The 71,710-nt window shown below is 35.7% G+C and overlaps 6 protein-coding genes across 11 annotated transcripts in view; 4 read left to right on the top strand and 2 right to left on the bottom strand.

The window, feature by feature from the left end:
- The first annotated feature begins 9,043 nt into the window (after window positions 1-9,043).
- Window positions 9,044-16,639, top strand: LOC306885243 (carboxy-terminal kinesin 2-like). Of its 3 annotated transcripts, XM_079441649.1 has the most exons (18): window positions 9,061-9,137; window positions 9,429-9,458; window positions 11,092-11,175; window positions 11,286-11,382; window positions 11,475-11,528; window positions 11,728-11,763; window positions 11,857-11,909; window positions 11,988-12,061; window positions 12,150-12,315; window positions 12,406-12,573; window positions 12,770-12,889; window positions 13,186-13,470; window positions 13,582-13,746; window positions 13,882-14,020; window positions 15,360-15,499; window positions 15,705-15,778; window positions 15,891-15,966; window positions 16,061-16,639. In XM_079441649.1, the coding sequence occupies exons 2-18, from the start codon at window positions 9,447-9,449 to the stop codon at window positions 16,103-16,105; spliced, it is 1,788 nt and encodes a 595-aa protein (XP_079297775.1). In that variant the 5' UTR covers window positions 9,061-9,137; window positions 9,429-9,446; the 3' UTR covers window positions 16,106-16,639. The 3 variants fall into 3 exon arrangements, with proteins under 3 accessions (XP_079297774.1, XP_079297773.1, XP_079297775.1); XM_079441648.1 differs by having other exon boundaries at window positions 9,044-9,137; window positions 11,857-12,061; XM_079441647.1 differs by having other exon boundaries at window positions 9,044-9,137; window positions 9,432-9,458; window positions 11,857-12,061.
- Window positions 16,640-18,221: 1,582 nt separating this feature from the next.
- LOC306885140 (zinc finger and BTB domain-containing protein 22-like) lies at window positions 18,222-22,676 on the top strand (the record flags this gene model as incomplete). The annotated part of the gene is made up of 3 exons (XM_079441494.1): window positions 18,222-18,434; window positions 19,403-20,278; window positions 21,484-22,676. The coding sequence occupies 3 exons, from the start codon at window positions 18,222-18,224 to the stop codon at window positions 22,396-22,398; spliced, it is 2,004 nt and encodes a 667-aa protein (XP_079297620.1). The 3' UTR covers window positions 22,399-22,676.
- A 3,159-nt stretch (window positions 22,677-25,835) lies between these two features.
- Window positions 25,836-38,111, bottom strand: LOC306885682 (death domain-associated protein 6-like). 3 transcript variants are annotated; one of them, XM_079442371.1, is made up of 12 exons: window positions 38,057-38,104; window positions 37,416-37,466; window positions 36,966-37,258; window positions 35,614-35,982; window positions 35,310-35,441; window positions 34,950-35,066; window positions 32,240-32,471; window positions 31,884-32,053; window positions 29,415-29,571; window positions 28,835-29,318; window positions 28,064-28,181; window positions 25,836-26,826 (listed from the first exon to the last, which is right to left on the bottom strand). In XM_079442371.1, the coding sequence occupies exons 3-12, from the start codon at window positions 37,185-37,187 to the stop codon at window positions 26,767-26,769; spliced, it is 2,061 nt and encodes a 686-aa protein (XP_079298497.1). In that variant the 5' UTR covers window positions 37,188-37,258; window positions 37,416-37,466; window positions 38,057-38,104; the 3' UTR covers window positions 25,836-26,766. The 3 variants fall into 3 exon arrangements, with proteins under 3 accessions (XP_079298497.1, XP_079298495.1, XP_079298496.1); XM_079442369.1 differs by lacking the exon at window positions 37,416-37,466 and having other exon boundaries at window positions 36,966-37,211; window positions 38,057-38,111; XM_079442370.1 differs by lacking the exon at window positions 37,416-37,466 and having other exon boundaries at window positions 38,057-38,088.
- Window positions 38,112-40,175: 2,064 nt separating this feature from the next.
- Window positions 40,176-42,825, top strand: LOC306885690 (major histocompatibility complex class I-related gene protein-like). Its single transcript, XM_079442382.1, has 4 exons — window positions 40,176-40,416; window positions 40,714-40,992; window positions 41,275-41,568; window positions 42,028-42,825. The coding sequence occupies exons 1-4, from the start codon at window positions 40,299-40,301 to the stop codon at window positions 42,138-42,140; spliced, it is 804 nt and encodes a 267-aa protein (XP_079298508.1). The 5' UTR covers window positions 40,176-40,298; the 3' UTR covers window positions 42,141-42,825.
- Window positions 42,826-43,569: 744 nt separating this feature from the next.
- LOC306885685 (tapasin-like) lies at window positions 43,570-48,023 on the bottom strand. 2 transcript variants are annotated; one of them, XM_079442375.1, is made up of 8 exons: window positions 47,823-48,023; window positions 47,554-47,748; window positions 46,051-46,299; window positions 45,169-45,528; window positions 44,736-45,059; window positions 44,461-44,562; window positions 44,218-44,246; window positions 43,570-44,092 (listed from the first exon to the last, which is right to left on the bottom strand). In XM_079442375.1, the coding sequence occupies exons 1-8, from the start codon at window positions 47,881-47,883 to the stop codon at window positions 44,081-44,083; spliced, it is 1,332 nt and encodes a 443-aa protein (XP_079298501.1). In that variant the 5' UTR covers window positions 47,884-48,023; the 3' UTR covers window positions 43,570-44,080. The 2 variants fall into 2 exon arrangements, 1 of the variants encoding a protein (XP_079298501.1); XR_013785568.1 differs by lacking the exon at window positions 43,570-44,092 and having other exon boundaries at window positions 44,226-44,246; window positions 44,684-45,059; window positions 47,823-48,009.
- A 12,985-nt stretch (window positions 48,024-61,008) lies between these two features.
- Window positions 61,009-71,710, top strand: part of LOC306885688 (BOLA class I histocompatibility antigen, alpha chain BL3-7-like) — a 24,778-nt gene continuing 14,076 nt past the window's right edge. Inside the window, exon 1 of the mRNA XM_079442380.1 lies at window positions 61,009-61,219. Coding sequence (XP_079298506.1) covers window positions 61,141-61,219 — 79 coding nt within the window. The 5' untranslated portion in view covers window positions 61,009-61,140. The remainder of the gene's footprint in view (window positions 61,220-71,710) is intronic.

Raw genomic sequence — 71,710 nt, forward strand, 5'->3', positions numbered from 1 at the left:
GGGAGAGAGAAAGAGAGAGAGAGAGAGAGGGGGTCTGTTTAAACCTCTCAATAAAATCCTTAAAAAATGCTTATAAAGCATTAAAGGTTTTGATAACACTTTATAATAAGGTCTCATTTGTTAACAGTAGGGAATGCATTAATTAACATGAACTAACAATGAAAAATATATTTTTCACAGCATGTTAATTCTTCATTGATAGTATGAACTTACAATGAACTAACAATGAACAAAATATTTTTAATATTAGAAAAATAGTCATGTTCAAAAGATAAAACTTTAAAATTTAATAATATTTTAACACATTTTGGAATTGATTTTGATCACCATTAAATGGTATATATTTATTAATGAGGTAAATTAACAACAGTTAAATAATGTTGTTTTTAACATTGGTTAATTCACAAATAACATTAAATATTAACAATATGTTTTTTACTTTATTCATTTGTGTTAGAAAAAATTATTGATGTTAGTTAATCGAAAAATAAATAATTAAAAAATGCTTATAAATCATTAAAACCTTTGGTAACTATAATAATTTCTCATTTGTTAGCATTAGTAAATGCATTAACTAACATCAACTACCAATGAAAAATATATTTTCACAGAATTTAAAGTTTTATATGTTGTTCTGTGTGTGTGTGTGTTTCACAGAGTTGATGGTTTGGATTAACCCTTCAATTGCCGTATCCCTTAAAACCAAACTGCCAGAGGGTTACTGTGATGCTTGTGCTCGCCGGGCACCGTTTTATCGATGCCACCGGGGTGGCGTATGCTGACGGCTTGGGCCCGTCATCGCTGCTCGCAGCTATATTTTATTTTTTTTTTATTTTTTTTTTTATTTTTTATTTCAATCATCCGGGCACTTTTGGGGGCCTTAACGTGCCCGAAAACTCTCGAAAATTGGCACGCACATTGGAACCTGCGGCCATTAGGACGCCGCTGAGGCTGGGACCCGGGCGTGGCACAGGGGCTCTACGGCGCCCCCTGGAAAATTGTCAGAAAACTTGATGTATAGCTCACACATACTTGCACGTATTCATATGAAACTCGGTACACATATAGAACTCATTGAGCTGAACAACTTCCGCACAGCATGTCATAGGCTCCGCCCAACAGGAAGTCGGCTATTCAGGGCTGTTTAAAAAGCGCATGCTCTGGAATTTGATATACTCCTCTGAGGATTTCCATACGATTGCCACCAAACTCGGTGAACATGATCTCAAGACATTGGGGACGCTAAATTGCGAAGATATTTTTGATATGTCGAACGGTTTGCCCGTGGCGAGGCGATGAAGTTATGGCGAAAAATGAGACCCAGGAAATGCCTAATAACGTCCACATACATTGTATGATGTTGATCAAACTTCAGTGATTTGTTCGTTGTATGATGCCGATCGGATAGATGTGACTATAATGACTGAAAGTTATAGCGCCACCAACTGGCTGCAGGAAGTGTGTCGTTTTCAAAATGCTTTGAATTCAGCATCTTATTTTTACTCGATTTGCTTCAAACTTCACCAGAATAATGTCAAAACACGGCCGATGTAAAACTGTGAAGGCAATATTGATATCTAAACTTATGTTGCCATGGCAACGTGTCAAAGTTGAAAATTCGTTTCTGGTGATTTTGAGGCAGATAACATGTTTAGAATGTCATGAAACTCAACACACATATGAGTATTAATGATAGTTAGACACTGGAAAAAGCTCATAAACGGGCGTGGAAGAGGCACTCTATAGCGCCACCTTTTGTCAAAAATGGGGGGGTTAGTTTTAGCTACAGACACCAAACTCGGTACATAAATTGTTCTTATTAATCCGGACAACTTTCTAATTTACAGTCATTAGCTACGACCAACAGGAAGTCGGCTATATTTATTTTAATGTGGGTTTTTTTTAAAAACAGGCTGTAAACAAATTAATACTCCTCCAAGCAGAAACACGGAAATCACACCAAACATTTTTTCTCATGATGCCAAAATACTGAAGATGCTAAATTGCGGACGGATTTCGGATATCTTGAAAGATGATTTAATGGCAATTTATTAAAGTTACAGTAAAAAAGAGAATTATTATTTTTTTTTTTTCTTTTAAGAGCAGCTTCCAAACACTTCATAAAAAATTACATACACAGAACAATACAGTCTGAGGATATGTGATTAATTTCATGAATTTACAATGCACTATGCTTAGGAGAAAATTAAAAAACTATCAGAGAGCTGTTAAGACTGCTTCTGAGTGAGAGATCCCTGCCAGCCTGCATCTGAGTGAGGGGTGGGGGTGGGGTGGGGTGGGCTGTGAGTGACTGTGTGAGTGACTGTGTGGATTGAGGCAGTGGGTGAGAGAGAGAAAGAGAGAGAGGGTCTGTTTTTTAAAATCTTAAAAAAAATGCTTATAAATCATTAAAGATTTTGATGACACTTTATAATAAGGTCTCATTTCTTAACATTAGGAAATGCATTATTTAACGTGAACTAACAATGAAAAATATATTTTTACAGCATGTTAATTCTTCCATGATAGTATGAACTAACAAAGAACATTTTTTTTTAAAGCATTTATTAATCTTTTTAATGTTAGAAAAATAGTCATGTTTAAAAGATAAACTTTAAAATTTAATAATATATTAACACATTTTGGAATTAATATTGAACAACATTAAATGGTATATAATTATTAATGATTATATATATATATATAATGATAGCTACAGACACCAAACTCGGTACATAAATTGTTCTTATTAATCCGGACAACTTTCTAATTTACAGTCATTAGCTACGACCAACAGGAAGTCGGCTATATTTATTTTAATGTGGGTTTTTTGTTTTTTTAAACGGGCTGTAAACAAATTCATACTCCTCCAAACAGAAACACAGAAATCACACCAAACATTTTTTATCATGATGCCAAAATACTGAAGATGCTAAATTGCGGACGGATTTAGGATATCTTGAACGGTGTTTTAATGGCAATTTATTAAAGTTACAGAAAAAAGAGAAAACTTTTTTTTTTTTATCTTTTAAGAGCAGCTTCCAAACACTTCATAAAAAATTACATACACAGAACAATACAGTCTGAGGATATGTGATTAATTTCATGAATTTACAATACACTATGCTTAGGAGAAAATTTTAAAACTATCAGAAAGCTGTTAGACTGCTGAGTGAGAGCTCTTGCCAGCCTGCATCTGAGTGAGGGGTGGGGGTGGGGTGGGCTGTCAGTGACTGTGTGGATTGAGGCAGTGGGTGAGAGAGAGAAAGAGAGAGAGAGGGTCTGTTTTTTAAAATCTTAAAAAAATGCTTATAAATCATTAAAGATTTTTATAACACTTTATAATAAGGTCTCATTTCTTAACATTAGGAAATGCATTAATTAACTGAACTAACAATGAAAAATATATTTTTACAGCATGTTAATTCTTCCATGATAGTATGAACTAACAAAGAACTATTTTTTTTAAAGCATTTATTAATCTTTTTAATGTTAGAAAAATAGTCATGTTCAAAAGATAAACTTTAAAATTTAATAATATATTAACACATTTTGGAATTAATATTGATCAACATTAAATGGTATATAATTATTAATGTTTATATATATATATATATATTGATAGCTACAGACACCAAACTCGGTACATAAATTGTTCTTATTAAGCCGGACAACTTTCTAATTTACAGTCATTAGCTACGACCAACAGGAAGTCGGCTATATTTATTTTAATGTGGTTTTTTTTTTAAACAGGCTGTAAACAAATTCATACTCCTTCAAGCAGAAACACAGAAATCACACCAAACATTTTTTCTCATGATGCCAAAATACTGAAGATGCTAAATTGTGGATGGATTTAGGATATCTTGAACAGTGTTTTAATGGCAACTTATTAAAGTTACAGTAAAAAAGAGAAAACTTTTTTTTTTTTTCTTTTAAGAGCAGCTTCCAAACACTTCATAAAAAATTACATACACAGAACAAGACAGTCTGAGATATGTGATTAATTTCATGAATTTACAATACACTATGCAGAGGAGAAAATTTAAAACTTATCAGAGATATCCTGTCACTGTGCTTCTAATGTGTGCGGTAGGTGACTGGGTGGGTGACTGACTGTGTGAGTTCAGTGAGTGTGGAGGGGGAGAGAGAGAGAGAGAGGGTCTGTTTAAACTTCTCAATAAAATCCTTAAAAAATGCTTATAAAGCATTAAAGGTTTTGATAACACTTTATAATTAAGTCTCATTTGTTAACAGTAGGGAATGCATTAATTAACATGAACTAACAATGAAAAATATATTTTTTACAGCATGTTAATTCTTCATTGATAGTATGAACTTACAATGAACTAACAATGAACAAAATATTTGTAATATTAGAAAAATAGTCATGTTCAAAAGATAAAACATTAAAATGTAATAATATATTAACACATTTTGGAATTGATTTTGATAAACATTAAATGGTATATATTTATTAATGATGTAAATTAACAACAGTTAAATAATGTTGTTTTTTAACATTGGTTAATTCACAAATAACATTAAATATTAACAATATATTTTTTACTTTATTCATTTGTGTTAGAAAAAATTATTCATGTTAGTTAATGGAAAAATAAATCATTAAAAAATGCTTATAAATCATTAAAAGCTTTGGTAACTATAATAATTTCTCATTTGTTAGCATTAGTAAATGCATTGACTAACATGAACTACCAATGAAAAATATATTTTCACAGAATTTAAAGTTTTATATGTTGTTCTGTGTGTGTGTGTGTTTCACAGAGTTGATGGTTTGGATTAACCCTTTAATTGCCGTATCCCTTAAAACCAAACTGCCAGAGGGTTACTGTGATGCGTTTGCTCGCTGGGCACTGTTTTATCGATGCCACCGGGGTGGCGTATGCTGACGGCTTGGGCCCGTCATCGCTGCTTGCAGCTATATTTATTATTTTTTTTTATTATTTTTTATTTCGACTATCCGGGTACTTTTGGGGGCCTTAACGTGCCCGAAAACTCTTGAAAATTGGCACACACATTGGAACCTGCGGCCATTAGGACGCCGCTGAGGCTGGGACCCGGGCGTGGCACAGGGGCTCTACGGCGCCCCCTGCAAAATTGTCAGAAAGCTTGATGTATAGCTCACACATACTTGCACGTATTCATATGAAACTCGGTACACATATAGAACTCATTGAGCTGAACAACTTCCGCACAGCATGTCTTAGGCTCCGCCCAACAGGAAGTCGGCTATTCAGGGCTGTTTAAAAAACGCATGCTCTGGAATTTGATATACTCCTTTGAGGATTTCCATACGATTGCCACCAAACTCGGTGAACATGATCTCAAGACATTGGGGACGCTAAATTGCGAAGATATTTTTGATATGTCGAACGGTTTGCCCGTGGCGAGGCGATGAAGTTATGGCGAAAAATGAGACACAGGAAATGCCTAATAACGTCCACATACATTGTATGATGTAGATCAAACTTCAGTGGTTTGTTCGTTGTATGATGCCGATCGGATAGATGTGACTATTATGACTGAAAGTTATAGCGCCACCAACTGGCTGCAGGAAGTGTGTCGTTTTCAAAATGCTTTGAATTCAGCATCTTATTTTTACTCGATTTGCTTCAAACTTCACCAGAATAATGTCAAAACACGGCCGATGTAAAACTGTGAAGGGAATATTGATATCTAAAATTATGTTACCATGGCAACGTGTCAAAGTTGAAAATTCGTTTCTGGTGATTTTGAGGCAGATAACATGTTTAGAATGTCATGAAACTCAACACACATATCAGTATTAATGATAGTTAGACACTGGAAAAAGCTCATAAACGGGCGTGGAAGAGACACTCTATAGCGCCACCTTTTGTCAAAAATGGGGGGGTTAGTTTTAGCTACAGACACCAAACTCGGTACATAAATTGTTCTTATTAATCCGGACAACTTTCTAATTTACAGTCATTAGCTACGACCAACAGGAAGTCGGCATTATTTATTTTAATGTGGGTTTTTTTAAAAAACGGGCTGTAAACAAATTAATACTCCTCCAAGCAAAAACAAGGAAATCACACCAAACATTTTTTATCATGATGCCAAAATACTGAAGATGCTAAATTGCGGACGGATTTAGGATATCTTGAACGATGATTTAATGGCAATTTATTAAAGTTACAGTAAAAAAGAGATTTTTTTTTTTTTTTTTATCTTTTAAGAGCAGCTTTCAAACACTTCATAAAAAATTACATACACAGAACAATACAGTCTGAGGATATGTGATTAATTTCATGAATTTACAATACACTATGCTTAGGAGAAAATTTAAAAACTATCAGAGAGTTGATATACTGCTTCTGAGTGAGAGATCCCTGTCAGCCTGCAGCTGAGTGAGGGGTGGGGGTGGGGTGGGCTGTCAGTGACTGTGTGAGTGACTGTGTGGATTGAGGAGCTGGGTGAGAGAGAGAAAGAGAGAGAGAGGGTCTGTTTTTTAAAATCTTTAAAAAATGCTTATAAATCATTAAAGATTTTGATAACACTTTATAATAAGGTCTCAATTCTTAACATTAGGAAATGCATTAATTAACGTGAACTAACAATGAAAAATATATTTTTACAGCATGTTAATTCTTCCATGATAGTATGAACTAACAAAGAACAGTTTTTTTTAAAGCATTTATTAATCTTTTTAATGTTAGAAAAATAGTCATGTTCAAAAGATAAACTTTAAAATTTAATAATATATTAACACATTTTGGAATTAATATTGATCAACATTAAATGGTATATAATTATTAATGATTATATATATATATATATATATATAATGATAGCTACAGACACCAAACTCGGTACATAAATTGTTCTTATTAATCCGGACAACTTTCTAATTTACAGACATTAGCTACGACCAACAGGAAGTCGGCTATATTTATTTTAATGTGGGTTTTTTTTAAAAACAGGCTGTAAACAAATTAATACTCCTTCAAGCAGAAACACAGAAATCACACCAAACATTTTTTCTCATGATGCCAAAATACTGAAGATGCTAAATTGCGGACGGATTTAGGATATCTTGAACGGTGTTTTAATGGCAACTTATTAAAGTTACAGAAAAAAGAGAAAACTTTTTTTTTTATCTTTTAAGAGCAGCTTCCAAACACTTCATAAAAAATTACATACACAGAACAATACAGTCTGACGATATGTGATTAATTTCATGAATTTACAATACACTATGGAGAGGAGAAAATTTAAAAACTATCAGAGATCTCCTGTCACTGCGCTCCTAATGTGTGCGGTGGGTGACTGACTGTGTGAGTTCAGTGAGTGTGGAGGGGGAGAGAGAGAGAGAGAGAGAGTGAGAGAGAGAGAGAGAGGGTCTGTTTAAACTTCTCAATAAAATCCTTAAAAAATGCTTATAAAGCATTAAAGGTTTTGATAACACTTTATAATTAAGTCTCATTTGTTAACAGTAGGGAATGCATTAATTAACATGAACTAACAATGAAAAATATATTTTTTACAGCATGTTAATTCTTCATTGATAGTATGAACTTACAATGAGCTAACAATGAACAAAATATTTTTAATATTAGAAAAATAGTCATGTTCAAAAGATAAAACGTTAAAATTTAATAATATATTAACACCTTTTGGAATTGATTTTGATAAACATTAAATGGTATATATTTATTAATGATGTAAATTAACAACAGTTAAATAATGTTGTTTTTTTAACATTGGTTAATTCACAAATAACATTAAATATTAACAATATATTTTTTACTTTATTCATTTGTGTTAGTAAATTATTCATGTTAGTTAATGGAATAATAAATCATTAAAAAATGCTTATAAATCATTAAAACCTTTGGTAACTATAATAATTTCTCATTTGTTAGCATTAGTAAATGCATTAACTAACATCAACTACCAATGAAAAATATATTTTCACAGAATTTAAAGTTTTATATGTTGTTTTGTGTGTGTGTGTGTTTCACAGAGTTGATGGTTTGGACTAACCCTTTAATTGCCGTATCCCTTAAAACCAAACTGCCAGAGGGTTACTGTGATGCGTGTGCTCGCTGGGCACCGTTTTATCGATGCCACCGGGGTGGCGTATGCTGACGGCTTGGGCCCGTCATCGCTGCTTGCAGCTATATTTTGAATTGTTTTTAGCTTTATTTTTTTTTGTTTTTCATTTAAATGTTAAGGTTTGGAAATTAGTTGTATGCATTTGTCATTTTTATTCATTCCTTTTTAAAATGTGTCCTACACATGTAATTGTACTGCTTTTTATTTTGTTTTGTATTTTGCAGTTCCGAAAAATACATTGAAAACCCACTCTAATAAAGGCCGTTATGGAAAACAAAACATGTGTCTTTGCTTTTCAGTGTTATGTCTATAAAGCTCTCAGCACATTTAGCCTAAAAAAATAATTTTTGACCATGAAACTCTGAAAACTAATCTCTCTGCTTATCACTTAATAAGAAAGCTGCTAAAACAACCATATTGATGAAAAAACAATGACTTTGATGTAAGGGTTACCTCCCGGTTATTCTCTGAAGTTGACATTTATACGTGTAATAATTTATTTCAGTACATTTTTTTATTTTATTTTTATTTAGATGTGTATGTAAAATTTTTATCTATTTGTTTTTTCTTCATATTTACATTTTTTATGTGGAAAAAAATGATAAATATGTCTTATTTATCATTTATGTATTTATTATGTTTTGGCCTGATTATTTTAGTAGAATATTACTGTGTTTTGTATTCTGGTTGTGCATGTATTTTATTGCTTTGCATTAACCCGAGTCACATATTGTTCTTGTAAACAATATTTCTGTTGTATGTATCCCCTGTTAATGTTATGTGCTAAATAAAAAAATAAAAAAAATCTCGCTGACTGGACTTTTAGTGTGTTGGTGCGAAAGGACCTGTTTCTCCGCCCATTTGGGGCGGGAGTCTTTGGATGCTTTGTACTGATTGGTTCCGATCCGACCAATGAGAGCTCAGCGGGTAAAGCGACAACAAGCAGAATTTCAATTTGAATTCAAACGGCTGAGAGAGATTTGCGCCGGGGTGTGTTTTTCTGCTAATTTAGTGTAATTCTCAGATCCTAAAAGGTATGTGTTTATTTATGTACATCAACTGTAAGTATGATAATTTATGCTTTATTTCTTGACGTTAAGGTAAAGCTTTTTGTATGGATTTGTTCGTATATTTTGTAAAGTCATCGGCTAATCGCGATATATTTCAGCAACGGTTTGTTTTCGTCGATACACGTTAAAGTACATGTGTTTATTGGTAATTTGCAGTTTATTAATATAATTATGCGCTTGATGGGCGAAGTTATTTGACTAGATTATATTAACTATCTTTTTAAAATGTTGTGTTTTTTCGGACTTGGTTTAAAGAAGAATTACACGGGATCCATGAACAAAGAGGTAAGATTATAAACAGTTGGAGATAAAGGCTAACGTTACGTCTGTATTAATCCTGATCATTTATATTCCTCTCCGTCCAGGCTAACGTTAGCTTTTTCAAGCGTTTTCCAAGTTTCTCATCCACACTGAAACGTGTGTCTTTGCTTTTCAGTGTTATGTTATTATTAGGTGTAAAACCTTATAAAAGCTCACTGAGATGAAATAGATATGTAACGTTAATTCTAGTATCTCATTATTCACTGACGCTTCCAGATCGCCATCACTCACAAATGAACGTTATATGCTTGATCTAAAACGCAACTGCCCTCATGTTTGTCTCAGGACCAACGTTGCTATTGTGAGTAAACGTCCTGTCATATTTACAGTGCTGTAATCTGAAGAGTGTACAGTGTAACATCATGAATAGTATATAACAGACACAATACCAATATAAACATACACTGGTGGCCGAAATGAATAGAACACTAGTATTTTCAGCTAAAAATTGTTAGTTGTTTCTGTTTTTTGCTGTAGTGTGTCAGCAGGAAATATCAGTTTACATTTCCAATTGTTAATTTTGCCATTAATAGAAATAACACAGTGAGATTTTTGTCTGACAGCAGCCAGTGCTCCACACAGAGATCTGATCTGATCATCATCCAGTCTGTCATGAAGAAACTGAAGAAACGTCTCCAAGATGCTTCAAGAGACCTACCTAAGATACATTACAGTACTGTTAAAAGTTTTAGGCACTTGTGTAAACATGCTGGAAAATGTCATAAATAGATTTTCTTTATCAGTTAACTTTTAACTAAATGCGTTTAAAGCAGCTTTTGCCCTCGGTGCACTTGCTCATAGTTTTTCAGGTAGGTTTCTTGGAGATGTTGCCACAGTTCTTCTGGATTTCGTCTCAGTTTGCTCTGTTTCTTCATGTCATTCCAGACAGACAGAGGTGCGTTTACCAAAAGCTTCGTTAGCTATCTATGGTCGTAAGTTCCATTGAACTCTATTGGTAACGATGGAACTTGGGACCATAGTTGCTTTTGGGAAACGCACCCCTGGATGATGATGAGATCAGATCTCTGTGTGGAGCGCTGGCTGTTGTCAGACAAGAAAATCTCACTGGATTATTACAATTAATGGCAAAATGAATGTTTGGAAATGTACAGCAAACTATTTTTAGCCGGTGAAAATACTAGTGTTCTAAAAATTTTGGCCACCACTGTATATATCTATTGGTACAACATGCATCAAATGACTAAACGTGTTATCGTTTTCAAATACCTCCGTTTTAAACAGTTCACACTACAATGCAAAAAATGTGTTTTCACATTCATCCACTTTGGAGGATTTTCAAAAAGCTCAGTTTTACTTGACAAAAACGCCATCTCTATGTGGACGGAAGGTCAAGGCGATAAGAAAAAGATGTTTTCAAACAAACAAGTTAATATCCACTTGCAAGCATGCATATGCAGCCCAAGCTACGTGTTATTGCTGTTCAGTACAGTACCTTATCAGCGATTTAGTTTGAGTGCTGAATGCATTGTTCTTAAACTACAACCGCTTTGTTTTGGATTGCACATCTCTCATTAGCTCTACAGTCATGTGTATCTTTTGAAAGTCCGTTCATGTTTTTCTCTTGGTTCCTCTGCAGAATACATTGTCCCGTCTCCCTGTTATGTCTGGGAAACGGGTCCACACCAACAGTATGGATGGGGAGCAACAGCAGCCTGCGCAGGTGTGTTTTTAGTCTGTTCAGATTTCTTTTCCTTATGCTTTTATCACAAGTTTTCATCTTTGGATTATTTAGAATATATTTAATGGAAAAATATCCCCATTTTTCTTCAGAAGAAAATGCGCAAGATAGATACAGAACCGTCTCAGAGGTTCAGACCTGCGGCTAGTGTTGTGCCTCCAAGACGCCCTGTGGCTGTCAAAGCTCCTGGTAAGTTATACTGAAATTTAACATCTCGGTTTAATTTTGGGGCCATTTGACTTAGCAGATGGGGTCTTCATGTTGTATCTCTTCGTTTCCAGTCAAAGCTCTTCGTCCAACTGGAGCTGCGACGGTGGCCGTTGCCCCCGCAAGAGGTATTGCAAAACACATGCTTTATCTGATCATAAACACAAAAAATCTCACTTAACACTACTAAAATCAGGTCATTAGCACAAACTGTGGGTTAAAATATATTCAATCTGCAAATATCAATGAGCACCATCAATATTATAACCACAGTAAATGAAAAATGTGAATATGCCAATTTAACCTCAGCTTTGTCTTTGCATCAAGGTGACCAGAGAAAACCTGTTGCAGCAGTACCTAAAGGTAAAACATACATGCATATGTGGGTCAAACATTTTGGACTGCAAGTAATATAATACAGTATAATAGACTAATGGCTAATTTATCCACTTTCAGCAGCTGCAGGTTTAGGTGCGTCACGGAGGCCAGGATGGGACCTGAAGGGCAAAGTGAGTGACATGGAGAACAAAGTCCATAATTACCAGAGCAAAATAAAATCAGTAAATCTTGAAAACGATCATCTGAAGGACTCTATAACCAAAGCTCAAAAGCATAAGGCTGAAATCGAAGATGAGAACAAAGGTCTCAAAAAGCGTGTCAGGTAAGCATGTTAAAAATAACTCCATAATGAATCAGAACCTGGTGGTCTTTTATTTATTTGTCTGAGAATATTCCTGATTCTGTTGTAGGGATTGTGAAGAGGACCTGGAAAAGCTGGCTACTGTGAAAGAAGACCTGGCGCAAACCTCTACGGAGAGAGATGGTCTTAAGAAAGACCTCAGCAAGCTAAGCGAGGAGCATAAGGTTTTGGAAGGACTCAGGGATCACTTGGAGTCTGAACTCCGCAAAATACAGGTAAACATTCATACAGCCACATTTACACCTTTAATTAACATCCACTTTGTGTATTCTGATTCTGTCTAAATCTTCCTGTGTCTTTCTCAGACTCAGCTCGCCATTCAGGCCTCTACACTGAGGCAGTGTCAGGACAGTTTAAAGGAGAGCCAAGAACTGGTCAGGAACCTTGAGGAAACAGAGGCCCGTCAAAGAGAAGAGCTCCACCTTGGAGAAATGGAGCGAAGGAAGCTCCACAACACTATTCAAGAGCTGAAAGTGAGCTTACATAGATTTGTTTGGAGAATATAAAACTACTGTTTATTTGGTATGTGACACCATGAAGTGATAAATCATAACCATTTATGACGGAAACGAGTAATAATACATTCTGTTGGTTGCTTGGTGTCTGTATGTCACATTATGTTGGGTAACTTTTCTTAAAGTGATATTTTCCACTATACCCTCTTTTTAGGGCAACATCCGAGTGTTTTGTAGGGTCCGCCCACTGCTGACTGGCAATCAGCCTGATATTCTGCACATCCAGCTGCCGGCCCATGACAACAAGGCTGTTACCCTTGCCAAAACAGAAGAGGTAAATGCTTCTCAGCATGCTTCTGTCGTATTGATGTTAAGTTTGGTATTGTCTCGTGTAGCCAGACCAAAGAAGACAGAAGGCCTGGACCTTATCACAGCTTTCATTGGCCAAGGAGCACCTGAGACTCTGACTGACATGTAAAGCAATTGATGTTTAGAGCATGTAATTGTGAAGTTGATGTCTCTACAAAAACACACCAGCATGCAACCAATAAATCTGAGGCTGAAACTAAATTTGGTATAACTTAATGCATGTGACCAACAGCCTTTTAAATTCCCTCTTCTCTTCCTCAGTCTCACACAGGGCGCACCGCTGACACTCAGAAGAGCTATAACTTCAGCTTCGACCGTGTGTTCGGGCCGCGTGACTCTCAGCGTGAGGTTTTCGAAGAGATCTCCCTTCTGGTACAGTCTGCTCTGGATGGGTACAACGTTTGTTGCTTTGCTTATGGCCAAACCGGCAGCGGGAAGACCTTTACTATGGAGGGGGGTGATCTGGAGGACTTGTGGGGAGTCATTCCACGTGCTGTCCAGCAGATCTTCAAGTCTGCCAAAGCACTCCAAGAGCAAGGCTGGCAGGTAAGAGCAGCGTTGAAGTGTTTTTTTTCAGGGCATTCACTGAGTGGTATTTTTTTGTTGCCACCTCATAGTTTGTTTATTAATGGACTGTTTCTGTGTTGGTATTTTTAGTACACCTTCACTGCCAGCTTTGTGGAGATCTACAATGAGACTCTTCGAGATCTTCTTTACACTGGAAAACCAAACAAGAGACCTGAGCATGAGATCAGGAAGGTCTCCAATAATGAAATCACAGTTACCAACCTGACTTACCAAAAGGTCAACAATGAAGATGAGGTACTGCTCATTTATAAATCACATTTGATATTAAGATAATGCTACTCTCAAATTCAGAGTAATCTGTGTTGTATTTGATCTGTTCACACATGAGTGTGCAGTTTATTAATGTTTATTTCTTTCCTCATGTCTCAGGTGCAAAACTTGATCATGCTGGCAAACCAGAACCGGTCCACAGCCCGCACAGGCATGAACGATCACTCTTCACGTTCTCACTCTGTGTTCCAGCTAGACATAGAGGGGCAGAACTCTGATCGAGACACCAAGTGCAAGTGTAAGAATCACAGAGTACCTTGATTTAATAGATAAACGGCACTTCATAAAGGGGATGGAGGTCCAATTAAGAGTAGTCTCAATTAGGTCTGTCAATTTGTATTTCGAATATTCGTTGGATTTAAAATAAAAATCCACATTCATTGCAAAAACGTTGTATTCAAATTTTATATTAGCCAGGCAGCCTTGTCAGTGGCGGACTAAATGAGATGACGATGTAAGTGCCATTGCTTTTTAATGTTTTTGTTAGCCTATCCAGTTGATTTCAAAAAGAGAACATCATTGCGGAGGTGATGTTGTTTAAGTCTAAACTGAAACCAAGCCGTTCAGACTGAATGCATATTTTGCGCGTCTTCTAGAGCAGTGGTTTTCAAACCAGTCCTGCGAGCACCCCCGACACTGCACATTTTGTAAGTCTCTCATATCTGACACACCCATTTCAGGTCTTGCTGTTTCTACTAATGAGCTGATGAGTTGAATCAGGTGTGATAGATGAGGGAGACACAAAAAGGCTGTTTCTCAAACGGAAGGCTGCGTCCTCCGGAGGTCGCATTTGAGGCTGCATACGTCATAAAGATCATCTTATTTTAGAATATTAATAGTTTTAAATTTGACCATTATTCTTAGTTGAGTGTAAATTGTTGTAATATGCTTTTGGCTTGCAAATGAAATGCTCAGTTTACTGAAATAAACCAGGCTTGATGACGTATGCAGCCTACAAATGGGACCTCCAGAGAATGCAGCCTTCTGTTTGAGAAACGGCCATCATGTGCATGGGTGCTCACAGGACTGGTTTGAAAACCACTGTGCTAGAGGGATATCTATCACCGTTGCACTCGCGTCTAGCACAAGAGAGCCGCATGTTCAGAAAGGCATGTAAAATTAATTCAGCTTTTTAAAAACATGTCTCAAGACTTTATTGCGGTCTTTTTCCCATCCCACTGCATCTCATGTTTTTAAATGAAAAAAGCACTCTGCGATTTGCTTTCGTCCCTTTGTATTAAACTGTGCATACATGATGCTGTTTTGTTCATAGGCTAATTAAGTAATTATATTTGATTTATAAACATTATGCACTTTCACAGATAGTCATGTTTTTATTTTTTTTTATTTTATAAAGGTGCATTAATATTTTGCTCAATGCACCCAAAAGACAAAATCTTTTTCCCCCCTAATTAAAATGATGCCTTTTGAATTCGAATATTGATGATATTTAAGTGCAAAATTCCAATTTAGTTTTTCAGCCATTTTGACAGCCCATATTGAGTTTGTTCATAGTTATATTTGATATTGATGCCTGACTTTAATTGTATGATTGATTATTATTGATTGCGTTTCAGCCGTGCTGTGTCTGGTGGATTTGGCCGGTAGTGAGAGAGTGCAGAAGAGTCAGTCTCAAGGAGAGCGATTCAAGGAGATGACCGCCATCAACTCTTCCCTCACCAACCTGGGAATTGTGATCGCCGCTTTGGCCAACAAGGTATGTTTTTAGCTTACTATGTGAACCCAGTTCTGAGTTATTGGAGACTATATCACTCTCAATATCATAGTTTATTTTCAAAACCAAAATTACAGTCTTCTAGATTTCTTGGTACATTATGCATTATAAGTAGCGAGCTACAAATGTTGTCTTCAGTTATATGACTATGATTTATCACATTCATTTTCCTTTGGAACATCTACAGGAGAACTTTGTTCCCTACCGTAACTCAAAGCTCACGTACCTCCTCCAGAACTGCCTCGGAGGCAACAGCAAAACGTAAGTACATGCTTGTTTTATAGCACAAGATGATATTTTCTTTTAGGGCTTTGCAGAATATAGTTCTTATGATTTTAAGGAATATGTGACTCATTTCTTTTCCTCTGTACAGTTTGATGTTTGTGAATATATCACCTGAGGAAGAGAGCTTCAGTGAGTCGCTGAATTCTCTGCGCTTCGCCAGCAAGGTGAATGATCTCATGGGATGACATTGTTGTTTTTAGATCATGAAAGTCTCCTAATCTTCAACACCGTCTATAACTCACATTTATTGTGTTGCAGGTGAACGACTGTGTCATCGGAACAGCCTCAGCTAATCGGAAGTAGTTCAGCTGTGGTCATTTTTAAAAAAAAGTTTTAAACTTTCTTTTATCATCATCATCTCTCCTTTCTTTCATATATTTTTATATTTCTGTGATGCATTTTTAATGTTCTATCTTACTAGCAAACTATTTTTATTAATGTTTTAATAACCACCAAATGCAAATTTCACTGCATCTTGGAAGGGGATCAATAAAATGTCTATTTTGGCATGTAATGCAGTGATGAGCCTCATTATGATGCCAAGTGGACAAAGTTTGGACTTTTGTTCTTGTGGATATAGTTTGTAGTTTTATGGAAATGCAAATGAGAATTGTTTATAAGTTATCATGGTAATCAGTTTGTCAAAATACTTCAATAAAACTGAAATAAATTTGAACAAACTCTGAAAGCTTCTTTCGATGTTTAAAAGAGATCCCATGGTAATTATACCCATAATATAATTAAAGTAATAATCCTTTGTTACTGGTTAAACATGCAAATCAGTGCACAAATGTACTCTTCCAGAATAAAATATGAATCTTCTGTGGTCCATAATTTTAAGGATTGGTTTTATTTTTTGCTTGAATTTTTTTTTTTAAGTTTAAACATTACAATTACCATTTGAATTGATTAATTTGAAACCCACCAGAATAAAATAACGAAGGAAACTCAAGAGTGGATAGTTTTAGATGAAGCATAGCTAACTGCTCTGTTGTTGTTGTTGAAGGCTGGAACAGTGATTACAGTTTTAATAAGATGGTTATATTTTCTATGGTTTTCAATCCTCTCAAACAGCACTTGTTGCCATGACAATAGCACAAAATAGGATCCAGTGTTTGCTTCCCTTTTTAGTCGGCCGAGTCTAGAGCAGCTGTCTGGGATTTCTTAAAGGCGAAACCAGACTCATGTCAGTCCACCATTACACTCGGCATTCCGGATCGGTGGGAAACCTCGATCTATCATCATGAAAACCCCTGTTTTGAGTGCCTGACGGACACATTTAAATCGGTAAGATATCTTGCTTGATAAAAAGAGTCTGATTTATGATACGATCCCCTTCCGTGCTTCTTAAGGCCACACGGATCGGTTTGGCAGCGGCTGGCTAATGTAAATAAGAGCCGTGCGCGAGCCCCTGATTTCAGACGCGAGCTCTTTTAAACCGGGCTCTGAGAGTTTATACGCGGCGAATATGATTTTAATACACGCTGACAGAGAGCTCGCGCAAGCCACAGACTGTTTGTTGACCAAACACCAATGCAACTTTGAAGGATAGCGAAATATTCACACTGAGGCATTATAACAGGGTCTGAGGAAACTATATTCGTGATATATGTCATTATTAGACAACCTAACAAGCCAATAAAGTGTTCATGCAGTGCCTGGTCAATGCCCCTTGTTCTTTGGACCTGCAATAGCATTTGCTAGGTTCAAAGAGATCGAAATTAATGTTGTTTTTATGTTATGAGGATAATCAAAACACCTATTTTTAGCAGCTGTTTGTTCATGCACTTAAAATATGCTTATGTAATATTTATTAAATATATAGCATATCTTTATTATATAAACAACATGTTTTTTTCATGTGAAAGTGGCTGAAAGTCATTCATTTTCAAAGTAAATTTCGTTTTTATGCAAATGAGATGAATTCTGTTGTCACTGTGAACTGTGTGTCGATGTGTATTCAGCAATTTAAAACAGGACTGAAATTTGGACATGCTATATCCACCATGTTGTGACCTACCAGTGTTAGTTATGTATGTCGCTTCGCTGAACGTAGTGTACATATTTATTCTGTGCACTATGTACTCAACTGTCTAGTGTATGAATTACATAAGATTTTATCATTCAGCATCAGAGTCTGATAGTTCCTCCTCTTCCAGTATGTAATTAAAGCTGCAACAATTAATTGCATGGTGTCCCAACATTTTACACTTCATTTTTTCGGTTAATTAAGTGCATCATCCAGGCATTTGAAGTGCTCCTTTTCTTTTTGGAATTTTCAGTGGGAACACACCAATCACATTATTAAAAACGGTGCATAATAGTGCATAAGAATAGTGTATAAGCATGCAAATTGGGACAAACGTTAAGTTTGCACTGAAATGTATTATTTATTTTATGATGCTCTTCCCTTGCAGGAATGCAGTCGGCCACGGCGGACCAAGGCTATGGTGACTCTGCAGGTTCAGTGGTGCAGGTGTGCTTCCCCAGTGTGCAGGCCTCAGTGCTGGACAGCCTGAACCGGCAGCGTGAAGAAGGCCATCTCTGCGACCTCTCCATCCACGTTCAGGGCCAGGTGTTCAAGGCCCATCGGTGTGTGCTGGCTGCATCGTCACCTTACTTCCACGACCAGGTACATATTCTATGAATTCTATATCTATGATTCTGTATTGACTCATCCCCTTGCTTACTGTTGCTAGGTCTGATAAGTGTTTTCCTATTCGGAAAATCTCACTTTAGTTGTTGACAAACACTGAAAGAGACTCAATCAGGCTGCATAAATTCTGACTGATATTCTGATTATTAAAATGAATTGCATATGTGAGTATTTGCTGAGAAAAGCCTAAAAATCAAGATAATTCAAATTATCTTTGAACACAAGGAGGTGTGTTGCATGGACTATAAATGGAAGAAGTATATAAAACAATAAGTATATGTAATGAAATATATAATAACTAGTACATATGGAAGAAATAAAACAACAAATGTGTAATAAAATATATAATAATAAAATATATGAAAAATAAGTGTTTTAGTATAACTGAAATACTATTCCATATTTTTATTAATGTTTTGAATAATTGTTTAATATTTAGTTTTTAATTTTAAAGTTTTAGTAATCAGTAATCGTTATTTAATAATTTAGGAACCGTTTTTAGTAATACTTTCCTCAGTTTTAGTTATTTTACTTAAACTATACAAAAATGAGAAACGTTGCCTTGGCAACTAGCTGAAGAAATATGGTTTTAATATTATATTTTATTGCAGTAAATTATTATTTTATTATCTATCAATCAATCTAATATAAATCTATATTTTGTGTCACTATGACTTTTATGAGTGTTAAATACTGTAAAATATATTTTAAAATAAAAATAATTGATAATTTAAAGCTATACAACACACATGAGGAACTGCAATATAGTTATATCAGACAAGTGCAAAATCTTGTCAGGTGCCAAGTTCTGTAACATTTCACAGACCAATTTTCTTTCACAATCAATATTTTTAAGTAATTAAAAAAAAGGTATACCAGTTTCTGTCAGATTCATCTATGCAGTGTTTATTAGCCACATCACAGTCTTTGTTTCTGTGTTCCAGGTGCTGCTGAAGAACATGTCCACTGTCTCCATCCCGGCCGTCATGGACCCCCTGGCGTTTGAGAGCGTCCTCAGTTGCGCGTACACCGGCCAGCTGCGAATGCTTCGCGAAGACATCGTTAACTACCTCACCGTTGGCAGTGTGCTTCAAATGTGGCACATTGTGGACAAATGCACTGAGCTTCTCAAAGAGGGAAGGGGAGGTTCCAGTGGAGCTCAGGGATCCGGAGACAAGGAGAGCACAGGCCAGCGCGGCGGCACCAACAAGGTCGCCCCAGCAGACGGAGGAGACGCACCTTCGACTCCTCAACCTCCCAGCCGACCATCCTTCAGTGAGAGCCAGTCCCCGAGCAGCACCAACTACTTCAGTCCTAGAGACGCACACTTCGGCGGAGCGATGGTGACCACCGGAGCAGTGGGAGAGGGTGCTGCTCACTCCACCCCGACCTACTGCATGCCCTCTGGCGGAGAGGAAGGCTTCATGATCGAAGAAGACGAAGAAGACGACGACGAGCTCTTGTTTCCCAGGAAAAGAGATCGGGGAGGCAAGCGAAAGGTCGTGACCTCCGTCTCCGATCAAGAGGTAGGGGTGAGCGACAGTTTTGGAGTTTCTTCGTATCAAGATGGAGACTCTTCTCCACTTCAAAAGCGTCCATCTTACAGTCAGCCGAGCATCATGCCGAGAAAACAGTGGGTGGTGGTGAAGACTGAGCATTCGAGAGACGACGACCTGATCGTGGTGTCAGGAGGAGAGGAGGGAGGAGACGATGAAGAGGAACGAGAGATGGAGATAGTCAGACAGAGGGACAGGACATTTAACATATCGAACGTTAGGACCCTCTCTGGACTCAGAGAACAAGCTGAAATGGAAGCACAGGTCAGTAGTTTTGCATTAACTTGATTTTTTTAGGGCTGGATAATATATTATCAATATATCGGGTACCATTTTATCTGTATTAAAAAAATTATAATTTTACATGCCAATTACTTTAATATGCTTTTTATTTGTCCCGTTAAGTTGTAAAAATGACTAGTTAAAATATAAATGCATTGATAGATTTCTTCACTTGTTTTGACCTCGTTTATACTTAAAACAAGTGAAAAAGTCTGCCAGTGTAGTAAGGCCAATTACACTCGCATTAAATATAGATTACCGGTATATTCTCTAAAAAAGTCGTAATATCTAATGCAGTGTTGCTTCTCATGTTTATTTATTTTGTGTCAAAGATATTTATATATTTTAACTGGAAAATTACTTAAGAATAGGGTTTTGTTCAAGTTCAAGATCAAATTTTGTGAGTAAATGTAATCCTTGTCTTAGAAGAATCACCCTCATTTGAATATATATATATATATATAAAGTCATATTTTTGACTTTTTTTAAGCTTTATCATCAGCACTTTTGGACACTTGTCACACATTAAAGATGTCTACTAATTTCATTGCATTAGATATAAATATCAGACCATGTAGTATCTGTAAACAAAAGATTGTAGAGCTTTGTAGAAGCAACTTCATTTTTTCAGCCAATTTTACATTGATTTGGTCTCAACGTAATTTTTTAAAGAATATATGAAGTCAGTTCATCAGACGTTTCCAAGCAGAATAACCACAGGTGAAGTTCATCACATTAATAAATAAACATGCTCCACAAGGTTTGACGACAAGAAAATCCCCAGGACTTTTTATATTAATGTTAAATATATACTGCTTCATATTTTGGAAACTTCTATTTTTCTCAACCTTTATATAAAAAAAGAAAAATGCCACATTGTTTTAATATACTGATATATAATCAATGTGATTGGATTATAAGGAATTTTTAAATGCCTTTTTATTTAAATGCCTAAATATATTTGTATATCAAATATTGTCAAAAGTGTAATCAGAACAGACCATTTCAGCAAATCAGTGATTGATACTATAGTATACCCATAGATAAAACTGGATTGGAATAAGAGATGCAAAGATAATATGATGAAGTGGACAAAAATAAATTACAACATTAAAAAAATATTTATACTTGAGGTGCACCACAACAACTTACCATCCTCAATTACTCAAATGTCTTTTTTTCTCTAGGCTGACTATTGCCAGTCGTCGGAAGACTACCTCAAGTTTGAGAGGGGTTTGATGGACCAGACGTCCTCTCAACACCCTCCTGAGAACCCTGGTCAATGCTCCAGCAGGGCCGTGTCCACCCTGCTCGGTTCGGTCCAGTCGACGGCCGCCAGAGCTCAGCTCTTTCCTCTGGATATGCAGGGAAACCAGATTCTCCTGTACAATCAAGCAGCCCTGGAGTCTACATCTCCATTAGGGCTCACAGGAGGCATGTCTGGGGTGTCTCTAAAAGGAAGCCTCGAACACGGAGCGGTCCACTTACCCGGGCAAGGCTCTTTGGGGAGCGGGATGGAAGGATTAGACGGTAGCGCAGCTGGAAGTTCAGGCAAGGTCTTCATGTGTCATTGCGGGAAGACGTTCACACATAAGAGCATGAGGGACCGGCACATTAACATGCACCTAGACCTGCGGCCCTTCCACTGCCCCGTCTGCGCCAAGAAATTCAAGATGAAGCATCACCTCACGGAGCACATGAAGACCCACACCGGTCTGAAACCCTACGACTGCCATGGCTGCGGGAAGAAGTTCATGTGGCGCGACAGCTTCATGAGGCATCGCTCGCATTGCGAGAGGCGCAGCAGGGCCGAAGGAAGAGCGGGATCCGAAAGGTCGGTCATTTCTCCACCACATCACATGAAGCTCCAGTCAGCCAATGAGACAAGCGTTGGCGCCAGAAGCGGGATCCCCGTTTTGTCTCCGCAAAATTCCATGAGCAACTCTTGTCTCAACATGGCTGCTTCTGGGCCTCTTCTTGGAATCAGTTCTCCAAGTGGGCCGCACGGCATTGGATCTAGTGTTTTGGGCATTGGTGGCAATCGTAGCAGGTGTGTGGAAGACATCTGTGAGGGTAACGTTGACGAAAGCAGCGTCACATAAGAGGTTTCCCTCAGAAACCACCGTCCCATAAAACCAGAACACTTGTCTTCGGTTTCAAGGGACTATGGGCCAGATTTACTAATCAGGGAAAATTAGCGTTTCCATAAAAGCACAGATGGGAGGGGAAAAATCTCAACAATATCTCTTTTCCATAATGACCAGCGCAATCAACCAAGAGCACCCAGGTTAAAAAAAGTACACTTCCATAATGTACTGTAAATTTTCGCACACTAATTTTGTACTTAATATACTAAAAAAATATTTTTTTTGTACTTCTCAAGTGTACTCAACTTTGTTATTTTTGGACACCATAAATATGAACTAAAATGTGCTTTTAAAATATCTCTGTATTAAAAAAATGTATTTAGTTACCACTTGTAGTACACTTGAACCCATCTTTCATAAACTAGTGCACTCAAGTGTAGTACAAGTGCTAACTAAATACATTTCTTAAATAGAGTGAATTGTCAAATTTTTAGTTCATATTCATGGTGTCCCAAAATAGCACAGTTGAGTACACTTAGTTAATCTTAAGTTTATCTTAAGAAGTACTAAATAATAATTTTTAGTATATTAAGTATTGCGTGAAAATAGAGCACTTTAAGTACATTATGGAAGTGTACTTTTTTTTTTTTTTAACCTGGGTAGCGCAAATTACCGCCTGCTTTTTTGAGCATTAAATAACGCCACAAATAGCAGATAATTGACGAGCGTAAATCTTAGTAAATCGCATTGTGATTAATTTCAATACTCTCCTCCCATAAATTTACAGATCGAAAGGGAAACTCCTACAAATACATATTCAATAAGGTGAGTCGCAAAACTAACTGTCCACGTCTTTTCAGTGCCAATTTCCCACGGTGTCTTTAGTAAATCCTGACAGTAGTTTTTTAACACCAAATGAGGGTTTGCGCTGGCGCAAGCTGATAGTAAATCTGGCCCTATGTGCACAATTGTCTGATTCTTTACCTCATTGTCGGTGAGTACGCCATACAAGATGTCCCATGTGTGTTCAAAAATAATACCAATGACCAAGTGCCCATTGCTAGCTCACGTATGTATCTACTTAAAGACCAGGCTGCTATGGAGACTGTCGAAACCGTATCCCGGCCAGGAATAAGGTACAGTCGCCATCACGTTCAAGTTGCCTCACTCGCACTTCACTGTTCACTGTCGCTCTAAAGTGCCGTTCTGTTATTATATTATGTTGTACAGAGCTGTACATTACTGTAACTCATTTGGTCTGTTCTTGATGTGAAGTTTTATTGTTCTGTCACTCAACTATATACAGAATATTCACTCTCAAAAGGTTTTAAATGTCTTGTTTTCTTAAATAAGAGACAAGAATATAGTTTCCTCGGCACTTTGGTGTCTTATGGCCTGTTCACACCAAGGACGATAACTATAATGATAACTATGAAGGCTCATTTACAAAAAGGATGATAACGATAACTACTAAAGCTTGTTTGCAAAAAGGACAACTATAACGATAACTATAAAGACTCATTCACAAAAAAGTCTAATTATAAAAGTACATTCACACATAGGATAACTATAACTATTAAGGCTCATTTGCAAAAAAAAAGATAACTATAAAAATGGCTATAAAGGTTTTTTCGCAAAAAAGGGCGATAATTATAACAATAACTAAAGAGGTCTGTTCACACCAAAAACTATAACTAAAACGATGACAACTATAAAGGTACATTCACATAAACAATAACTATAAAGGCTTGTTCACAAAAAAAGTCTATAACTGTTAACTATAAAGGTATGTTCACACAAAAGATAATAACTGTAACAATAACTATCAATGCTTGTTTGCAAAAAAGGATGGTACTATAACGAAAACGATAAAGGTTTGTTCACAAAAAAGGACAATAATTATAACAATAACAATAAAGGTCTGTTCACACCAAATAATCATTCAAATTCTGTGAGAATAGCGGGATCAATGAAGGCATTCAGCTGATAAATGATTTAACGGCCAATAATAATCTATTCCACTTTAAAGAGCCCAAGCACAAAACCATAGAGCGTGCTTATAATAAACAGAACATTATTGTGCTTTGGCGTGGATGCTAATATAGTTATCATTTTTGGTGTGAACGGACTTTTACTGCTTGAAGGGCAGGGTTTGTAGGTAGTTGGATCACGAAATGAATCGACTCGCAGTGCATTTTGGCTTTACAGTATGCCCTTTTACCCGTAAAACCAACATAAACATTGAGGGGGGACACATCCTCCTCAATACTGGTCAAAAGTCACAAGCACCTGGCATCCAACTACTGAACTCCTGCAGTATTTTAGATGTAGCCTATAGTGATAGTTTACATGTTTGCCTTCCATGAAGGCCGAGACCTGATTTGAGAATGGATGAAAAGCTTGAATGAAGTATGCAAATGACATGCCAAATTAGCGTGAACGTCTGCAACTGCCAAGACCGTGTAAGACATGTGAAGATGATTTAATGGATCCTGATTGGGATCGATCAAGAGTTGTGTGGATGTTTGGATATGCCAATGCAGTGATCAGTAGTTGCCTTGTACCACAGATGCACCACAGAAACCATATACCTCAAACATTTGTGCAACTGTTCAATATATAACAATAAATAAAACCGGGATCTGAAGATTGTGAGCTGGAAGGAATCACATATTTGTTGCTTATCCTCACATTCTTATTACTTTTATATCAAACCTGTGTGTATTTCAGATTAGTGAGCAAAGTTGAAGTGTGAACAATGAAGTAGAGAACATTTGAAATCTAATTTAAAAATAACCAGTAGGTAAAAGCATGATTCAGTGCTCGCTTGAGTAATCTGGTTAGAGATCTGTATTTTGTATTGACTTAAAAAAAAACAATTGTTCTGTCTACAACTGTTGTGGTGAATCTGAACTAAATATGCGACGGGCGGTAGCAGCATTTTTCTGATGTGGACAGAATATGTCAATGGTTTCACAAGATTCAAGATCTTCAAATGAAAGAGAAATAAAGTATATTGTGCACAAATTATGATTCATTGTTGTCTTATTACTGTTTGGAAGTCAGTCAGTTTTTACACCCCCCCCACTTTTTTGGGGGGGGGATATTTCTGTTTATACCAATTGTTTTCAAGTGATAATTCACTCAAAAATGAATATTCTGCCATTATTTCCCAACTCTCACACTGTTCCAAACTTACACACACACACAAAAAAAAGATATGTTGAATGTTGGAGTCCAAAAACTCTCATCTTTTGTGTTCTGCAAAAGGAAAAATATATTTTTAAATTTTTGGGCAAAATATCCCTATATATATATATATATATATAATTATTATTACTGAAAAATATATTATTTATCCACCAGTCTGGTGGAATAAATAATTATAATCTTAGAAAAATCTAATTTTGTATTCAAGGCAAGTTTTGCACATATAATACAACTTGGTTATTAATATAAATGTAAGTATAATTTTTTACAACAGATTTAATATGGTTACCGTTTTTTTATGCATCTTGTCCTTTTGTCATGCCAATTAAATCCTCAATCAGTTAAGCAGAGTAATTAAAAACAATTTTTAATCTGGCAATACTTGATCAATTTAATAATCAATCATCAGCAGTCTGCAGAAATCATTTCGATACCAAACGTCGAGTGCAGGAAGACGCTTAACTCTTGTGCTTTGTCACCTGAGGCCAGTTAAAGGGACAGTTCACCCAAAAATTAAAATTCAGTCAATATTTACTCTCAAATTCTTTTAAATCCATATACTGATTTTTTTTTTTTTTTGTGTGTGTTGCACACACAAAAAAAAGGAGGTGAAATGAATGCCTGAATTTTTATTTTTAGGTGAACTATTTCGTTAAGATGTAATCTGAAAACAAAGCTTCCAATGTTTGTAAATTGGAGCATGTAAAGTAGCTCATAACTTATGTGGAAAATTAATTCTGCTGAAAAAATCCACAGTGCACTATACAAAGTTATCAACATGTAAGTCAAACACTACACAAAATGGGAGCATTTACTGAGTTGAGGAGGGAAAGTTCACTTCCCCTCATGACTCTTGGCACAAATGAGGATTGCATCCAAACCCTCAACCTAAAACCATAAATACACTACAAGATAAACCCTTGGAGTGAGAATGATCAGAGGCAAGTCCCATTTACAATATACCAAAATACCTCTAAAAAGCCTGAATGAATAACAGCATGCCATTTTCCCTTGTATAAAAAGTAAACCGTGGCATTGTGTACAAGTGGTTCAAAACCTGACTGAACCAGTCCAGAATAAAATACAGATTTTTGTTCTCTGTTCATACTGGCAGGCACTAACGGAGCAGGACGCTGACTGAGATGCCAGCTCAGTACCCTGTGACGGCAGAACTCAATCTGAATCAGACAGAACGATCACTTCGTCTGGGTCGCACTGAGTCGCCACGTTCACCTGTGAACACATGAACGACAGGAGTTAGCACTTTGTTTAGTGGGCCAATAATGCTGTATGGCAGGGGTGTCAAACTCAGTTCCTGGAGGGCCGCAGCCCGACAGAGTTTAGTACCAACCCTGCTCCAACACACAAACCATGTAGCTTTCAAATAAACCTGAAGGACTTGATTAGCTGGATCAGGTGTGTTTGAGTCACAGTTACTAAAGCTATTTAAAAAACACATTGACACCAAATTAAAAAAACAAATTTCTAATATTTTGAGTAAATATTTCAGTGTCAACGTTTCTCGTTTTTGTTTAAAGTTGAAATACTGAAAATAACTATTAAAATGAAATTGACATAAAACAACAACTAATAAAACCAACAAAATCACAAATTTGTGCTAAATGAATTCAGCTAAATGAATAAATGTAAATGTAAATTTGAAAAAAAAAAAAAAAAAAAATCTTATTAAATTCTATTATTAATAAATACTACAATACTGTATTAATGATGCCAAAAAACAAAAACTAAAACAGCGGCAAATTTATTAAGATGGCTGAGAGGGCTGTAATGGAATAGTTATGCTAACATTTGTATAATTAATAAATATATCAAAAATCATTATTTAATGTATCATATATTTATGCATTTTGTTATATTTTCAGTACCAATTTTCAACTCTTGCTGTGTTTCTGATATATAAAGCTGAAATTAAATTCATAAAGCTAATGCAAACCAGTGAAACTTGATCCCTGAACTGAATCACAGCAATATTCCTCTAGTTTGAAAAAAAAAAAAAAGATTTTAGGACAAAAGCAACAAGAGCATACTTTTCTCTATGTCTGTTTCTTGTTTTTTGCTTGTTTCATCTACCTCCATAATTTCACCAAGTTTCCATGACAACATTTCACATTTGTGTAAAGCAGAAGTACTAACACTTAAACTGAAAATAGCTATAAAAATAAAATACATATTTAAAAAAATTTTTTTTTTAAATGCAAGCTAAAATTTAAATAAAACAAACTTACTCAAAATATTAATAAATAATATAGTATTGTATTAATGAAAATGAAAATGCAGTGATTTTACTGCAGTGACTGAGAAAGTTGCAATGGAATAAAGTCATGCTAAAATATTTGAGCTGTTAAAAGCCTTTTTGCTACAGGAGTGCTGTAATAACAACAAGCAAAACAATTCAGCAGAGATTCCAATGCATTTACTGCAAGCTAAAAGCAAACAGACACACAGTCACCTTATTTTTCTTAGGCGGTGGAGTGGCTCGTGAGCTTCTGACCCGAGTCGAACTCCTCGTCCTGGTTAAATCTTCGTCCTCGGGACAGCAGATCACACCGATATCCAGAGGAATATCACTGAAAAACAGAAAGAGAAACAACTGCATGACGCAAGCTCTGACACTTATGTCCTTCCAAACCTGTATGGATGTCTTCCTCCAGAAGAACACCAAAGAAAATCAGTATTCACTGAAAATCTTGACATCTGTCCTAGCACAGATCAGCACAGCAGCCAAAGATATTCTTGACATGTTCACGAAATCTTGACAATGGGCGATTCATGAAAAAATTCATTTGGTGAAATTAATTTTCAAAAACAGATCAATATGCGTAGATTAATATTCACAATTTAGATAAAAAATTATTAAAGGTGAAAAATATATTTTTTGTTAAACTATATCTACACTGGCTGAATGAGAATGCCACTTTACTCTCTGACAGCAGGTGGCGCTTCGGGAACAGCAGCGATAGTGTTTCCTTGGTTGCTTATAAACACTTCTTTAATGTGAATTATAAGGAGGCAAGATGAAAAGTCATTTTTATACATTCATATAAACCCCACCCCAAATGTATTGTGGTTCATTTAACATATCAACTGACCGGAATTCATTGCATATTTTTTATTGATTTTCAACCGGCTTGGGGAGCATCGTTACATCCCCATTATTGAATAGTAAGTTATTAATTACACAGCTTCCCATGGAAAGTCTGCATGATTTATTCAGGTTTACCTGTCCTGTGTGCAATTCCCATTGTTAGCAGCAGTTTGGTTTTCAGTGGAGGATCGTTTCCTCTTCTTGTAGTTGCCCATCTTGTCGATCAGCAAAGGGCTTGTTTGAGGTAGTGGACTGCAGTTGGCTGATCTCATAGGGGTTGACGGTGTGTCCTGATTGGTGGAGATGGTCTCAGTGCAGGTACTGGTGCTTTTAATGTGATTCGAGGAAATAAGTTTTGGCTCGTCGTCGTCGTCAGTAGGCATAGGATCTAAAGTCTCTATGAACAGAGGGCTTTGTTTCGCCGGTCTGCCGTTTGTGTTTGTTTCCACAGATCCCGTCTCATGTGTGCTGCTGTCTGGAGACCGCTGGTCATCATCGCCCTGATCCTCCTCTGTGTCCTGGACGGATGATTTGATTGACAGAGGAGAGTTCTCATCCATCGGCTGATCATTGTCACTGTTGTTTAACTGCTCTTCTTCGGCGTCCTCTTCATCATCATCTGAAACACATCAGCAAAGGAGAAATGGGTTTTCCCAACAGGAAAGGGAAAAGCAACATAAAGGAAGGATGTGAAGATGATTTATGCACTTCTTACCTGGACCAGCTTGTTCTTGACTGGCTTGGATCTCATCTTCAATGTCAGGATCAGAGGAATCGTCCTCTTCTTCTTCATCTTCCTCCTCCACCTCTTCTTTTACTTCCGGTTCCTCCCTCTCTTTTTCTTTGCTGTCACTCTGCTGCCCATTAAGTGCCTGTAAATGTGACAGAAGGACAAACAGATTCAAGACTGCTCATGGTTTTCCAGAAGATTCTGGCTTCATTTTGGACAATGCAGAAATAGGAATACATTTAAAATATTTTATTTATATTTTAAATAAAGTCATTATGTAATATTACAACAGCATTATTTACATCAAGAAACAAGTTAATTTTATTATTATTTGTATTATAATTATAATTATTTTAAAACATTATTTAATGTATTCATTAAAATAGAATATAATATTTGTAACTTGTTCATATCTTACTGGTGCTGGGCAACGATTAATCAGGGGTGCTGGAAGGGTGGGGGAGGTTGCAATAGAGTCTATATACACTAAGTGCTAATAGCTTTAGATTCTATTTATACTATGTTAAAATAGTAGGATATTCTGCTAATTACTTATTGCAAATAGTGGCAATTATCTGCAGCTCAGCATTGCAATACATTATAAAACCGTATGCAATAATAACATTGAGTGTTAAATTTTCATTTTAATTCAAATTAATAAATCAATGCCACCTTATTGGGACAAAAGCCCTCCCTACACCTACCCTAACCCTACCCTATACTTTATTTTCAACTTTTTGATTATTTCCGTAATTTTTATTAAAAATAAATGCTTTTCTGATGTGATTTGAAATTTGAAAAGGGAGAAAAACAGTTTGCCAAAAGGCAGATTCGAACCCTGGTCGATCGTGTCAAAAGGAGTGACACACACTCTTTACCATCTGCGGCACTGGAGCGGACCACTGATGACCGTCTTCTGTAATGTTGACTAGTCCAATCACACGTTTGTGGGTGGAGTTAGTGTAAATAGCCTCTGCCAGCAACCGGGCTATTTGCACTTAGTGTAAACAGACACTCCGATTTTTTTTAATATTCACAACAGTTAAACAGTTGCCCACAGAAAAAAAACAGGGGGTGCTGCAGCACCCTCGACACCCCCACTTCCCGCGCCTATGCGATTAATTGTATCCAAAATAAACGTTTTTGTTTATATAATATATGTGTGTGTATTGTGTATATTTATGTACATATATATGAAGACACACACATACAGCATTTATTTTGAAAATATTTACATTCATATAATTTACATTATATATAAATATATTTAAAGGGGTCATATGATGTTGCTAAAAAGAACATTATTTTGTGTATTTGGTGTAATGCAATGAGTTTATGCAGTTTAAAGTTCAAAAACACATTATTTTCCACATACTGTACATTATTTTTGCTCTTTTCTCGTCCCGCCTTTCTGAAACGCTCATCGTTCTGAGAAGCGAGGCGTGCTCTGATTGGCCAGCTATCCAGTGCGTTGTGATTGGCCGAATACCTCAAGCGTGAGACGGAAATGTTGGAATTGCCCCACTTTATAGAAACAGCCTTTGTGCAAGCCAGCACTGTAGCTTCCAAGTTCAGGAAATAGTCCTCTGTAAGATGCGCTGCACACACTCTAATATGTAGGTTGAACTGTTCTGGAACAGTGTTGTTAATACAACTTAATCACTGATTTCTAGTTGTGTCCTCTTTTGGAAGCCCAAACAAAGTAGTTTCGCTTTCACAATTAAACAGCGTCTCCAGGACATGGCGCCGGCAGCAGCAACATCATCACAGCGAGAATAATAGTTCCACCTTCTTTCATTGAATAAACATTTTGTGCGGTGTTATGAAAATCTCCCACACAGTGATGTAGACGTGACATTTGAATGAGCCGTTTTAGGGGGGCATGGTTGAGTCTTAACTTTTATAAAGAATATCTCTTTGGTTTTGAGACTTTAGTCTTTGCAACTTCAGGGATCTTATCTATGCACAAACAGCTTGTAGCTCTCCAAAGAGAAAGGAAAACTTGAAATCGCAGCATATGACCCTTTTAATATATAAACATAACATTTTACTTAAATATATACATGCATGTGCGTGTATTTATTTATATAATAAATATACACAGTACACACATTATGTTATGTGCACAAAAACTTTTATTTTGAATGTGATTAATTGTAATTAATTGTTGCCCAGCACCATGACTCTTACATATAAATGATATCTTTCATCAGTACCTTTGCATCAAAAAACAAGGTTTTTATTTTATTATCTTTTATTTTGATTACTGTAAAATATAATCTATTATTTTCAATTTTATTTTTAGTATGTATGTATTTGAATACATTTTAAGTATTTTACTTTTTAGATTGATTCTATAACTGAAGACATTTCAGATTCTACTGGAGAAAAACCAAATACCGAAATGAATTATTGAACAAAAACAAAATATAAGAATATATTTTGTTCTTTTACCTCTTTTTTTTGTCTGTCTCTCTCTTGTCTCTTCCTTGTTTCCTCGACCTCTATGTCTTCCTGTTTATTAGCATATTTGGTGATCACCTCCTCCAGGCTACTGAGAGCCATGTCTCTGTTTGAGCGGAGTTTGCGATTTAGTGCTGGATCAGTGAGTGCAGGATCTAACGCTGAAGGAAACAGGAAATTCACCTCGCATGCTGAACTTACAATCACTAAACATTACTGGAGTCCATCCATGTTTACATCAATCCAGAACTGTACAGAAATCGCTGGCGAGTGTAAAACATAAGACTAATACAATAAGACTTGATTATGTTCTCTAGCTGAATTCGAGAGTAACTGAATTGAATTACTAGGTTTGAAGGAGTCGGTGAGGTGGGAGCCGAAGTTATAGACCATGTCAAGATGCCGTCTCTCCTGTAGTTTGTTGCCCGTCTCTCTGAAGGCTTCTTGAGCGATTTGTGTCATCTGTTTGCGGGTGAGTATGAGTTTGTAGCGTTCGTTGGCGCGCTGAACCACCTTCAGGATATCAGTGTAGTCTGGTGGATTGTGAAGAGCTTCTGGACTGTTAATGTAGCGTTCAATCTACAAACCAAATAGAAAAGAAAACAGTAAAGATCAAAAGCAAAGCAAAGAAAAATTATATTCATAATCATTATTTTCTTAATATTTGCCCCCAAGATTTCATTCAGTGAGCAATTTTTACCTTTATGAGGGTGTATTTTTCATTTCACCATTTTGTTAAAAATCTGATTAATTTTAAGAAAACATCAAATGTCAAGAATAAGCCCTGGTGATTTCTGATGCGTTTTAAAGTTATATTTCACCCAAAAATGAAAATTCTGTCATTAATTACTCACCCTCATGTCGTTTCAAATGCAAGACTAAGGAATCAAAGAAAAACTTTTGTATATTGGAATATTCTTGATCACTCAAGCATCATCAGCTGAGCTCAAGGGATTAATCTTATGCTCAGTTATTTTAGAAATTCATAAGAAACATTAATAAATGCAAGAAGCCAAGACTGATGACAGACTGTAACCAGGTTTCCATCCAAGGATTTTTTTTGCAAAAAAATATTTAGCGCTTTAAAATATTTACGATGTAGCTGATGGAAATGCCAATTATCGATTAAATTTCTTATGTGTCGACAAAATCTTTTTCCGTTTAACTTTAAAGCATAAATTCAAAATCGATTCTTCAAATGTCGCAAAAATTTGTTTGGAAACACTTTTTGTCGAGAAAAGGGGCTTTAATGCAAATAAATGTGGAGTCACATGACAGAATTAGCCTATAGGCAGCGTCCGTGTTCATGGTGTTGCTCACGTTAAAGCACCGTTTCCCTGTAGTTTAAAAGCGCATTAAATCATATTCATATTATTAAATTGTATCTAAAATTATTCTATACATGGTAAGAAAAAGACGAGTTATCTTAATTTGGTGTTAGTAGGCTAGCCTACGTTTACATGATTATTATTTTTTTTTTTACAGTGCACTGTTCAGTTTAAATAGCCTGTAGTCCGTGCCTTTCAGCTTGACCACCATACCCTCGTGATATTACGCCAAGCACATTTTGTTTTACATGAACGTGAAGTACAAAAGTTTAAATTAATTTGTTTTGGCTTTTTAGCTTCTTATATTTTTATTCTTGTTTTGTTCTGAGTTCTTTCTATCGTTAAATTTAAATGATTTGTTGTGGAGTGAGAGGAAATACAATATATTTTTCATGTTTCTTCAATATTTTTGGCTGACTGTATTTTATTATGACATGAACAGGCTGCGTTGTGGAGGCTATGCTTAACTGCGCGTGAGGCTCCGGCACGATCGCTTGTGTTTTTTGGGGGGTTTTTTTCCTTGTAAAAGTGGAAACAACTTGCACTAGCCTACTCCTTCATTTGTGGTCATATAAGAGCAAGACATTATTCAAAACTATTCAAAATATTTATTTTATTTGTGTACATTCACAATAAAAAAACAACGTACTTTTGTGAAATAAAGGAAAACTGCCGCTTTCTCAAGAGTGCATCACAAAAATGAACCGAAATTCTGCATATAGGCTGCTAATTGTTGCAGTTTTGTTTTCTTTTGTTTTGTTAATTCATTAATTATTTAGAAAAATATATTTTGCATATGGGCCTGTTTCTTATATCTATAATAGCTTATGTTTTTCTCCGTTCGCAGAAGCGCTGCAGGTGCTTGAATCCTCACGTTCATGTTGTTTATGCTGCTTTTTGCGTGTATAAAATGAATCCCTGGAAAACAAATTTAGGTATTTGTAATGGGTCAAGCTACCTATCAATTTAAATTTAATTTAATTGTAATTTAACAATCTTGTCGGTTAACGGTTAATATGGCTTAACGACCGTCGGTTAGGAGAAATAAAATAACCAGAATGAACATTCATATTTCCTATAAACGTTAATCAGAAAAATTATAATACAACTGCGACTGTTTATGATCATTGCTTGATTATCAACAGTGGCCTATCTAGTCTATAACAAAGTACAAAAAAAACAAACTCATGACAAAAAATTATTTTATGTAGGCCTATAGAATTTAATATAGGCTTTTTTTTTTGTTTGTTTCAAATGGATGACGAACAGCTAGCCTAGCCTATAATTTACGCAATAGGATAAATTATGTATGGAAACAGCTCAAGGGCAACATTTTTTTGCGATACACCAAAACTTATGTGACAATTCGTTTTTTTAGGGATGACATCATGACGCACACCATTTTTCCACCAAACATTTCACCAAGTTTTTTTTAACGCATATCTCTTTGTCGATAACAAAACTTGATTTGTGAGCAATATAAAGGGGGAGGAGAATTGATACTTGTGTCAGGTTTTCGATAAGAAACACCCCGCTTTATAGCACCTATGGAAGCATCCTCACTGCTCGTTCCTCACAGTGCAATTGAAAGGTCAATCAAGATGACTAACTTTTATTAATATCAGGCTTGAGGACAGAGGAGTGGGGTAAATTAGGAAGTATTATTTTGAGTAATGAGAATCAAGAGAACTAATCTTGAGGAAAGTGAGTTCAGAAGCAAAAGAAGCACCTTTTTGTTGATCTCAGGGTAGCGTGTTCCACTGTAGGGAATCTTCTGCTCGATCACTCGACCCGTCAGAGAGTTGCAGCCCTTCAGCTCACAGAGTTTGTCATAGATCTTCATCATCTGAGACCACAAAAACAACATTAAAGATCCGAACAAGATCTTCTAACACCTGATGAAATAGCATTACTTCAATGTCATATGATTGTATAAAAATTGTTTGATTTAATATAACAACATACTGTAACGTCCAGAACTTTGTCGATATAGGACTATTTATATAAAACAAGGTACAAAGACTTTTCTGGAACTTTCTATTGAATTGCACCAAATCAGGAAAGAAAAATCAGGAATGAAGAGACTTACCTTGCGTTTGAGCTTGTGCTCCTGAATATAACTGGAGTCCTCCTTCTCCAGATCGTCTACACTCAACTCCCGCTCCTGCAGTCGCCGGATCTCCTCATTATACACCTTCAACAGGTTTTCCAGGAATGCTATCTGAAACAGAACATGAGACGCATACACAAATTACAATGCACATGAATCAGTCAAAATTTAATTTTTTTTGAAATCCAATAGTTTTAATATAAAATCCAAGACCACTGTCAAATCAACCTTCTCAACATATAAATTCAGTGTCTCTCTTAGTTATGATGGATCGCTCTAATACCTGTCTCCTTGAAGCCCTTTTAGTTTTCTTAGTTTCCTCATCGCCCTCTTGCTTTTCCTCCTCTTTTTTAACCTGTACCTCCTCCTTTACACTTGTCCCGTTGCTCTTTTGCTCAGGTTTTGTCTGGGAGGGGACAGACTGTATGGAGGTCCTCTTCCGAGCTGTGTGCTGTTTGAGAACGGTGCAGAGTTCATTAATGTAGACAAAGGTTTTGCCAGTGTTGGCCTGGGCTCGTGTGAGGCAGCGGCCCAGAGTGTTACGAAACTCCACCGACGACAGGAAGGTCGGCAGGGCCTTAGAGTATCTGCTCTGGAGGTAGGTCACGACCTCGGGATGGTCTTGAGAGTATTTGGAGCAATGTTCCACAAACTGGACGGGTAGAATAAAGGGACAGCATTGGGTTAGATTCAAGTGGGGAAAATTGAGGAAAAATATAACATACTTTTAATATGATAACAGAAAAAAAACATGGTTTCTGCTGGTTTTATGGTTAATTTAAGAGCAAGGCCAAGTAAAGAAAATTCAGGGTAATTGGAATTGATTGGAACACAATGCATTAATATGGTCTCTTAATGTAAATATCTTGTACTACAGTGCTTCAAACTTTGAAAATACAACTTTCCTTTAGATTTCCATTACTTTTTAATTCATTTCACAAAACAAACTGTATGTATACAACTTCAAGCTTCAATAGCTCTACTCCCAACCACTAGACTATGGAAATCACTTTTACCGTTTCTTATGAACGCACTCCAAAAAAAGTAATGTTCTTCATCAGTATTTCCAGTGCAACGGTCTAAAGATTCTTAAATAAAGATACATTTACTTGAGAAGCAGAACTACATAACAAAAGAAGTCTTGTTTTCTGAAAAAGTAATCAAAATGAAGTGAGTTTCTGATTAAAATAAGAACAAATATCTTCCAATGGTCTTAGAAAAATCAACTTCATTCAAAGGGAAAACAAGTTTGTGTACCCCATTGACACATTTGTTCTTGTTTCAAGAATAAACATTTAATTTGGTCAAATTTCTCAGAAAACAAGACTTTGTATCGTCCCCTTGCATCTCAAATATATGCATCTTAATCTAAGGATGTTTAGATATTTGTATTGGAAAACAGATTTTCATTTTTTGCACTGCATGCAACATTTATTGCCATGATGACTTTATGAGCTTAAGACTTTCTGCTCCAATTTAAAACTTTGTCAGGCCTTTATTTGTAAAAGTGTGAGTTAATACATTTTAGGACTAAGAAACCAGACAACGTAACATTTTTAAACTGTTGTCCTGTTAGCTATTTTTGTAGTATGCAGTCAGTATATTCTGCAACGTAAATATTATTAACAAACATACCTCTGCAAACAGTTTTTCATTCTCCGCCTGCAGGACATGAACAGCCTTCTTCGCAGAGGCGAACGGAGACTGTGAGATGTGTGCTGGAGGCGGCAGCTGATTCTTCACAGGTGTTTTTGACTGGCAGTTTGTAGCGTGAGAATAGGAGGTGGATGCAGATGTGGAAGCTTCTTCATCGTCATCGTCAAGTATTACAATGCTGTCCATCACTGCTCCGGCCATCCGGAAGGGAGGAGAGAGAACTTGCTGAGGAGTAATGAATGTGGAGGAGTCAGGCTCAATTACACCAAAACCTGAAAACATACCAGTTATTCCTTATGATTTCACTCCATACTGATGTCGTAACCCAGCCAACAGAATACATATATTTATATTTCAGTGATATTTAAGATATCTCAACATCTACATGAATGCATCTAATATTTATTTGTTCATCTTTTCTGTACATACTTGAACACTGAGCATCGACTCGGTCAAGAGACAGTCAAACTGAGTATGTATCTAGATAAAAATATATTAATCAGTAAAATACTTCTGCATCCAAGAGATATTGTGTTGATAAATGTATTAATAAAGGCCATATAATTTCAATATTCGTAAACACGTTGGTATGTCATAGAAACTTAAAGCAAAATGCTCTTAAAAACGTTTTGGATGGTCACCAGTGTAATAAAAAAGAAACAAAGGACAGACTATATAATGAGTAATGATTTTTACAATAATAACAGTAATCACTGGGGTATTTTGGCGGTAACTATATTTACTATGGTACCTTTTTTTTTTTTTCCCATAGCAACCAGATGTACGTTAATGGATGACTAAGGCCAACGACATCTTAACGTTATAATAATAATTTAATATTATATGACATTAATATAATATTTTATGTTAGACTGGAGAGACTGTGGCTCTTTAATTCGGTCAAACAGTACAGCTTCCTTCCGTTTTTTGTTAAAAGTCTTAAACCCTCGAACATGAATTGTAACTACATGTGTCATATTCCTCACAATCTTTACAAACCAATCATAAAATTATTTTCATAAATCCTCGTTATTGATCAATCGATAAAAAGACAATCAGAAACAACTTACGCGCTCGGATCCTGAAACTCAGCGCTGGATCTTTGTACAGCTCAACATGAGACGCGCTGATTCGCTGGCGGCCAGTAATCTGATCGCTCATTGGCTGAGCGCGAGTACGTGTTTCTTCTGCGATCTGATTAGGACGCAGTGCGTTTGGATGCTTATCAGCGCCGCGCAGGGACCAGGAGACGCGACCCTTTAACAGAGACTCAGCTCATATTTCTTCAGTTTACAGTCAAATGATGTGGCAGCAAACTAAATTGTACTTAATGTTGTCAGAAGTGCATCTTGAGCTTTGTTTCTCCAGAAACAAAACCGATATTCATCAGGTTCCCAGTCTGTGTTCAGTTTGTGTCTCAGGCTAAACTTGTTTCACAAATCCAACTAAATGTTTATCTGAAGCCTGATATCATTCTGGGGACCATTCTGGGCTGGGAAGATCCTTATTATAGTTCAAAAACAGGCCTTTTTGGAGCATGTGGACTTTATATCTCTCTTCAGTATGGTATATTTTTTAAATGTGTTGTGATATTTTATTCAAAAATATGAAGTATGGCTATAAGCATAATCAATATACTGATCAATATGGTGATTGTTTCAATGATTGCTTCAACATTGTATGTCTCAATATAGGCTGGGAGTCTTAGGTGTCCCCTAAAGGGCAAGTATGGTACTTTCTATTGAGTAGCACCACTAAACTAGACTGAACTAGACTGAACTTTGGGTGATTTCCAGAGTATGACAGGTAAACAAGGTAAACCAGTTTGATTTATGACTCATGTGACCTCCTTACTGGCAGCTGAATAAAAGTGGCTGATCTGTTCAAATTCCACCATTAAATAATTGGCCAGGTGGCTGATAATAAATTGTGGCAAACCAGATTATTAAAATTAAAAACCAGATCTACCAATTATGGTATAAAGAAAGATATAAGATGGATGCGTGGACAGACAGAGAATCAGAAGCGGCGGCCGTCATCTCGGCTTTGTTGCTGTGTTCAATAAAGTCTTATTTTGGCATCTGAAACTCAGCTTCTTGAGCGTTATTGACAAATTTGAGAAGACCATTGTTTGTCCCACAACAAATACAGTTTATTTTTGTTATGTAGAATAGCCTGGAAACAGCATGAATGAAATCAGGAATCTATAGGCCTCGTTTCGGCTTCAGACCTCTATGATAAATGCTGTATGTTTCACTTCAGGAACTTTATGATACGCACCAGTCACCAAGGGGTCCAATGTTATTAAGCTGCTTTCTTGATATATGTTTTTAAATAGGTTTTCTTACTAAAGATTTTATTTTATTTGTTATTGACCAGTTGTTAGCATTCCACCATTAAGAGAAGCAGGAAAGTTTGGTAAATAATTGTGGCAGGCAAATAGGGATTTTTATTATTTATTTATTAATAAAAATTGGCAAACGCTCAACTCCTCTGTGCTCATTGGTCATATAGCTTAATGAATTCTTCAACATGACCTAATGGTTTCATAAATTCTGCCTACTGATGATTGATGAAATCCTCTCATTAGCAAGTTGTGTGAAGGAAAAAAATAAAATGGAACTTCATACACAAATAAACTTAAAGATTAAAGAAAAATAGAATTAAAATGCAACTTTCCAGTTTGCATTTTAATCCCATTTTTGGAATTTCCTGTTTGATTGATTGATTTAATTCCATCCTTCGCTAATTTAATTCTTCATATTTATTCACTGCAATATGTGAATATGTATTTATTGTATTTTAAAAAAAAACATTTTCCATTTATACTTATATGCCAAAGGTGTAATGACTTCATTTTGTGTTCAGTCTAAGAAAACCTAGTGATTGGTGATGTTTCCCTTGTCCTAAAAATCTATTGGCTAGACTGTTCAACCTTGAGACGAGGCACATTTTTATTTGCAACTATTTTTCAGTCAAAGTCCAAAATGGTCTGTAGTTCTTCTGCTGCTTGAAGTTACTCTCACCTGTGCTGATGAGTAAATAGTTTGAAGCGAACTGTGTTTAAGCGAACTTTGATGTTTTAAAATGATGCAGTAGCAGATGCAGAGTCCAATAATTATATTTAATAGGCCAAGATAACTTTGTTTAAATTTGTTATAAAATTTGCCAATTTTGTCAACAAAATATTTCTTTACTGCTGTGTCTGGAGACATTGACTTCCCAGAGTTCACTATTGTTGGTCTGGTCGATGAGGAGCAGTTTATTTACTTTGACAGCAACATAAAGAAAACTGTGCCAAAGACAGAGTGGATGAAACAGAAGGAAGGAGCAGATTACTGGGACACACAAACTCAGCTCGCCGCAGGAACTCATCACGCGTTCAGAAACAACATCCAAGTCGCAAAAGATCGGTTCAACCATTCAACAGGTATCATAAATATACACAAAATACAATCACAGAATACAATAGTATTACTTGTATTAGAATGTTATGTCTTACACTTGGCCCCAAAAAGTAGGAAAAGTCAGGAAAAGGAAACGTCATTAAATTCTATGAGATAATAAAATATCAAGAGACATCAATGAAACTTTTTTTCAAGCAAACTTAACCTTTAAGCAAATGGGTGGTGTTTGTAACCCAGCCGTAAGGTGTAAAAGTGTCCAAAACCCCTCTAATATCACTTGTCTTTTTCATGCAATATACAAACATAATCTCTGTTCTCAGGTGTGCACACATTCCAGCTAATGTACGGCTGTGAGTGGCATGATCAGACTGGAGCGACAAATGGGTTTCGTCGGGAAGGTTATGATGGAGAGGACTTTCTGTCTCTGGATTTGAAAGAGATGAGATGGATTTCACCAGTGCAGCAAGGATTCAGCACCCAGAACAAGTGGAATAATAACAGAGCTTATCTAGAGGGAAGAAAACATTACTTCAGCGCTGTGTGCATTGAGTGGCTGAAGAAATACATGGAGTACAGGAACAGCAGCCTGGAGAAAATGGGTACATCTATTTTTATCCAGGAGTGATCATGTGCATGTTTTCCTAAAACAATCTTGTACTCCAGAGGTTGTGTTAAAAATCATATATTATTTACACATTCTGTTACATTAGACCTTTGTTTTTTGAAGCTTTGTCAGTCATAAGGTCTTTGTGGAAAATAATAATGGATGTTTCTTAATAGAGCACCAGTCATCCACCATCCCTCCACACTCATGAATTCTTGTTTGGTGACTAAGTACTAATTTAAATATGGCATCATTGTATTAACTCTCTCTCTCTCAGTCTCTCCTCAGGTGTCTCTGCTGCAGAAGTCTCCCTCATCTCCAGTCACGTGTCATGCTACGGGGTTTTACCCCAGTGGAGTAACAATCACCTGGATGAGAAATGGACTAGAAAATTGTACAAATGTGGATCTTGGTGAACTTCTTCCCAATGAGGACGGGACTTTTCAGAAGACAAGCACCATCAGAGTTACAACTGATGAGTGGAAGAAGAACCAGTTCAGCTGTGTGGTGAAACACCTGAGCAAAACCATCAGAAAGATCCTGACAGAGAAAGAGATCAGAACAAACAGGGGTGAGAGAAATTAAATACGTAAACTACGAATACAATAAAAGGTGGATGTTTTATTATTATTGAAAACAATCCATTAATTATGTAACAAATTAAAAGGGTAAAATTTGATTATTTTTTCAAACAAAGAATCTAAAGCGTGTGTGTGGTCCCAAAATTTGCAGTCTCAGCACACAGCCTAAGTTTGTAAGAAAAACTATTTGTATTTTGGGGCAGGATACTGTAATTCCTTGATTGACCTGCAGAGAGGGAACGATCCAAAAACAAATAATAAACAAACACTAAATAATTATCACCTGGCTGTTACAGTATTTGTTTTGCTCATGTAAACTCTATTATGCATGTTGTTCTTATATGGTTGTTATTAAAATTATTTTATTGTTGAAGTTATTAAATGTTATGTATTGGTGATAACCCAGGCACAGTCTGTGAGTAACCTGATGTCTTCCTCTGATCAAACAGGAGATTCTGTTCATGTTGGGATCATTGTTTGTGCCGTGGCTCTGTTGATTGTCACTGGTGCTGCTGGATATATGGTGTATCTGAAGAAAAGAGGTGAGGACGGACAGCTATGACAGCTTATTCTTGCTTACACAGCTGCACATAAAACACAGGACTTGAGATTTCTGGGATGGGAACAGATTAATAAACAAGGTTTTTAAAAGAATGTGTATTTTCACACTTTCTATTCATCTTTTTGGTTCATTCATTCATGGACATTTGTTCATTTTGAGATGTACAAAGCTGGAAATTGTATATATTTCTCTTCAGTGACAAAGAAGGAAACAAGAATGCCAATGATTAATTTGAAGGATTTAATTTTTATTTGCTTTGCATTACTGACCCTGGACCCAAAATCCTTAGAAATCTGATTTGTGTATGTTGATTCAGACATAAATCACACTTTTGACTTAAAACCAGTTAGTGTAGACGTTACCACAAAACAACAAAACATTTTCACAAAACATTGGTTCTTATTTCATTCCATTGGCATATGTTGCTTGGTTTGTCAAATCCATTATATTAAATTACAAGATGTTATTTTGAATGTAAATAAATATTATGTTTTGCCCTTCCAAATGCTATTAGATATTAGCTATTGTAGATTTAAAAAAATGCACTTTGCCGCACACACCAGAGCTAAATATATCAAAAAGCAACCTTTTAATAAAATACCTATGTTTTGCTGTTTGTGAAATATCACTCTTTATTTTGTTTGTTTGCTTTTTTTCTCTGAAAAATAAAGCATGCATTTTCTTTACTCTTATCTTTCTGTTCAAACCTGGGATATATCCTCCATTTCTTTTATCATACATGTTTATATACAGTATTCAAGTTTGGACCATAGTTGCACAATATGCCTTTCACAGCCATATCACCCTGTAGCCCAAGACTGGTTGCCCACTGAAGCTAAGCAGGGTTGAGCCTGGTCAGTACCTGGATGGGAGACCTCCTGGGAAAACTAGGTTGCTGTTGGAAGAGGTGTTAGTGAGGCCAGCAGGGGGTGCTCACCCTGCGGTCTGTGTGGGTCCTAACGCCCCAGTATAGTGACGGGGACACTATACTGTCAAAAAGCACCGTCTTTCGGATGAGACGTTAAACCGAGGTCCTGACTCTCTGTGGTCATTAAAAAATCCCAGGATGTCTTTCGAAAAGAGGTGTGACCTCGGCATCCTGGCCAAATTTCCCCATTGGCCTCTGACCATCATGGCCTCCTAATCATCCCCTTACACTGATTGGCTTCATCACTCTGTCTCCTCTCCACCAGTAAGCTGGTGTGTGGTGGGCGTTCTGGCGCATTATGGCTGCCGTCGCATCATCCAGGTGGATGCTGCACACTGGTGGAGGAGACACCACCCCTCACAATGTAGAGCGCTTTGAGTGCTTAGAAAAGCAGAAAAGCGCTATATAAATGTAATTAATTATTATTATTATTATTATTATTATTAATAAAGCAACTCAAATACAGAAGCCGTACTTGACCTACAAAATAAGGACATTAGAACCCATCAAGTCTTTTTTTGTTTGTGCTTACAGAAAATGCAATTCAAATAATACAAAGAATGCAGCAACATAGTCTTTAGTTTGAGAAAATGACGTAATAAAATGGTGAGTTTGAATGGGAGATTAGATGTGTGACACATATCCTCTGTATTTTGTCTGTTTATAACACAAAGTTAATGAATAAACCTGCCTGATTCTGCCTCCAGGGACTTAAAGAGTTAAGAGACAGAAAGGCAGGTGATGTCCTAATGATTTAACAAACAGGTCATTACTTCTCTGAATCTCCAAACTAACTAGAATAACTGTAAATAACTGAGTTTACATCAATCAAGTTCTGTTTATCAAAGCTCAGTCAGCAGTATTTAAAATACAATCAAATGTACATTTTACATTACAAAATTACAATTTTTCCAGCATTTTCTACAACTGACATTTTAAATGTTTAAATACAAAAAATAAAAAACTTGCACTGCACTCTATTCAGCCTTTAAAATCCCGTCCAGGTCCAGATTTACTTCTCCTTCTACAGAAGAGACAAAGATATACAATAAGCAAACAGACAGTTATACATGAAAGCTAAAGATGAATAAAATGTAAAAGTTTTGAGAGTGTTTTTTTGCAGTTCAGCAAAAACGATATGTTATTTACCTTATCCTTTACATCTGTGTCACTGGAGTCTATATGAAAACAAAAAAAAATCATAAATAAAACTTCATTAACATTCTTGGATATTTAATATATGCCAGGGCATACCATATCACAAACACAACTTTAGTCTATATATATACTGCTATACAGTAGTTAAAAAAAAAAAAATAGAACAAATAATTCTAAAGCAGTGATACTAGAAAAAAAATCAAAGATTGTAGTGATCAAACTGAACTGACTTACCAGAAGAGCTGAATGTCCAGAAAAGAAACTTTATCATGCCGTAAAGAACAAGTGCCACAGCGACCATCGCCATCGAGTCCTCAATAGAAGGAGCACTGACACCTGATATCAACAAAACACCACATCAAGACTAGTAGAACAATCTGACTGACATAAATACTCTTTTGGAAATGCAAACAGAACATGAAATGAAATTTGTACAAAAATGTGTTGTTTGACTCACAAAGACATTTGTTTCCACCTATCATGTTACAGTCTATGACCGTGTAACTCACCGATCACATTGAGTGCAGCAGCAGCTCGTCGTGTTCCTCCCTCATGTTTGGCCACACAGGTGATGTCTCCACCTCGACCGAGTCCCAGCTTCCCCGAGTCCAGCTCCAGACGGCTGCTCTGACTGAAGGTGCCATCAGACGCCTGTCTGTGACCCGTTACACTGCCCTGACCCAGAGAGCGGGACGTCCCGTCAGCCCCGCTGAACTCCCAGTTCAGATCCAGAGTGTGAGGAGCAAAACCAGACGCCTCACACTGAACCAGCAGCACCTGCCCAGGAACCAGCAGAGGAAGAGGAGACGGGTAGATGGACAGAGACGGAGGCTCTGAAAGAAAAGAACCAGTGAAGGTTACTATTCTATACATAACTGTAATAGTTAAACTAGGTGGCTACTGCATCCTATGCATAATAATTCAATTACACAAGCATCTCACCAACTATCTCCAGGTCCACAGCTACCTGAGCCAGCAGGTGAGGAAGATAGACGGTGCAGATGTAAGTTCCTGTGTGTCTCACTTGAGATTCTTCCAGAATCAGTGATGCGTTTCCTGTCTCATAGAGGCCTGTGATGTTGATATCAGCTCCGGTCTCTGATGTCTCTGCAAACCGATCATTCTTGCCGTCATAAGCGAGGACCACCCGTCCTTCACCCCTGAACTGATAACGCCACTCGATAGAGAATCCAGAGCCGTGAACCGGAGAAGACGGATCCACCCAGAACCCACAGTCCAACAGAACCGGTTCTCCCAGTCTAGAGCGGACCACAGGAGTCTTACTGGACACACTCAGAATCACTTCAAGAAAGAGAGAAAAGAGTGAGATTAATTAAGCAAAGACAGACAAGTGTTTAACCCTCATTAAATCAGAAGGGTTCAACAGAGTTTAGTCCTTACTTTAATGACTCAAATTATAAAATACATGAATTGCAAAATCATATCGGTATGCAAATAAATTTTAAAATTACAAATAAAATATATAATCACATATTATATATAACTATATAATCATGTAGAATACTAATAATACTACTACCACTAATAATAATTATAACTGCTATTATATGCAATTATTTTAATTTTTACATAACCCATTGAGCCGTTATAAAGTACATAACATTACATACGGTTATGCAATATAATAAGACAATTTTTATGCAATACATAAGAAACCTGTGCTCTAACTTTTGGCTCTTTACAAACCATTATTATAATTTATTATACTATATATTATGCAAATATATAATATATATTATTATATGCAGTTATATGTAGGCTATTTATTATTTCTGCAATTTATGAGAAATTTGGTCCCTTTACCTTGTGGCTCTTTAGAAGCTGAAGGTGCTCTCATTATATTGGACAGCGTCAGCTGCTCGTCAAGTCCTTGTGCTGCCACTGAGAACCAATCAGCTTGCAGGTAGACTGGACTTTGGGCGGAGTCAGTGAGAGCAGATGTCCATCTGACCATAGAGGCGTGAGGCACGAAAGGGTTAATCTCACACTTAGGTTTGTTCACAGAGCCTTTGAGTGGATTCAGAGCAGCACTGCAGTACGTACCAGCAGGATCTGGAGGAGGACATGCATTAAAGTCAAAATATACTTTGAAAGTCATTATACTGTCTTCTGTGGATGTAGTTTTGCATCTGGGTTGTGTAGTAAAGGTATTTACAGTATTTTTATATTGGTATATTTTATATTGGTCTATACAGTATAGACTAGGCCTATATTATAAGACTATACCATAAACGTTACAGAAAACATTATTACAGTATTTATTTAAACCACAATATATGCAAATCCTCTTTGATTTAAGGATGGACTTTGTGACATATAGGCCCAGTTTCACAGACAGGCCTTAGACTAAACCAGGATTAGGACATTTAAGTAATGTTTATAAACATGCTTAGAAAAAAACTGGTGTGGAGTTGTCTTGAGACAAAATAAATAACAGAGTGTATGTTTATTGTTTACACTAAGTGCAAATAGCCCACCTTGTTGGCAAAGAGTATTTACACTAACTCCGCCCACTTACGTGTGATTGGGTCAGTCAATTAAAAAAAAGACCCTATTTCAGCATCAGTCTCATTGGCGTAAATTGTTAGGTGCATATTTTTTGACGCGGTCGACCCGAGTTCGAACCCACCTTTTGCTGAACTTTTTTTCCCCTTTTCAAATCTCATATCGCATCAGAAAGGCATTTATTTTCAATAAAAATGAAGGAAATAATCAAAAAGTTGAAAATAAAAGTATAGAGTAGTGTTAGGGTAGGTGTAGGGAGGGCCTTATTGTCCCAATAAGGTGGCATCCATTTAATAATTTGAATTAAAACTATAATTTACACTCAATACGTTATTATTGTGTACTGTTTTATAATATACTACAATACTGAGGCGCAGATAATTGCCACTATTTGCAATAAGTAGTATAAATGGCAGAAAATCTTGCTATTTTAACAGTGTAAATAGAATCTATAGCTATTTGCACGTATAAGCTATTTAATGATATGCTATTTACATTTTAGTGTAAATAGCATATCACTAAAAATACTGCTATTTGAACTTAGTGTAGATAGAATCCATTGCTAAAAAATATTATATTTGCACTTAGTGTAAATAGCCGCTGCCAATAAATAAAGGCACTGATATATTTAAGATCAGTCAGTGCAAGTTTATTTCAGCTGAATCGGCTCAGACTTACATTTTAGTCTAGGACTAAGATTTAAGCCTTGTCTGTGAAACTGGGGGTTTGTTACATACAGGTTACAGTTCACAAATCAACACAGATATCTTTGTTTAAATCCCATGCTGCACTGTCACTGACCAGTCACATAGTAAACCCTGGATGAACTGATGTCTGCAGGAGGATGAAGTTCAGATATGATCTCTCCACTGAAGGCTTCAGTTCTGATGAACATGAGAGATTTCTCTTGACTCATCGGTACTGAGAAACCCCCTCTATGACCCGGTTTCTCCTGGACAAACCAGCACTCCAGAACCGGACATCCAGAACCGGAAGCTGCAAAATAAGAGACATGAGAATAGCGTTCAGTGCTCGCACACATATTTTAAAGACCGATTACCAAATCTTACCGCTGCAAAACAATGTAAATGCGATGATAGATATCTTGTATATGGTCGACATATCAGACATCGTTGCTCTGTTTATTAAAACGATGACTGTGTGTAGATGTTCTGTTCGGGGTGTTTATTAAGATCCGTCGGGTTTTCCCCGAAACATTGGCGCAGCTTTATTTTACTTTCGGTTTCACCGAGTATCTACCGCGCATGCGCATTGGCTGCTGGTTATTTTGCGCCAATATACAAGACCATTAAAGTAGACCTAATCTATGTAACACAAATTATTAATGCGACATCTTGTGACTTTCCGATTAAACACTGAACGAACTATAATAAATATATTTCTCTAAAACACGCAAATATTAGTCTCCACTAGGTGGCGCTCTAAGCCAACAGTTTTCCAAACGTGTCGCATTATACTGTTGATAAGTGTTTGCTATCATGATATCACGTGATTTCTCATAACAGAGTGCATTTGAGGACACAGGGAAATACCTCTCTTCTTTTGTTGTGTGGTAACAACAGATAGCCAAACCTGTAGCCTGTGTAGTTTTATTCATGTTTATCTGTATCTTTATCATCTCCAGTGTTTTTCTTTTTCTCCAGGTGGTGAAATTTGTGTAGCTTGAATAACTTGATCACAACAAGTTGATGGACTTGAACAAAACTTGCCATTTAGTTAATGTGACACACTCCAGTTAGTTTGTTGTCTCTTAGCAAAATGAGTTTGAGTTCTTTATGTTCAGTATTTATAATTATGCATAAATGCAGCACTTTTTCAGTTGTGTGCTCATCAAGCAGAATTAACTTTCTGCCTTCCATGATGATGGTACAGGATTGCATTTATACAGAAATGCAGGTAGATCTTGGTCAGCTGTAAATCAGGTGTATTTGTAATTCTAATGGACTAGCCAAGTTCTTAGTTTTAGGCTCCATCAATAAGCATATCTTCATATTTTCTTCGAAACACATGTGCAATACTCTTTCATATATTTATGGGAACCTTATTCCAAGCATCAGAGCCTCGATAAAGCTGTTGTCGCTGATAACAGGAGTGAACACGTGCAAAAACAGAGTCCATGCATACTGGCGTTGATCCAAGCAGAATGTCTTTATTTTGTGCTAGAGAATAAACAAAGCCTAATTCTTTGCCTTTCCTTCTTTCGTGGTCATAAATACGTACAGATAAAGTTCTTGTAAACACAGCACATATCCACATACTGCATAATCCACATTCTTGCAAGTTACCCTTTAACACGATCAAAAACCATGTGCTTTCCCCCTTACCAACGCCACCTGACTCAATACACAGGTGCTCTAATTATACTATGCTTTAGCATCACACATGACAACAAAACCTCTACAATACAAAACAATCATCAAATTTACATCAAATTTGTATGTTGTGGAGACTGTAAAAAAGTTGAGCCTTACTCACTTCATGTGTTTTATAATCATGTCTGAAACCCATATACAAGCTTTTAAAATTAAAAATAGGGTGAGTGATACTTGATTACCTCATGAAAATCGACCTCAAGACGGATATTGGTCGGTCTTAAGACCACTTTTTTGATGGTCTTGGTCTTGTCTCGGTCTCGACCGCATTTGTACTCAGACTTGTCTTGATCTCAGACTAAGAGGACTCGGGATATTGTTTCAAGACCACAACTGCGGGGATATGACTAAATTGTCTGATTTACTTTCAACCATCTTTAATGTGATTGCATGTATAACTTCCTGCTTCAAATGCAATCAATAACTAATTAAATAACTAAATAACAAAAATAAAACATTTATACCAGTGGAACATATACAAATGCCCCCCTATTGTCCACAACATTATTTGAAGGCCCCCCTCCACTCACCCAAAATATTTTAGAGCTTAGCTTGACTAGAAAGATGTATCTCTTACAAAAAAGAAGTTTATTCAAGTGTCCTATTAGTATCCTTCTTTTAAACTAAAAATTGGAAAGTATACTTTTAGTTTATTTTTTATTTACTTCTCAGAAATGGGCTATAGCCTTCTCAGGAATATACTTAAAATGACACTAAAGTATACTTGACTTATACTTAGAAAAAGTCTAAATATATTTGAGCTATACTTGTGCTCCTACAATCCATGTTTCATTGTTATACGGTAGGGGGCGATATCACACTTCTTCTGTACAGAATTTCCAAACAACGTGAAGAAGAAACCGAAAAAACTGCACTGCGAAAGACAGGTGTTTATCTGAAGAGTCAGTGACGCAGTGAATAAAAGACTCGAGATGTGTGCTGCTGGTGCGAGAGAACCGAGTTCGAGTCCAGCTTTTGTCAAACTCGTGCAACTCCTTTCCCATCACATCACAGAACAGAAAGACATTCAGTTTGTAAATATTTGAAAAGTGGAAATTAAACGCCTCATTAATAATACAGTGTGCTTAGCTGTAGGTAGGTTTTTGTCCCAATAAAGTGGTTCATCAAATAAAATGTATGATAATTTACTCTCAGTATGTTATTGCATACTGTTTTATAATGTACTACAGTACTGAAGTATAAATATCTGCCACCTAACTACTATTTACACACCTGTTGCTAAAGAAAATGCTGCTATTTTAGTGTAAACAGAATTTATCATTATTTGCACTTAGTAACTAATAACTTTTTACAATTAGTTTCACTGCCAAAAATATAGTTGTTCAGTTAAATACAGCTCAGCGTAGATTCAGTTCTGTTCAATAACCTATGTAAAGTTCTTCAATTATGAAATGAGTTCAACTGGTCAATATAGCATTGTTTACTAATATGAAGCCTTATTAACAAGCCTTTGTAAAAAGAATGGTTTGCACATTTGTTTGTAAGGTAACAAGCTTGACAGCTGTGCTGAATTAATGTTTGTGTTTGTCATGTGGCAAGCATACTACTCTGAAACATTTGTTGCTTTGTGTATGCACTGTGTATTGGGCAGTAAGCAGTGAGCAAGTATGGCGTTTCAAACACAGCCCGAGACGAGACCGGGAGGTTGCCACTTGGTTCAACTACCATCATGATACAGGCCCCTGGCTATTACATTATTTGTTTTGCTCATGTTAACTGTAAATATTTAGACCTATGTTGGTTGCACATTTTAATGCTATTTAAATATACAAATAGCTAATATCACTGCTGAAGGTTTTTCACCAGTACTGGTTTGTAACATGAATCTATCAGACTGTGTGAGTATTGTGATGTTTTTCTCCGATCAGGACATTCTTCTGTCGTCCTGTTGATTGTCATTGGTGTTGCTGGATATGCGGTCTATCAGAAGACAAGAGGTAACGACAAACAATTATGACAGGGTGTCCACAAATACTTACAAATATTAAAACAACAATTCACTATTTATTAAATTCACGATTCAAAATTTAAAGCCATAAACAGTTTCACATTTGTTTTTTTTTCTGTTTAATTTTTTAATTGTTGACAGAATCAGGACTTTAGAGAATTCTAAGGTTATATGTTTGTCATTTTTGTTTTGTTACAAAACTGGTCTTAAATCATATTTTAAATTTACTTCGTCCTAAAATGTCTTAAATGTAATTCTTTTAAAAATAAACACACCATATGTGATTTGACAATGTTATATTTTGTGGTTGTACATATAAAAAGATAAAATATGTATTTTGTAATAGTTTGTTCTATTTAGACTGTTTTTAGCTGATTTTGTTTTTGTGAAATTACTGAACTTATACTTCCTGTCTTGGTTGTTTTTCAGGATTCAGATCTGTCAGTGGTGAGATCCTTATATCTACATATTAAGATGGGCTGTAATGTGGTTAATAGTAGTATGTTAAAATATCGAAATGAATAAAAATAGCAATTTAGTCCTTTTCTATAGAAACAAAGATGGCTGCTGTGCTAATCTAAACAGTCTTGATGGAGCGGCCCGTTGTGATGTTGTTGTAATGTTGTTTTCTGTTATAGCCTCTGACAGTGTTACAGATCAAAGTTCATATAGATTTAAGTCATTCATCAGAGTAACTGTCAGTCATGTGATATGATATGAATGAAATGGTGTATGTTTCTTCTGGTATTTTAGGAGGCAAGACATGTGGAAAAGATGAAGTTGAAAAAAAATACACTTATCCTGCTGCCCACTGTGTTTACAAAAAAAACACACACAGGGCCGTAGCCAGTGTATCCGGGGCCCTGGTGCAGGTTCTTGCTGTGGGTCCCCCTCAAAATCATGTTCCAGGTAGTAGAGCTCTGCATTTCGGCCCGGCCCCGACGGGCCCCGACTTTTTTACGCCTCTAGGGCCGGGCTTCGGGCCAATTTCCACGTCATAGTTCAGACGCGGGCCGGGCCTCGGGCCTGTTTTGGGTTTCTCTTTATTTTTATATTGTAGACATCCATCGATTAGTGATGAAAAAAATCGCCGCGCTGGTGGAAACAACAGGAGACCATGCCGCGACTGAGAGCAGCTCGATGGTGTTTAGTGTCCCCCAGCAGCAGCAGCAGGTGTGCAAGTGACTTCAGAACAACTTCTGCATTCAAATGCACGCAATAGACTAAAGCTTGCTGCAAAATCCCAGCAAACATAACCATGCATGTGTCTGCGGGAAATATTAAGGAGATATTTGAATTATTTACTAATAAACTAATGTTTTCTGAGTCTGTGTTGCAAGGATGACGTTACTGATCCTGACTTGCCGTCTCCAGACGCGCCTTTAGAGAGAAATGCATCTTTATTGATTATGATTAAGATTATAATAAAAGAGTTTTTTTATTTTTTATTTTTTTATTTCGTTAAGTAATAATTTAAAGCTTTCTATAGATATATTTATCATGTCTGTGAGGCATGTGTTCGCTCAGCTTCGGTTCATTTTTGTGTTCAAGACAGCAGAAAGCACATCATGTTTGTTTTCTTTGTTTTATAAAATAACTACCTTTTGTTGGTATTGTGAGTGCGCACAAATACAAGTAGACCCTCTACAGGTCCGAATGATGTATTACTCTTACCTTTATCAAAAAAAAAAAAGGCTATTTTAATTTGTTTCCACTGAAAAAAAAAATGCAAGTGTTTGCTGGTGTCTCCATGTCCTGCAGAGCGCGCTTTAGCTTCCACTCTCCGCACAAACTCAGATATAGGCGCACATTATTATTATAGCGCAGGTTTAACGTTTAAACATTGTTATATGCTTGAACTGTTTTAGTATATCTATAGATTTTATTTTAGGCAAGTCGGGATGATATGAGAAGGCTAAATTGATCAAACATAGGAGATGATCAGCTCATGCAGCTGGCTGCTTGGTCGTTAGCCTACTTTAAAAAAACAAAAACTTATAGTCTATTTAACAAACAAAAATGCTCCAAACGTTTTTCTAAATTAACTTAATAAAAAAACGAAACGAAATATAATAATTTTGCCATTACACACAAAACTGAACTATATAGCCGAAACAGTAGTATAAACTGTTTTAGGAGAAGAGGGAAAAAAAGACGGGCTCGGGTCGGACTCGGGCCGGTAATTCTGATAAGCTGTCGGACACGGGCTAGGGCCTAAATTTGGGGCCCGTGCAGGGCTCTAGCAGGTAGGGTTTTTCCCTCTGTTACCCCTCAGGTGTCACCTTCCCCATCCCAGCGACAGCTCTGCACACACAGGATCAGATCGCTGTGATGGCAGCAGAACATTTATATAAACAAAAACTTTCATTATTAGATGTAATTCAGAATCATAAAGACATATTTCTTATGGTTCATTAATACATCTAAAATAAAATCAAGTTTGTTGTTTATTCACAGTTTCTGTTCTTCTTAGTTTTGGTTTATTGATTTTATGAATTATTATTTTATTTTTTAAATTACGATGTACAGAGCTAGATATTGTACATATGTAAAATGTATATATTTCTCTTTAGTAACAAAAAAGAAAACAAGAATGCAAATTATTTATTTGTACGATGTGTGACAGTTTGATTAGTTTTTCATATCAGTCCTGACCCTGAAACTGAAACCTGACAAGCGTATATAGTGCATATGGGTTGATTTAGATATTAAATGACGTTTTTAACTTCAATAAAAGCAGTTTATATGTTATCACATGAAGATGACAAAACATTTTTACAGTGTGGTTCTTAACTAATTTAATTGGTATACAGTATGATGGTTTAGCAAACCCATTAAATATATATTTTTTAAAGATTTTACTAAATTGCAATATATGCATGTTATTCTGGAAATAAATATGTTGTGACTTTCCAAAAGCCATCATAGTTATTCACTATTATAGATTAAAATAACTGAAAGTAATTAATGTATCTGTATGTGTAAATCTCAAAACAGCAGGGCCTTGATGATTACAGTTCTGTTTATCAAACAAAAAAGCTTGCATCTAAATAATAACCCAGGATTAAAGTAAAATACAATCCGTTTTTTGGGGGTTTTTTTGTACAGTGGGCATTGAAAGTCAAAAACTGAGACACAATGCATACCTAAAATCACTCTGCAAGGATTATTTCCAAGACAAGTTTTACTTCACACTGTTCTGACTTTGAGAAGCACAAGAGAAACAACAGCAATCATCACCATATAAGAAGCAGTACCAGCAGTTTTCAGAAATTAATAAATAAACAAACAAACTAATTTTCTTTTAAATCAGACCTCAAATTGTATTTATTGGCTTAGCTATTGTTTGTAAATTTCAGAAAATGGCCTCACAATCCCAGCAGGGAATATTAATAATAATATTTTTTTTATCAATATAATATTACATATTCAATTAATTCCTTAGTTTCTGGTGACCATGTCTATAATATCTATAGACACTTTTCGTAGACTGCAAGGAGGTATTTAAGCAATAGATTATTTATTTATTTATTTATTTTTAACATTGTTTAATTTGCGTTTCGGAACAAAGTGAAGAGTTATATTTGCCCTGGTATTTCTCCTGCTATAGAAGACTTCTGCCTCAAACCGGAAATGACTGTTTATACTTTCGCTTTTGAGACGCCTCACCTGTTTACAGGTAACGAACTGATACGCCTGGACGAAATATATCAAGTAATTTCTCTGGAACGATTATCTTTCTAAAAAGAAGTGTTTCGCAGCTACAAACAACCATGAGACCTGTTTTGCTCTTGCTTCTCGGAGCTCAATTAGCCTTTGCTGGTAAGTGGAGTGTTTTTACTTTAGAGCCAGCGAATGACTTCCTTAAAGTGTCTTGTTATTGACACGATGATTTGACGCAAGCTACATATCTCAATACCTTTCTGAAAGTACATATTGAAACTTTATTTCACACTCAAAGCGTAATTTCGTTGGTTGTGGGATTGTGTGATAGAAAGCATTAATGTGTACCTAAAAGCGTGTATGTCATTTAAATATTTTACATAAATATATATATGTTTGTTGATTTGAGTTTTTACACTTTCGAAATGTTTTGGTTGTTTTTAATCTCCTAAAGTAAACTACCATGTGTTTATATATCAGAGATAAGTTTCATTTTATCGAGTTAAGTCTTTCTTCCTAGAGACCAATGTCGGGCAACTTGCTAAAGCTACTATTCTGAGGCCTACTACTATAAGCACAAACCTTGTAGGGTCATTCTGTGTCAGCTCAACCAGAGGTCCCCAGCTCTTAGATTTTGCTAATATTTTTTCTGAAGAATGATAACCATGTTTAGTGATGAAAGTCAAAATATTAAATGTCATGGGTGAATATTTACTGATTAAACCGCTTTTTTTGGGGTCAAAATTTTCACCTGAGATTCAGAGCCAAATTACAGCATGGTAAAAATGACATGAAGGTTCTGTTATTAGGGCAAAAATACTGTAAATCGAGTCATTCAAATAAATAAATATTCCAAGCCCAGAGTAGATTATTCTGAATAACCTAACTGTTTTGATCTGATCTTAAATTAGTCATATCCTGGGTCTATTTATGTTGTGATATGTTATATTACTACATAATTTAGTGGGAAAAAAATTATATGTGTGTGGTAGCAATGTACACTTATAAGCAGCCTACATACTTAATCTGATGTGTTGACTAACATACTAAACTGTAAAAAAAGTTAGTAATACAATACAATACAGTTAAATAATGAAATGATCATAGGACTCCTAGCTTGGTGGAAATGGTGCTGTTACAACTCTCCCCATGTTATATATATATATATATATATATATATATATATATGGTGTCAATTTTCAATTTCTAGTTCAACTACATTTAATATTAACTTAATATTAAGTTTAATTTAATATTAAATTAACTTTAATTATAAATAAAATGCATTACATTTAGTTTTGCTCAAGTATATTTTTTAAAGTATATTATTTCTGTAAAAAGTCATCTTTTTAAAAATATGCTAAACTATAGGCCTACTTATTATTCAGATGGCAACTTTACTCTTTCCAGTGTAATAACAACTAGAAGAATATTTCTTTGAAACTGACAAATAAAAAATAAAAAATAAATAAAAAGTGAATGTAGGCAGTTGTAGATTTAGGGATGAGATAATAAGGGTTTATTTTTCATGGTGATGTTTTAAGTCGTACATTTTTGTATAGTTATTTACAAATTCAAACTAAATCACCATCTGGTACTTACAAATTCTTGTGATTGAATTGGATTTATTATTTTTGATTTACAGTGACAGCAGTTCACTGAGTGCAATTGCCTTGCCGTTAATCTAAAGAACATTTTATACTTCATCTGACTTAAATAGTACTTTTCTGTCTTGTTGAGTAATATAACGAGTGATTTACCATAAGATGGCAATAAACACAAGAAGTGCCCTTATACAAGGTTTCAGTCATCGTTCAAATTAGTAAAAGCTAGGACTGGAAGGGATAAAGAAGACAACCCTTGGACAACAGACATATAGATCAATCACATTACTGAAATCTGTGTAGTAAGCAAAATGGACAGCAGGATAAACACCTTTTACTCAGTATTTCACACTAATCTGGCATCCTAAAATGCAAGAAACTTATTGCATTTCATTACTTTGATATGACTGAATCCATTGCACTAATAAATAATAATAACAATAGGGTCATTCCATGTCAACTCAACCAGAGGTCCCCAGCTCAAATTTTTGATTTTGCTAATAATTTTTCTGAAGAAAGACAGACATATATTGATGAAAGCCAGAGATTCAGAGCCAAATTACAAAGGGGTAAAAATGACTTCAGAAAGATGGCAGCATCATAATGTTATTTTTACACAGAGATTTGTAGGTCTGTTTGTAAAATCTGTTGACTTTAGCAATCTTTGTTGCATTATGTGCTGGTGGTGACCAGTCAAAAATGGGTAAACAACATTACTTATTCTTCAGACATTCTGCTTTAAATACGATAAGTATAATCTGTATACAAAGTGACCAACATTTGCTTTTAAGCCACTAAAATAGGTCTGAAAATGGAGCATCATTGAGGTCCCCATATCTCTGTGACTGAATGATATACAGAACATTGAAAATAAAGATTCCAAAAGAAAAGTTATTAAGAACTAGAATATAAAATCATATTGCGATATCTTTAATACTTGTTGAGTTATAGGCATGCAAACTTTGGAAAAATAATATTTATGGCACTCAGACATGTGCAATGCAATTGTTTTGACAGAACTAAACAAGATAGGCTAGTTTCAACATTCATATTCAACAGTGGTTTTTGACCACTGATAATATGTATATTTTAACATTTTACTCTTGGAGCCATATTGAAATTCCAATATCTCTGGAACCGAACCATATAGGGCCTTAAAAATTAAGATGCCAAAAGGAAAGTTTGTTAAGACCCAATATCTAAAAGGGCATTAAGATATCTTTAATACCTTTCGAGTTACAGGCATGCAAACTTTGGAGAAAACAATTTGTGCTGTTTCCCCATTTTTGACTGGTCACCACCAGCACATAAACACACAACAAAGATTGCTAAAGTCAACAGATTTTACTAACAGACCTACCGATCTCTGTGTAAAAGTAACATGATGCTGCCATCTTTCTGAAGTCATTTTTAACCCCCTGTAATTTTGCTCTGAATATCAGATGAAAATTGCCATTTTGACCCCCCCCCACTACAAAATAGTGGATTAATCAGTAAATATTAATCCATGACATTAATATTTGGGCTATCTTCACTATACATGTTTATCTTTCTTTAGAAGAAATATTAGCAAATTCAAAGATTTGAGCCAGGGAAATTTCTGAAATTTGGTTGATTTCAAGTTTCAAGTTTATCTGTATAGCGCTTTTTACGATACAAATAGTTGCAAAGCAGCTCTACAGGAAATAAAATTTCCACAATATATTTATATATTGCAGAAACTTAATATATTTAACTTATGGCCAAATTTGGTAATTCTGTATGTTGTCTGAGCGTTGGCATCCTCTGAGGTCCTCTGAGGGGTTGGCATCATCTTTTCTCAGGTGTTCGGTCATCTCAGATCATTTAAGGGTTGGATCCAGACTGAAGCTTCTGTAATTCTGATGTTAATCCTGTGGCAGAAACAGAGAAACAAATAGACATGATTAGCGTAGCTGCTGTTCCATCTAAGCAAAAATTATTTGTTCAACCCAAGCTAAAGAATAATAATAATGTACATTTGATCAGATATAACTGCAGTACAAGATTATAAGATGCATTATGTGAATGCTTGGCTAAAGAGATGTGTCTTTAATCTAGATTTAAACAGAGAGAGTGTGTCTGAACCCCGAACGTTATCAGGAAGGCTATTCCAGAGTTTGGGAGCCAAATGTGAAAAAGCTCTACCTCCTTTAGTGGACTTTGCTATCCTAGGTACTACCAAAAGTCCAGAGTTTTGCGACCTTAGGGAGCGGGTTGGATTATAGCGTGGTAGAAGACGAGTTAGGTACGCAGGAGCTAAACCATTTAGGGCCTTATAGGCAAATAATAATATTTTGTAATTGATACAGAATTTAATAGGTAGCCAGTGCAGAGACTGTAGAATTGGGGTAATATGATCATATTTTCTTGACGTGGTAAGAACTCTAGCCGCTGCATTTTGCATCTGTAGCTTGTTTATTGAAGATGCAGGACAACCAGCTAGCAGTGCATTACAATAGTCCAGTCTAGAGGTCATGAATGCATGAACTAGCTTTTCTGCATCAGAAACAGGTAGCATGTTTCGAAGCTTGGCAATGTTTCTAAGATGGAAGAATGCTGTTTTTGTAACATGGGGAATATGATTTTCAAAGTTGCTGTCTAATATAACACCAAGATTTTTTACTTTAGAGGACGTAACAGTACATCCGTCTAGTTACAAATTGTAATCCAAGAGATTCTGTGTAATGTTTTTGGGTGCAATAAGTAATATCTCTGTCTTATCTGAATTTAATAGGAGGAAATTATTGGTCATCCAATCTTTTACATTTTTTACACAATCTATTATCTTAGATAGTTTAGAAGTTTTATCTGGTCTTGTTGAGATATATAGTTGAGTATCATCAGCATAACAATGAAAACTAATCCCGTATTTTCTAATAATATTACCAAGGGGCAACATGTAGAAGAAGGAACACAATTGAGCAGACAAAACTTTTTCTAAAATTTTAGACCTAAATGGAAGATTTGAAATGGGTCTGTAATTTGCCAGTTCATTAGAATCTAGTCGTGGTTTCTTAATAAGAGGCTTAATAACAGTTACAGCTTGAATGGTTTTGGGACGTGACCTAAAGATAACGATGAGTTAATAATATTGAGAAGCGCTTCTTCTGCTACAGGTAACAACTCTTTCAGTAGTTTAGTGGGTACAGGATCTAATAAACACGTTGTTGGTTTAGATGCACTAATAAGTGTATTCAGCTGCTCTGTAACCGAAAACTCAAGAGTTTCCCATCTCAGAGTAAGTCAACTGTGAGTTCAAGTTTAAACTCAGAGTTGGTTGAACCTCCTTATTGAAACAGGCCCCAGGTATACTTTGATTGTATAAAACAGGGCTGGCAAACTCTGGTCCTGGAGAGATGCAGCCCTGCAGATTTCAGCTCGAGCCCTAATTAAAACTCACCTGCATGTAGCTTTAGTAACCCTTCAGACCTTGATTAGCTTGTTCAGGTGTGTTTGATTAGGGCTGAAGCAAAACTCTGCAGGGCTGCGGCTCTCCAGGACCTACGTTCGCCAGCCCTGGTTTAAAACTATAGGTATACTTTTGATAGTAAAACACATTTTAGGCATAATATTAAGACATGCGCATTGTTTAATTATAGTTTAATTATAATTTTATATCAGTAATTGATATGTCAATAAATATGTTAATGGTTTGAAGTACTTGGTATGAAATAAATTTATTTTAGATAAATTATGGTTGTGTGGGTGGGGCTAAGCCCTTATCTCTCCCAACCCTAGCAACGCCCCTGGTTGCAAGCATCACAAATAATCACCATCTTCTTTTTAATCAGTTTATTTGTTAATTGAACCATTTTGTATTGCATTGTCGAACACATTGTTACTATAGGTATATGGATGTTATATCCATGTTCAAAACTTCAGATAAATTGCCACCACCACCATATACATGGCAAAGTTTTTGTCATTAAGAAAATGTCAAGATGTGAGTTTATAATAATATAGTAACCATAACAGGTATATTTATATCACCTCAGTAATAGTGACATAACAGTATAACTCGCTCCTGCTTTAATTTCTCTGCACTTGTGTCCGTAAGTTTAAAGAATAAAGCTTGGGATATGTAAACAGCTAGGCCTACTAAAGCACATTGCAGTTTAATATACTGCACTTATATGTTTTACAGGCAGCTGCTGTTACTATCATGCAGGCAATTAAGCATCAGTGGACAAAATGAACTGCTTCAGCTGGAGTGAGACTTTACCTGTATCTTAGGAGTTTAGGAAAGATAAAGAGGAGATTTCCCTGCTGTCAAACACACATTTCACAATGAATTACAAAGAAACTTCAAGTAGTTTAATACATTGAATTATTTGAAAATCTGAAATAAAAAAATAAACTTAAATAGTAGGCTATTTTATAGTAAAACATCTTTACAACTAGGAAAAATCATTTTACAGTTTAGTGAGAGTTGCTTGACAATATGGATTCCCTTTATTTAGCTTTCTTCTTATTAGGGAAAAATGGCAGAACAAAGCAGGCCTATATTCACTTAATTTAATTATTAGGCCTATTTTGTTCCCTTTCTGTGATCAACAGTCAAATTCTGCTTAGTAACTAGTGACACTGCACATGTCTATAATCATTAGTTACTGGCTGGAACTGTAGGTGTTGACACGGAGACATCTTACTAGTTCAGAGTCAACAACTGAGACCGACGTTTGATATTAACTTAAAATTTCAAGTCATTTCTAGCCTAGAATATGAATTTAAACCTAAAATGAGCCTCCTCTCAAGAATATCACGAATGCAGCTTGTTGTAGTGCTTCTGCTTGTCGGAGTTTGTCTTGCTTATGCTGGTGAGTAGGACTTTACACATTGTTAATGTTACAGTAGTGCCAGTGTAAGCTAAGCTTTCTTTAAAAAAATGTTGTATGGTTTAATTTAACAAAGGATTGTTTGTTGGTTTGATGTGTTTAAAACTAACTCATCTGTTAGCATGTTATTGTGTCGGGTCAGATGCAGATCAGTTTCATTTTCTAACCTGAGAAACACTTCTTTACCCGGAAACAGATGACGAACATCTTGCGAAGCTCACTATTGGTTGTGGTCTACTAATAAACATGAGAATGATTGTTTCACAGAGTATGAGAGAAAACACAGTAACAGACGGCGGGAAACAGATGACCTTTACGTTGCACAAGGTTTAATTTTTAGAGAATTTTTAAAAATAAAAATTAACCATATAAATTAAACAATTTAACTACATTGCATTATACTATAAAACCAATACTAAAATGTTCAGAAAATCATCCCTGTTATTGCACAAGGCTCTGTTTTTAAAATGAGCATTTTATGTGTTTTATAATAATCTTACAACTTTTAATGTATGCAATAATACAAGCCCACTTTTTTACTTCATATTTCACAGTAATCTAGCATCCTAAAATACCAGAAACTTATTGCATGTCATTCCTTTCACATTATTGAATCTGCTGTACTAATGAATATAATAATAATAATAACAACACATTCCTGTTAAATAGGTTAATCAAATAGGCTACAAATCATTGTAACAAAACATCATTGTAGCATTTTATTTTCTTTTGACAGATTTCAAGTAATATATTCAATAATTATTTTTATTGAATATATTTGAGTTATTCTGTTACTGAAACAGACAAGAACAGCCCACTTGTGTCAAAGATTCGTGTAAATAACACTCTTTTTTTAGAGACGCGTAGCATATTTTGACGTGTTTTATAAAAGTAAAACATATTCTAGAGCGAAGCTAGATCAGTTTCATTTCTGACCCGAGAAGCGTTTTTCTGCCCGGATACCGATGACCCGCTACACTTCAGTCTGCTGTTAATTAGCAATAACCCTTATAGCTTTGTAATTATCCTGCCATGTATTGTGGAAAATTACCATTACAGCAGAATAAAAAGTAACAGTATTTTTTTTCTGTTTCTTCACAAGATCCCACGAACAACTGGAAAGAAAAGATGTTTGTGGTGTGGTTTTAGGGGATTTGACTGCAGTGTTTTGGCCACTAGATGGAGATGCAATGCCACAAAACATTTACATGTATTTCTTTATCAGACTCTTTTATCAAAGAGACTTACAGTTGAGGAATATAACAAGAGATTTACTGTAAGATGCAATAAACACGAGAAGTGTCTGTTATACAAGGTTACAGTACCACTGGGACAAAATATAATAAGTTAAAGTCAGTGGCTGCAAACAATTTATTTTAGCTACATTTAAAAAAAAAAACACGTTGAAAGTTAGTCAAACTAAATTTGTTTACTTAAATGTAAAAAAAAAAAAATTAATTGTAAATTCAATTAATCACATTGTTCAAAATAGTAAAAGCTAGGACTTGAAGAGATAAAGAAGACAACCCCGGGACAACAGACATATAAAACAGATCAATCACATCAATCTCTGGAATCTGATCCTGTTTGAGAGAGAAAGAGTGTGTTTATGTGTTGAAAGCAGAATAGACAGCAGGATAAACACCATTTATAACTTCATATTTCACACTAATCCTGCATCATAAAATACCAGAAACTTATTGCATTTCATTCCTTTCACATTGAATCTGCTGTACTAATGAATAATAATAATAATAATAATAAGACATTCCTGTTAAATAGGTTAATCAAATACAAATCATTATTGTAGCATTTTTCTTTCTTTGTTCTATTTTTGGACAGATTTCCAGTAATATATTCAATAATAGATTTGTTATATCTTCTTATATTTATCTTTACCTGAAGTGAGATCTTGAAATCTCAGCTGTATATATCAAATCAAACATAGTTTACTGTGTCTAGATATCTCCTAGCTTGGTGGAAATGGTGCTGTTACAACTCTCCCCATGTTATATATATATATATATATATATATATATATGGTTTCAATTTTCAATTTCTAGTTCAACTACATTTAATATTAACTTAATATTAAGTTTAATTTAATATTAAATTAACTTTAATTATAAATAAAATGCATTACATTTAGTTTTGCTCAAGTATATTTTTTAAAGTATATTATTTCTGTAAAAAGTCATCTTTTTAAAAATATGCTAAACTATAGGCCTACTTATTATTCAGATGGCAACTTTACTCTTTCCATAATAACAACAAGAAGAATATTTCTTTGAAACTGACAAATAAAAAATAAAAAATAAATAAAAAGTGAATGTAGGCAGTTGTAGATTTAGGGATGAGATAATAAGGGTTTATTTTTCATGGTGATGTTTTAAGTCGTACATTTTTGTATAGTTATTTACAAATTCAAACTAAATCACCATCTGGTACTTACAAATTCTTGTGATTGAATTGGATTTATTATTTTTGATTTACAGTGACAGCAGTTCACTGAGTGCAATTGCCTTGCCGTTAATCTAAAGAACATTTTATACTTCATCTGACTTAAATAGTACTTTTCTGTCTTGTTGAGTAATATAACGAGTGATTTAACATAAGATGGCAATAAACACAAGAAGTGCCCTTATACAAGGTTTCAGTCATCGTTCAAATTAGTAAAAGCTAGGACTGGAAGGGATAAAGAAGACAACCCTTGGACAACAGACATATAGATCAATCACATTACTGAAATCTGTGTAGTAAGCAAAATGGACAGCAGGATAAACACCTTTTACTCAGTATTTCACACTAATCTGGCATCCTAAAATGCCAGAAACTTATTGCATTTCATTACTTTGATATGACTGAATCCATTGCACTAATAAATAATAATAACAATAGGGTCATTCCATGTCAACTCAACCAGAGGTCCCCAGCTCAAATTTTTGATTTTGCTAATAATTTTTCTGAAGAAAGACAGACATATAGTGATGAAAGCCAGAGATTCAGAGCCAAATTACAAAGGGGTAAAAATGACTTCAGAAAGATGGCAGCATCATAATGTTATTTTTACACAGAGATTTGTAGGTCTGTTTGTAAAATCTGTTGACTTTAGCAATCTTTGTTGCATTATGTGCTGGTGGTGACCAGTCAAAAATGGGTAAACAACATTACTTATTCTTCAGACATTCTGCTTTAAATACGATAAGTATAATCTGTATACAAAGTGACCAACATTTGCTTTTAAGCCACTAAAATAGGTCTGAAAATGGAGCATCGTTGAGGTCCCCATATCTCTGTGACTGAATGATACAGAACATTGAAAATAAAGATTCCAAAAGAAAAGTTATTAAGAACTAGAATATAAAATCATATTGCGATATCTTTAATACTTGTTGAGTTATAGGCATGCAAACTTTGGAAAAATAATATTTATGGCACTCAGACATGTGCAATGCAATTGTTTTGACAGAACTAAACAAGATAGGCTAGTTTCAACATTCATATTCAACAGTGGTTTTTGACCACTGATAATATGTATATTTTAACATTTTACTCTTGGAGCCATATTGAAATTCCAATATCTCTGGAACCGAACCATATAGGGCCTTAAAAATTAAGATGCCAAAAGGAAAGTTTGTTAAGACCCAATATCTAAAAGGGCATTAAGATATCTTTAATACCTTTCGAGTTACAGGCATGCAAACTTTGGAGAAAACAATTTGTGCTGTTTCCCCATTTTTGACTGGTCACCACCAGCACATAAACACACAACAAAGATTGCTAAAGTCAACAGATTTTACTAACAGACCTACCGATCTCTGTGTAAAAGTAACATGATGCTGCCATCTTTCTGAAGTCATTTTTAACCCCCTGTAATTTTGCTCTGAATATCAGATGAAAATTGCCATTTTGACCCCCCCCCCCCCCCCCCACTACAAAATAGTGGATTAATCAGTAAATATTAATCCATGACATTAATATTTGGGCTATCTTCACTATACATGTTTATCTTTCTTTAGAAGAAATATTAGCAAATTCAAAAATTTGAGCCAGGGAAATTTCTGAAATTTGGTTGATTTCAAGTTTCAAGTTTATTTGTATAGCGCTTTTTACGATGCAAATAGTTGCAAAGCAGCTCTACAGGAAATTAAGTTTCCACAATATATTTATATATTGCAGAAACTTAATATATTTAACTTGTGGCAAAATGTGGTAATTCTGTATGTTGTCTGAGCTTTGGCATCCTCTGAGGTCCTCTGAGGGGTTGGCATTATCTTTTCTCAGGTGTTCGGTCATCTCAGATCATTTAAGGGTTGGATCCAGACTGAAGCTTCTGTCATTCCTAGTTACCACAGGATGTTAATTAGAAACAGAGAAACAAAGAGAGACATAATTAACGTAGCTGCTGTTCCATCTAAGCAAAAATGATTTGTTCAACCCAAGCTAAACAATAATAATAATGTACATTTGATCAGATATAACTGCAGTATAAGATTATAAAATGCATTATGTGAATGCTTGGCTAAAGAGATGTGTCTTTAATCTAGATTTAAACAGAGAGAGTGTGTCTGAACCCCGAACGTTATCAGGAAGGCTATTCCAGAGTTTGGGAGCCAAATGTGAAAAAGCTCTACCTCCTTTAGTGGACTTTGCTATCCTAGGCACTACCAAAAGTCCAGAGTTTTGCGACCTTAGGGAGCGGGTTGGATTGTAGCGTGGTAGAAGACAAGTTAGGTACGCAGGAGCTAAACCATTTAGGGCCTTATAGGCAAGTAATAATATTTTGTAAATGATACGGAACTGAATAGGAAGCCAGTGCAGAGACTGTAAAATTGGGGTAATATGATCATATTTTCTTGACCTGGTAAGAACTCTAGCCGCTGCGTCTGTAGCTTGTTTATTGAAGATGCAGGACAACCAGCTAGCAGTGCATTACAATAGTCCAGTCTAGAGGTCATGAATGCATGAACTAGCTTTTCTGCATCAGAAACAGGTAGCATGTTTCGAAGCTTGGCAATGTTTCTAAGATGGAAGAATGCTGTTTTTGTAACATGGGGAATATGATTTTCAAAGGACAAGTTGCTGTCTAATATAACACCCAGATTTTTGACTTTAGAGGATGTGACAGTGCATCCGTCTAGTTGCAAATTGTAATCCAAGAGATTCTGTGTACTGTTTTTGGGTGCAATAAGTAATATCTCTGTCTTACCTGAATTTAATAGGAGGAAATTATTGGTCATCCAATCTTTTAAATTTTTTACACAATCTATTAGTTTAGAAGTTTCATCTGGTCTTGTTGAGATATATAGTTGAGTATCATCGGCATAACAATGAAAACTAATCCCGTATTTTCTAAAAATATTACCAAGAGGCAACATGTAGAAGAAGGAGCACAATTGAGTAGACACAACTTTTTCTAAAATTTTAGACCTAAATGGAAGATTTTAAATGGGTCTGTAATTTGCCAGTTCATTAGAATCTAGTCGTGGTTTCTTAATAAGAGGCTTAATAACCGCCAGCTTGAATGGTTTTGGGACGTGACCTAAAGACGACGATGAGTTAATAATATTGAGAAGCGGTTCTTCTGCTACAGGTAACAACTCTTTCAGTAGTTTAGTGGGTACAGGATCTAATAAACATGTTGTTGGTTTAGATGCACTGATAAATTTATTCAGCTGTTCTGTAACCGAAAACTCAAGAGTTTCCCATCTCAGAGTAAGTCAACTCTGAGTTCAAGTTTAAACTCAGAGTTGGTTGAACCTCCTTATTGAAACAGGCCCCAGGTATACTTTGATTGTATAAAACAGGGCTGGCAAACTCTGGTCCTGGAGAGATGCAGCCCTGCAGATTTCAGCTCGAGCCCTAATTAAAACTCACCTGCATGTAGCTTTAGTAACCCTTCAGACCTTGATTAGCTTGTTCAGGTGTGTTTGATTAGGGCTGAAGCAAAACTCTGCAGGGCTGCGGCTCTCCAGGACCTACGTTCGCCAGCCCTGGTTTAAAACTATAGGTATATTTTTGATAGTAAAACACATTTTAGGCATAATATTAAGACATGCGCATTGTTTAATTATAGTTTAATTATAATTTTATATCAGTAATTGATATGTCAATAAATATGTTAATGGGTTTGAAGTACTTAGTATGAATTAAATCTATTTTAGATCAATTATGGTTGTGTGGGTGGAGCTAAGCCCTTATCTCTCCCAACCCTAGCAACGCCTCTGGTTATTGCAAGCATCACAAATAATCATCATCTTCTTTTTAATCAGTTTATTTGTTAATTGAACCATTTTGTATTGCATTGTCGAACAGATTGTTACTGTAGGTATATGGATGTTATATCCATGTTCAAAACTTCAGATAAATTGCCACCAGCACCATATACATGGCAAAGTTTTTGTCATTAAGAAAATGTCAAGATGTGAGTTTATAATAATATAGTAACCATAACAGGTATATTTATAATAATATAGTAACCATAACAGGTATATTTATAATAATATAGTAACCATAACAGGTATATTTATAATAATATAGTAACCATAACAGGTATATTTATAATAATATAGTAACCATAACAGGTATATTTATAATAATATAGTAATCATAACAGGTATATTTATAATAATGTAGTAACCATAACAGGTATATTTATAATAATATAGTAATCATAACAGGTATATTTATAATAATATAGTAACCATAACAGGTATATTTATAATAATATAGTAACCATAACAGGTATATTTATAATAATATAGTAACCATAACAGGTATATTTATAATAATATAGTAACCATAACAGGTATATTTATAATAATATAGTAACCATAACAGGTATATTTATATCACCTCAGTAATAGTGACATAACAGTAAAACTCGCTCCTGCTTTAATTTCTCTGCACTTGTGTCCGTAAGTTTAAAGAATAAAGCTTGGGATATGTAAACAGGTAGGCCTAAAGCACATTGCAGTTTAATACTGCACTTATATGTTTTACAGGCAGCTGCTGTTATTATCATGCAGGCAATTAAGCATCAGTGGACAAAATGAACTGCTTCAGCTGGAGTGAGACTTTACCTGTATCTTAGGAGTTTAGGAAAGATAAAGAGGAGATTTCCCTGCTGTCAAACACACATTTCACAATGAATTACAAAGAAACTTCAAGTAGCTTATACATTGAATTATTTGAAAATCTGAAATAAAAAAATAATTTAAATAGTAGGCTATTTTAGTAAAACATCTTACAACTAAAAAAAAAACATTTTTACAGTTTAGTGAGAGTTGCTTGACAATATGGATTTCCTTTATTTAGCTTTCTTATTTGGGAAAAATGGCAGATCAAAGCAGGCCTATATGCTATATTCACTTAATTTAATTAGCTGGCCTATTTTGTTCCCTTTTGGTGATCAACAGTCAAACTCCGCTTAGTAACTTGTGACGCTGCACATGTCTATAATCATTAGTTACTGGCTGGAACTGTAGGGGTTGACACAGAGACATCTTACTAGTTCAGAGTCAACAACTGAGACCGACGTTTGATATTCACTTAAAATTTCTATTTCTATTCTATTCACTTAAAATGAATATTTTGGTCTAAATGAGTCTACTCCACCGAGCTACTGTTATAAACATGAGCCCCGTCAGACTGGTCGTGGCGGCGGTGTGGCAACAATATATAGTGATATTCTCAATGTTACTCAGAAAACCGGATACAGGAGGTTTAAGTCATTCGAAATACTTCTGCTTAATGTTACACTGTTAGATATGCAAAATAAATCTCTCTTATCTCTTGCTCTGGCTACTGTGTATAGACCGCCAGGGCCATATACAGATTTCCTAAAAGAATTTGCAGATTTCCTCTCAGATCTATTGGTTAATGTTGATAAACTGCTAATTGTCGGAGATTTTAACATTCACGTTGATAATACAAATGATGTGCTAGGACTTGCGTTTACTGACCTAATAAACTCTTTTGGAGTCAAGCAAAACGTCACCGGGCCCACTCATCGTTTTAATCATACGCTAGATTTAATTATATCGCATGGACTTGATCTTACCGATATAGATATCATACCTCAAAGTGATGATGTTACTGATCATTTTCTTGTATCGTGCATGCTGCGTATTACTGATATTAATTATATGGCTCCGCGTTATCGTCCGGGCAGAACTATTGTTCCAGCCACCAAAGACAGATTCACAAATAACCTGCCTAATTTATCTCAACTGCTCTGTGTACCCATAAATACACATGAACTAGACGAAATAACTAGCAACATGGGCACTATCTTCTCTAATACATTAGAAGCTGTTGCCCCCCTCAAATTGAAAAAGGTTAGAGAAAAATGTACTGCGCCATGGTACAACAGTTATACCCATTCTCTCAAGAAAGAAACTCGTATTCTTGAGCGCAAATGGAGAAAAACTAACTTGGAAGTTTTTAGAATTGCGTGGAAAAACAGTATGTCCAGCTATAGACAGGCTCTAAAAGCTGCCAGGGTAGAGCATATCCGCAAACTCATAGATAATAACCAAAACAATCCAAGGTTCTTATTTAGCACAGTGGCTAGACTAACAAATAAACAGACACCGCCCGATCTAAATATTCCCTCACAATTTAATAGTAATGATTTTATGAATTTCTTTACTGATAAAATAGATAACATCAGAAATACAATAACAAATGTAGATTCTACTGCGTCTAGTATTTCAGCTTCATTCATCGCACCCAAAGAAAAACTGCAGTGCTTTACAACTATAGGACAGGAAGAGCTAAATAAACTTATCAGTGCATCTAAACCAACAACGTGTTTATTAGATCCTATACCCACTAAACTACTGAAAGAGTTGTTGCCCGTAGCAGAAGAACCGCTTCTCAATATTATTAACTCATCGTTAGCCTTAGGTCACGTCCCAAAACCATTCAAGCTGGCGGTTATTAAGCCTCTTATTAAGAAACCACAACTAGATTCTAATGAACTGGCAAATTACAGACCCATTTCAAATCTTCCGTTTATGTCAAAAATTTTAGAAAAAGTTGTGTCTGCTCAATTGTGCTCCTTCTTGCAAAAAAATGATCTCTATGAAGAATTTCAGTCAGGTTTCAGGGCTCACCATAGCACAGAAACTGCACTTGTTAAAATTACAAATGACTTGCTTCTTGCTTCAGACCAAGGCTGCATCTCATTGCTAGTATTACTTGATCTTAGTGCTGCGTTTGACACTATAGACCATGATATACTCATAGATCGACTACAAAACCATATTGGTATTCAAGGGCAGGCTTTAAGGTGGTTTAAATCATACCTGTCCGATCGCTACCACTTTGTTCATTTAAATGGAGAGTCATCACAATTATCACCAGTAAAGTATGGAGTACCACAAGGATCAGTCCTAGGTCCTCTTCTATTTTCAATATACATGTTGCCTCTTGGTAATATTATTAGAAAATACGGGATTAGTTTTCATTGCTATGCTGATGATACTCAACTATATATCTCAACAAAACCAGGTGAAACTTCTAAACTATCTAAGGTAATAGATTGTGTAAAAAATTTAAAAGATTGGATGACCAATAATTTCCTCCTATTAAATTCAGATAAGACAGAGATATTACTTATTGGACCAAAAAACAATACACAGAATCTCTTGGATTACAATTTACAACTAGACGGATGCACTGTCACATCCTCTAAAGTCAAAAATCTGGGTGTTATTTTAGACAGCAACTTGTCCTTTAAAAATCATATTTCCCATGTTACAAAAACAGCATTCTTCCATCTTAGAAACATTGCCAAGCTTCGAAGCATGCTACCTGTTTCTGATGCAGTAAAGCTAGTTCATGCATTCATGACCTCTAGACTGGACTATTGTAATGCACTTCTAGCTGGTTGTCCTGCATCTTCAATAAACAAGCTACAGATAGTCCAAAATGCAGCGGCTAGAGTTCTTACCAGATCAAGAAAATATGATCATATTACCCCAATTTTACAGTCTCTGCACTGGCTACCTATTCAGTTCCGTATCATTTACAAAATATTATTACTTGCCTATAAGGCCCTAAATGGTTTAGCTCCTGCGTACCTAACTTGTCTTCTACCACGCTACAATCCAACCCGCTCCTTAAGGTCGCAAAACTCTGGACTTTTGGTAGTGCCTAGGATAGCAAAGTCCACTAAAGGAGGTAGAGCTTTTTCACATTTGGCTCCTAAACTTTGGAATAGCCTTCCTGATAACGTTCGGGGTTCAGACACACTCTCTATGTTTAAATCTAGATTAAAGACACATCTCTTTAGCCAAGCATTCACATAATGCATTTTATAATCTTGTACTGTAGTATATCTGATCAAATGTACATTATTATTATTCTTTAGCTTGGGTTGAACAAATCATTTTTGCTTAGATGGAACAGCAGCTACGCTAATTATGTCTCTATTTGTCTCTGTTTCTGCCACGGGATTAACATCCC

This window comes from Barbus barbus (genome assembly GCF_936440315.1).
Source record: "Barbus barbus genome assembly, chromosome: 19".
NCBI classification, from domain to species: domain Eukaryota; kingdom Metazoa; phylum Chordata; class Actinopteri; order Cypriniformes; family Cyprinidae; genus Barbus; species Barbus barbus.

Coding starts and splice junctions, on each gene's coding strand:
- LOC306885685 (XM_079442375.1), bottom strand. CDS start 47,883: ATGTCTGATATGTCGACCATATACAAGATATCTATCATCGCATTTACA. Junction 45,060..45,168: donor TGTGGACCTGGAGATAGTTG/GTGAGATGCTTG, acceptor CTTTTCTTTCAG/AGCCTCCGTCTCTGTCCATC. Junction 44,247..44,460: donor CTGGACATTCAGCTCTTCTG/GTAAGTCAGTTC, acceptor GTTTTCATATAG/ACTCCAGTGACACAGATGTA.
- LOC306885243 (XM_079441648.1), top strand. Junction 11,383..11,474: donor TGTGGCTGTCAAAGCTCCTG/GTAAGTTATACT, acceptor CTTCGTTTCCAG/TCAAAGCTCTTCGTCCAACT. Junction 13,747..13,881: donor AGGTCAACAATGAAGATGAG/GTACTGCTCATT, acceptor CTCATGTCTCAG/GTGCAAAACTTGATCATGCT.
- LOC306885682 (XM_079442369.1), bottom strand. CDS start 37,187: ATGGCCGGAGCAGTGATGGACAGCATTGTAATACTTGACGATGACGAT. Junction 35,442..35,613: donor AAAGGGCTTCAAGGAGACAG/GTATTAGAGCGA, acceptor GTTCTGTTTCAG/ATAGCATTCCTGGAAAACCT. Junction 32,054..32,239: donor CACCGACTCCTTCAAACCTA/GTAATTCAATTC, acceptor TGTTTCCTTCAG/CGTTAGATCCTGCACTCACT.
- LOC306885690 (XM_079442382.1), top strand. CDS start 40,299: ATGAAACAGAAGGAAGGAGCAGATTACTGGGACACACAAACTCAGCTC. Junction 40,417..40,713: donor TCGGTTCAACCATTCAACAG/GTATCATAAATA, acceptor CTCTGTTCTCAG/GTGTGCACACATTCCAGCTA. Junction 41,569..42,027: donor AGAGATCAGAACAAACAGGG/GTGAGAGAAATT, acceptor CTGATCAAACAG/GAGATTCTGTTCATGTTGGG.